The 68,730-nt window shown below is 46.1% G+C and overlaps 15 protein-coding genes across 15 annotated transcripts; 6 read left to right on the top strand and 9 right to left on the bottom strand.

The window, feature by feature from the left end:
• Positions 1-7,750: 7,750 nt before the first annotated feature.
• PtA15_6A179 (uncharacterized protein) lies at positions 7,751-8,443 on the bottom strand (the record flags this gene model as incomplete). The annotated part of the gene is made up of 2 exons (XM_053169856.1): positions 7,751-7,951; positions 8,045-8,443. 2 exons carry the CDS (start codon positions 8,441-8,443, stop codon positions 7,751-7,753), a joined length of 600 nt encoding a protein of 199 aa, XP_053021106.1.
• A 3,075-nt stretch (positions 8,444-11,518) lies between these two features.
• PtA15_6A178 (uncharacterized protein) lies at positions 11,519-12,163 on the bottom strand (the record flags this gene model as incomplete). The annotated part of the gene is made up of 2 exons (XM_053169855.1): positions 11,519-11,665; positions 11,822-12,163. 2 exons carry the CDS (start codon positions 12,161-12,163, stop codon positions 11,519-11,521), a joined length of 489 nt encoding a protein of 162 aa, XP_053021105.1.
• Positions 12,164-13,024: 861 nt separating this feature from the next.
• Positions 13,025-13,614, top strand: PtA15_6A177 (uncharacterized protein; the record flags this gene model as incomplete). Its single annotated transcript, XM_053169854.1, has 2 exons — positions 13,025-13,284; positions 13,326-13,614. The coding sequence occupies 2 exons, from the start codon at positions 13,025-13,027 to the stop codon at positions 13,612-13,614; spliced, it is 549 nt and encodes a 182-aa protein (XP_053021104.1).
• Positions 13,615-14,306: 692 nt separating this feature from the next.
• On the bottom strand, positions 14,307-14,667 carry PtA15_6A176 (uncharacterized protein; the record flags this gene model as incomplete). Its single annotated transcript, XM_053169853.1, has 3 exons — positions 14,307-14,354; positions 14,439-14,511; positions 14,582-14,667. The coding sequence occupies 3 exons, from the start codon at positions 14,665-14,667 to the stop codon at positions 14,307-14,309; spliced, it is 207 nt and encodes a 68-aa protein (XP_053021103.1).
• Positions 14,668-15,484: 817 nt separating this feature from the next.
• PtA15_6A175 (uncharacterized protein) lies at positions 15,485-16,630 on the bottom strand (the record flags this gene model as incomplete). Its single annotated transcript, XM_053169852.1, has 1 exon — positions 15,485-16,630. A coding segment is annotated over one exon (1,146 nt), but the record flags the coding sequence as incomplete, so codon positions are not given.
• An 18,462-nt stretch (positions 16,631-35,092) lies between these two features.
• PtA15_6A174 (uncharacterized protein) lies at positions 35,093-36,694 on the top strand (the record flags this gene model as incomplete). Its single annotated transcript, XM_053169851.1, has 7 exons — positions 35,093-35,131; positions 35,236-35,380; positions 35,478-35,562; positions 35,640-35,770; positions 35,881-36,122; positions 36,211-36,541; positions 36,657-36,694. The coding sequence occupies 7 exons, from the start codon at positions 35,093-35,095 to the stop codon at positions 36,692-36,694; spliced, it is 1,011 nt and encodes a 336-aa protein (XP_053021101.1).
• A 1,101-nt stretch (positions 36,695-37,795) lies between these two features.
• On the bottom strand, positions 37,796-38,634 carry PtA15_6A173 (uncharacterized protein; the record flags this gene model as incomplete). Its single annotated transcript, XM_053169850.1, has 3 exons — positions 37,796-38,284; positions 38,464-38,527; positions 38,591-38,634. 3 exons carry the CDS (start codon positions 38,632-38,634, stop codon positions 37,796-37,798), a joined length of 597 nt encoding a protein of 198 aa, XP_053021100.1.
• Positions 38,635-38,800: 166 nt separating this feature from the next.
• On the top strand, positions 38,801-40,474 carry PtA15_6A172 (uncharacterized protein; the record flags this gene model as incomplete). Its single annotated transcript, XM_053169849.1, has 4 exons — positions 38,801-38,833; positions 38,943-39,528; positions 39,618-40,275; positions 40,360-40,474. 4 exons carry the CDS (start codon positions 38,801-38,803, stop codon positions 40,472-40,474), a joined length of 1,392 nt encoding a protein of 463 aa, XP_053021099.1.
• Positions 40,475-40,514: 40 nt separating this feature from the next.
• Positions 40,515-45,732, bottom strand: PtA15_6A171 (uncharacterized protein; the record flags this gene model as incomplete). The annotated part of the gene is made up of 20 exons (XM_053169848.1): positions 40,515-40,596; positions 40,678-40,772; positions 40,844-40,928; positions 41,000-41,083; positions 41,173-41,390; positions 41,511-41,709; positions 41,812-42,214; positions 42,301-42,394; positions 42,473-42,620; positions 42,741-42,997; positions 43,091-43,213; positions 43,296-43,449; positions 43,522-43,622; positions 43,688-43,912; positions 43,981-44,241; positions 44,333-44,614; positions 44,680-44,767; positions 44,829-45,156; positions 45,240-45,477; positions 45,568-45,732. 20 exons carry the CDS (start codon positions 45,730-45,732, stop codon positions 40,515-40,517), a joined length of 3,630 nt encoding a protein of 1,209 aa, XP_053021098.1.
• A 482-nt stretch (positions 45,733-46,214) lies between these two features.
• PtA15_6A170 (uncharacterized protein) lies at positions 46,215-48,868 on the bottom strand (the record flags this gene model as incomplete). Its single annotated transcript, XM_053169847.1, has 12 exons — positions 46,215-46,308; positions 46,386-46,491; positions 46,555-46,731; positions 46,808-46,902; positions 46,986-47,020; positions 47,128-47,732; positions 47,814-48,103; positions 48,193-48,287; positions 48,377-48,468; positions 48,552-48,603; positions 48,680-48,738; positions 48,823-48,868. The coding sequence occupies 12 exons, from the start codon at positions 48,866-48,868 to the stop codon at positions 46,215-46,217; spliced, it is 1,746 nt and encodes a 581-aa protein (XP_053021097.1).
• A 934-nt stretch (positions 48,869-49,802) lies between these two features.
• PtA15_6A169 (uncharacterized protein) lies at positions 49,803-50,708 on the top strand (the record flags this gene model as incomplete). The annotated part of the gene is made up of 4 exons (XM_053169845.1): positions 49,803-50,117; positions 50,225-50,416; positions 50,500-50,533; positions 50,644-50,708. 4 exons carry the CDS (start codon positions 49,803-49,805, stop codon positions 50,706-50,708), a joined length of 606 nt encoding a protein of 201 aa, XP_053021096.1.
• Positions 50,709-52,726: 2,018 nt separating this feature from the next.
• Positions 52,727-54,106, top strand: PtA15_6A168 (uncharacterized protein; the record flags this gene model as incomplete). The annotated part of the gene is made up of 6 exons (XM_053169844.1): positions 52,727-52,889; positions 53,021-53,140; positions 53,234-53,311; positions 53,385-53,419; positions 53,628-53,654; positions 53,750-54,106. The coding sequence occupies 6 exons, from the start codon at positions 52,727-52,729 to the stop codon at positions 54,104-54,106; spliced, it is 780 nt and encodes a 259-aa protein (XP_053021095.1).
• Positions 54,107-56,580: 2,474 nt separating this feature from the next.
• On the bottom strand, positions 56,581-58,118 carry PtA15_6A167 (uncharacterized protein; the record flags this gene model as incomplete). The annotated part of the gene is made up of 6 exons (XM_053169843.1): positions 56,581-56,739; positions 57,092-57,157; positions 57,248-57,391; positions 57,452-57,568; positions 57,654-57,665; positions 57,798-58,118. 6 exons carry the CDS (start codon positions 58,116-58,118, stop codon positions 56,581-56,583), a joined length of 819 nt encoding a protein of 272 aa, XP_053021094.1.
• A 3,928-nt stretch (positions 58,119-62,046) lies between these two features.
• Positions 62,047-62,538, top strand: PtA15_6A166 (uncharacterized protein; the record flags this gene model as incomplete). The annotated part of the gene is made up of 2 exons (XM_053169842.1): positions 62,047-62,121; positions 62,197-62,538. 2 exons carry the CDS (start codon positions 62,047-62,049, stop codon positions 62,536-62,538), a joined length of 417 nt encoding a protein of 138 aa, XP_053021093.1.
• Positions 62,539-65,670: 3,132 nt separating this feature from the next.
• Positions 65,671-67,268, bottom strand: PtA15_6A165 (uncharacterized protein; the record flags this gene model as incomplete). The annotated part of the gene is made up of 4 exons (XM_053169841.1): positions 65,671-65,766; positions 65,837-65,864; positions 65,948-65,992; positions 66,076-67,268. The coding sequence occupies 4 exons, from the start codon at positions 67,266-67,268 to the stop codon at positions 65,671-65,673; spliced, it is 1,362 nt and encodes a 453-aa protein (XP_053021092.1).
• Between the last annotated feature and the right edge of the window lie 1,462 nt (positions 67,269-68,730).

Genomic DNA, 68,730 nt, shown 5'->3' with positions numbered 1-68,730 from the left:
AAACACTTGAAGATATGATCAGGAGATTTTGTGCCTATGGACTGGAATTCAAAGACAATGATGGGTACACTCATGACTGGGTCTCACTTTTACCAATTCTTGAGCTAGCCTACTGCACCAGTATACACTCAACCACTGGAAAACCTCCTGCCATCCTGGAGAAAGGTTGGATCCCAAACCTTCCCAGGAATTTCTTGAAACAAGACTCTGTAGACATTCATCCTACTGCTCTTGCCTATGGAAAAATCTTTGAGAAAGCTAGAAAACATGCTGAGCAATGTATAACAGAAGCTACATCTTATAACAAAGAAAGATGGGACAAGACTCACAAAGAACCATCATTTAAGGTTGGTGATAAAGTCCTGATATCCACAGCAAACTTCAACAACTTATCTGGCCCCAAGAAGATGAGAGACTCCTTTGCTGGACCATTCCTAGTGAAAGCTTTGCATGGAAAGAATGCTGTAGAGGTAATACTGACTGAAGAATTCAGCAGAAAACATCCTACATTCCCTGTCAGCTTAGTGAAACCTTACAGAGACCCTAACCCAGATAAGTTCCCCTTGAGACAGAAGGTTAAAGTTGTCATTCCCCCCATGGATAAGAACCCTCAAAATAAAGTGATACAGAAGATTCTCAGAGACAAAAGATTGAGAGTGGAGAACAGAGATGTGATGATGTACTTAGCCAGATACAAAGGTTTGAGTGCTGATCATGATGAATGGCTCCTTGAGAAGGACATCCCAGACTCTGCTATCCTTCTAAGGAAGTTCAGAAGTGAGAAGAGGTCTGCCCCTATGGTTTAATTTCCTACAGAAATCCAACCTTTTTGGTGGTAGGGAATGTCAGCCTTAGAGTCAACACAGCTGACCTAAAGTCTGCCTTTTCTACTCATTACATATGAAATTACTTCATATCTTTTTCATCTTAAGAGACATCACTGTTTTGACTTCATTTTCTGATTCCTCATGCAATTTTAACCCTAGTTACAACTTATCAATTCTTTGTAACTATACTCCTTCCCTGAGTTCTTGAGTTGTGGCGCGCATGCGCAGTTGTGACGTGTCAGCGCTACCAGGCGCGCCAAACCACATGTACATATGTAAATTACATAAGCAAACTGTGAAAATTTTCGTAGTCTGGATCCCCCTTGCCTGAGGCGGATACACAGACTTCAGCACACCAGAACCACACCCCAGATAACCCAGGATCACCACCAAAGAGATTACCACACTCCCAGTATACCTACCGTCACAGGCGCCTAGGATATTGACAGTAAGTAAACTCTTTCTCTGAACCTTGCTTATCCAGAGTGAAACTCTGTTGCTCTTGATTGTTTCTTCTTTTCTTCAACTCTTTCAATCTTAAAAGATCAAAAGGTTATCTCTGGTTAAGACCTACAAAACCAGAGCAGAGTAGTAACCCTACTTCTGAATCCCACCAACGTTTCCTTGTTGTGAGTGGAGGCTGTTGCACTCTTTCTTGGCCTTGCACAGCTGGCTTCCAACTTTTCCAGGTTGAGAATAGCCCAGATCAATTAATTAAGACTTAAAGTCTAGGCCTGATCTTCTCTTACTCTCTTTCTTTCTTCTCTCTCTGTTTGTATTTCTTTATCCCAAGAAATCCAACCAGAATCCCCCCATTTTCCTTGTGTCCTGTTGTCACACAAGAGACACAGGCTCACATTAAACAACAGATAAAATAAAAAAATTTCAACCAACAAGGTGAGGAGTGCACGCAAATCCGCAACTCACTAGAATGAATAGAGACTAACCAAGCATGCAGGAGGCAGATCAGCCGCATCTGCTCTTGTTATATCCTTGGTCCAATCAGCCTCAATCTAGCTTGCCTGATCAAGTTGGAAATTTCCCAGTCATCTATTTCTATCTTTCCAATTGTCTCCCAGCCCAGCGCGGACCATCAAAGTCCTACTCTTAGGTAACTTTTTCTTATCACTTTTAAATACAAAAGAAAAGCAACAACATTGTAGATAGCAAAACCGTTTCCTTATTGAAATATAAATCTCTTAGCTGTCTTGAATTTTACAAACATGGGGATGGTTAAAGGCATGGTGTGGAAACTGCGGTGTGGTGCGCCAAATGGTACAGGCGGTGATTCAGATCAAATCAGCAGTGTGCGGAGTGTATCCAGTCCTCAAGGTATTCAGCTTTCATCCCCCAGTCTCAAGAACTCAATTCTCAAGGCATTTCAGGATCCCTTCCCTCCTTTCCTTCTTTTTGGCTGTGTTGTCTGTTCCTTCTCTTTCTTTCTTTGTTTTGTTTGTCTTTTCTCTTTTCTTATATGCGCGCTTTTGGATGGAGATGTATGTGGTTTTGTGTTTTCTTTAGTTGTGTTCTGTTCTCTTTTCCTTCTTGTTGTTGCGCGTGCAGAGGTGCACAGGTGCATGATGACCTGTCCACAACATGTCACAGTCCCCAGAGTCTGAGTTCAGCTTGAACTCAGATGATGGGGCGGCATGGACCTTCTCTGAACCATAATTTTTCAGTCTTCCATCAAAATCTTAAAGTCTATTATTCCTGGCATCTTTCCGCCCGTATCCCGAGTATCACACGTCTTCAAAGTTTGTTTTACCCCGCAACGTCGATCTCCTCCACTTCTCTGGTTTAGATCACACCCCGCCAACAGATTCCCCGGCTCTCCTCTCAACAAAAACCGCCAACGCGCATCTCCAGCCGTCGTAAAATCAATCCCCCCAACGCTACACGAATCACTGCGCTCACTCACGGCCAAGAATTACCGGAGGGCATACGCAAGCTACTCAATTTCTTTTCCATTCCCCTCCACGAACTGCTGCCGGCCTAGCACCGGCCAGAGTTCCTCAGCGGGTGGTGGCCAGTGACGTGAAGTGTGTTCAGACAGGGGAGCGCTATGGAGCTACTACAGTTTCAGAACGTAGGCAGCGCGGTGAGGGGAAAGTGCTATGAAGCTGCCCTTGTGTTGGTCTGTAAAATATTGAGCAGAACAGGATCGAAAACATGGATAGTGGGGTTGGGGGTGGAAAGTTTTAGAGACAGAGGCAATGGATACCCTTGGCAGAGGTGTAGGAAGGAGATTCAGAGGAATTAGGTCCAAAAAACGGTGTCAGAGAGACAGAGAGGGATTCACAAGTTTCAAATCTATGAAGATTGAAGAGGCAGAGGTCAGGGATGCGGAAAGAATCAGGGAATAGGCTCAAAAACTCCGGTGGAATTTGGAAAGGATCAGGATCAGTATCAATAATGATCAAAAAGTTGATGGTATCTTCCTTGGATCAGGATGTAAATTTCATGGGGGAATTTTCCAAGCTCAGAGGAGCTTGGACTTCTAGTCTAACTGCTAAGACAACTGCAACAACCATCAGAAAACTGCCAGAACAACCAACACAAAAACTGTGCAACACTCTGCAACCGGACTGACAATGGGAAAGGAACATCCTGATGCAGAGACAACCAAAGAGAGAAAGGAGGGGCTGAACAAAGAGAAAACAATAGTGGAGAAAGAACTAGCGGAAAGGATGTAATGGGATGAGAAACCTGAACCAGCAGAGGGGGAGGCGGAGTTGGAGTCTAAACCTTAAAGTTGCGGAGGCGGAGGTGGAGGCAGAACCATAAATATCCTGCGCCGCTGCCTTTGGGTTTTAGTTGTGAGATTTTGAACAGAAAGTGTCTGGAAGATTGATCCGCTAACTCCACTCCATAAATTGAATTTCACTGCTTGTACCGGTTTGACCATCACAGTTCTTAGAAAGGATGGACCTGGATCCTGTTCCTGTGACAAAATCTAAGCCAGAAGCAGCCAAGCAGCCTGTGACAGCTCCAACGCTGGTAGGTAAACACAAAAAGGCAGAGGAGGCACTACAGCAAGCAATGGGAGCAGAGACAAATGTGGCTCTTACCCAGTGACTGGTGCCAGGTACCCAGTGGCCATCTCTAGGAACCAAACACACCAAAAAAGGGTGGGTGTGCCCCACAAAATGCCCTTTTTTGAAGGGTGTGGGCATGGGTGTGCGTTTATCAACGCCTGTGGGAAACCACTACTGACCACTGAAAAAATGTTTTTCTACAAAAGCCAGTTAGCAGAAAGCAAAGTGCCTAGCCTGCTACTCCACCTAGCAATTTACCATCTCACTACAGAGCCTGAAACCTTTTGGTGGTACCTGGCACCCTCTGCATATGCTGGATATGGGACCAGGTATGTAAATCTGGTCCAAGAAGAAGTAGGTACTGGTTTCCATTTTTGGTACCTTCTGTTGAACTTGCAGTTCAGGGGTGCCCTTTTGACCCTGCTGCAGTCTGTTAGTGGACACAAATAAGTGATTCATGAAACCTAAACTGAGATTATTGGATGTATATGTAAGAGCCCGCTACAGGGGGGCAGGGCTCTTCACTGGGACGGGGGACTCAGGGGCACGGAGGCAGGGCCTTGAGCGGTTTCTAGAACCGTGGTGGGGTGGATTACTGACTTGGGAAAGATGTCAAGACGATCTCTCTTTTAGTCTAAATACACAACACAGGGGGGGAAGAAGTGATAGAAGGAGCTGAGCTTACCTGACTCGGGAGAGATGAGTCTCTGCCGATTCAGGAGGGGCGGGGGAAGAGAAAGACTATATGTGGGATCCAAATGATCCTGTGATCCTGCTTGTGACACCTCCAAAGGGAGGGGTTACAGTATATAGCAACACTGCAAGAGCTATACTTCGCTACAAAAAGCGGCACTTTTAAGTAGCAAAGCAAAAACTCACTACTCTAGATCCAGGGTAGCAATAGCAATAGAAGACAACTGCAACTTAGAGATGGCAAACGGGTACCCGCGCGGCGGTACCCTGCACCCGCCGGCGGGTACTCATCAGGGTCGCGGGTACCGCCGCCGCGGGTGCCAAGTACGGGTACGGGTGTTGGTTTTTGTGTGATTTTTAGGCGGGTACCCGGGTACCGCCGCTTGATACCCGCCAATACTGCTACCTATTTTCCGCTGTGTATGTCCCCAACCCCCTTCTGGACTTTTCTCCTGCAAGTCCTGTTTGATATCCCCGGCTGCAGCGCCACCAGCTCGCCCACCAGCCCGCCAAGAGGGATTCCTCTCGGCGAGCAGGTATACACACACCAGCTCGCCAAGAGTTCGGAGAGCTGGTGTACACACACCAGCTCGCCGGGAGGTCGGAGAGCTGGTGTACACACAACAGCTCGCCAAGAGTTCGGAGAGCTGGTGTACATGCACCATGACCGGCTCGCCGAGAGGGATTCCTCTTGGCGAGCACCGGTATACACACACCAGCTCGCCGAGAGGGATTCCTCTTGGCGAGCACTGGTATACACACACCAGCTCGCCGAGAGGCATTCCTCTTGACGAGCTGGTGAGAGGGATTCCTCTCGGCGAGCAGGTATACACCCACCAGCTTGCCAAGACGAATGCCTCTAGGCGAGCTGGTGTGTGTATACCAGTGCTTGCCGAGAGGAATCTCTCTCGGCGAGCAGGTATAAATCCTCTCTCGGCGGCAGGTATACTGATACCAGCTCGCAGAAGCCCAAGAGGGATCCCTCTTGGCGAGCAGGCACATATCTACAAAAACCAACTTGGCGGGTACCGCCGGTACCCGCCAGAAAGACCTGGGTACCGCCGCCGCGGGTGCCAAGTACGGGTACAGGTATCTGTTTTGGGCCAAAAAAGCAGGCGGTACCCGGACACGCGGCGGGTACCCAGGTACCGATTGCCATCTCTACCGCTACTCAGAGCGGTAGCAAAGCGCCAGCACCACTACTGTGAATTTGAACTGCGCGTAGCGAAGCAAGGTTTTTTTTGCTTTTGCTAAAGCTTAGCAAAGCAGCTGGATTGGCGCCTTTTGGCACTTTTTAGCACTATAAGTGCTGTGTAGCGCCAACAGCGTAGCAAATAGGGATGCTATGGTGCCAAAAGCATAGCGGGAGAGTCTGCTTTTCTGGTTAAAATGCTACAAATGCTAATAAATCATCAATCCTCCATCACTTTATGATGTTGAGGATTCAAATTTCAATGACACTACAGTAGCGCCACATAATTGCTAAAGTAGTGATGTTTCTGCTATTGTAGCGGCAAGTGTAGTACAACACCGCTACTTGCCACTGAAAATAGCTTGCTATTTCTATGCATTTTTCCCCTTGAGAAAAATAGCAAAAAGTGTAGCGCCCAGACCGCTACTAAAAGCGCAGCAAAGTGGGGTCCAAGCTGCTATGCTTGCCACTACGCGCAGCTTAGCTCTTGTGGTGTTGTATATAGTTACACATATTTCCTATTGTTGTGTCTCTTTTCTTCATCCAAATTTTTGGTTTGATCTCTTCAAGTTTCACTCATCCTGTATCATCCTTTTCATGTTGACTTGAGCTTTGCATAAGCTTCTCTCTGGTCTTTAGGGCTCACTGGGTTGTAGTCTAACACCCGTTGTTGGAAACCAAAAGGTTTGTGTAAGCTTCTCTTTAGTTTTTAGTCCTCACTTGGCTGTAGTTTAATGCCCATGGTTGGAAACCAAATGATCTTTTGTTCTTTACCCAGAGCAGCCTATGGCTGCCTGAAGTTGCACAATGTGTTATGAGCCGTAGTGCGGGCTCCGCAGCATAGACTCACATGTACATAGACTACACGTACACGTCACGGACCATACTCAAGGTTTGAGAGGCTGGAGATCCAAGCCTCTTCCTCATCCTGCAATCTACCATCTTGGATCCAGAACCCCCAGAACCCCAGACTCCATCTTCCTCTCCCCAGAACAGACCATCACACAATGTGCCTTGGAGCAATAAAACACACTGCAGCACCACAGTTCTGAAGTTGGATTATGGATTAAAAACTAGGACTGCAACATGTTCATCCAGAGGGGTTTGAGTGCAGCCTCAACTGGCTGATCCCCCAGAATAAGCCTCCAGAATATGCTAAAATGACTGTGAATACCCAGGTCCACTTGGTAATATCTAGAAGAAAGGTTGGAGTGACACCACAAGCTTTCCAAAAGCTTCCGCATGTCAACTGCTCACAGTGGACCCAGTTTTTATTTGCAGTGGGCAGCATGAAATTTTATGGAGAAGCTGGCCCTGCACAATCTAAATTAGATGTTTTAAAAAGCCATTTTTTGTCCTACCAAGCTGGCAATGGAAAATAAAATCAAAGTCATGCAAGTCAGTTCCTTGTATCTAGATTTAATAACATGTGTGACAAGACTCATATGATTCAATAAAATCTAGGGCTCATCATCATACTGTGAAGGTGGAGCCTTGGTGAATAGGTCTTGGGATAGAAAGAGATTGGGAACTTGCTTGTGTTCTGGTTTGTTTTCAGAAGTTCAAAACAAAACCACAACTCCTAATTAAGATGAGTTGATTTTAAGGGATGGAACAAGAATTTGATGTGAGTTTTATTTGTCATTGATCGTAATCATTCCATCATTGTTTGGAAACAATACAAGTATAGGGGCCGGGAGGGGTTGATTGGCTGTATAAATGAAGGATGTGATAAACAGTAAGGATCATAGTTTCAATAGCGAAGGACAATTGGAAAGTAGCATTAACTATCATAAGAAAACTTTGGGTTAAAGCGTGAATCAGCGCGGAGGAATTGTCTGTGAAGGAGAAATAAAATAAAAGGCATTGATATGACCTCCTGCATCCATCAAGTCATGAATCGATGCAACCAAGCTATATCCAATCATTCCTCCACAACAATAGATACACCATTTGAGGATCCCTCTTCCTGACAGATCGCGGTTGTTTCGACCTCGTTGATATCATAGAGGGTCTTGGTCGACCGTCTCTTTGCCTGCATGATTGAGAAGCGTGATCTGGGTGGTTTTGGACTTGCCATCGACTTTTGCGGGGATGTTTTTACGCTTTGTTTTCGGGAGATAGACGATGACCGAAATATATTGATTGATGCTCTTCTCGACTTTGGCTTTGGAGGCGGCAGCTCCGCGATTACAGATCGAGCTCTACGTCACAATTCATGGAACAGAATAAGGAAATGTTTTTTCATCACTGATATATTAGGCTTGATCCAGGGTGGAAATGAGATATGTTTCAACCCACCGCATTCTTTTCGATGGCGAAGGAGAATTGAGACCCGTCTTGATTATCAGCACAGGCTCTTCGGCCACCAAGGTTTTTTCGGACTCGGTGGAACTAGTGCGTCCTAGGACGCGAGCAACAGGAGCCTTAGCAGAATCTTGCGAAGGGCCCGAAGTTGAGAGGGATCTTTCGAGTCGCTTTTGGCGTTCAAGCCCAGATTGATAGCAATAGAATTCCTCATTATCGGGCACGAAAATCTCTTTCTGAGCTTGGGTGGAAGGGTTCTTCGGCTCAGTCGTTGATCTCGGCGGGCTGTCGAGGAGGTCTTCGGGTCTTCCACAACAGTGGAAAGACTCGTCAGAATCCGAGTCGTCGTGGCTGTCACGTTGATATCGCATTGACAGGCGGCGCATCATTCTGAAGAAACAAACAAGAAGAAAGAATTGGGTATCGGGAGGAGATGGTGTGGTTGCGAGTATGCTAAAGTGGACGGGATGAGTGTGGCAGAGCTGGTGAAGAGAAGCTAATTGTGGGCGAAAGGCGCGGCATTTATCTATCACTAATGACTAGGAAGCGCTGCTTGTGGGCTCAGTCGAGCGACGAAGATGCTACTCTGGCTTCCTACTCAGTCCGGATCACCCCAGCAGGCTCACATCAAAGAATATCTTCGCAAAGTTAACTATCTACGTCTCCCCTCGAAAGCTAACGAAACGGGGAGAGGTGGCTATGAGTCTAGCTTGCTGGTGGCTATGAGTCTAGTTTGCTGCAAGTTGAAAATATGCGCCGCATAGATGCAGAAACTCAGTTCCGTGCGGTGTACTGCAAGTGGTAGCTTTCTACCCCTGAAAAAAAAACTGGAAAAAAAATGTGAAGACCGCAATTGCTTGGGATTGCAGTGTTGCGATCCTACTTCTCAAGTCGCGTCGGCGTACTCGTTTTATGATCTGCGTGCTGAAGGAGCCGGAGTTTCCAGAAATCAATTTTGTTTTTTCGTTCTTGAAAACGACCGAGCAGTACATAGGACTCATGAGGACATGATCTCAGTCTGAGGAATCGGATACACCCGTGATCCGAACTAGTGACGTGCCCACTTGTATGCTCGATGAAAAACTATCGATTTATATCTACGAAAGTCTATAATCGGAGAGATCCATTGAAGAAACCTCGGCCGACGTGATTGGATTCCATGCAAACATTTCGATGGTGGTGGTCTGTGGTGGTGAGCAAGCCAGAGAGTACTCATCAAGGGTACTCGAGACGCGATTCCTGGGCTTGAATCCTCCAGCGCGGCGCCGCAGCAAGTGCCATAAACCTGAGATTCACAAGGCGGCCGCGCAACTCGACATCTTTGTGACACACCTCCCAGCATTCGGCCCGAGACTCCGTTCAGGTCACTCGATGTAATCATGCACACCGCCGCACAAAGGTCCGGCCCGGTGGTCTTCTACGGAACGACCCCCCGGTCCACGTTATATTCTTATGGGGCGAATGGGAATGGCACCTCCCCGGCACTTTTTTTCTTTTCTTCATTTTTTCATTCCCATCCTCCTCTGCCAATCGACGATAGCTTAGCTGCAAGGTGCGGCCTTGACCCGACCTCAAGTTGCAGCCCGACCTTGTCCATTGCTTGGCGACTGTGTTATACTCTGGTGATTGTGTTACACTCTCCGTATTGAGCGCGTCTCTTAAAAAGTCAGATGCTCTGATCTGGCATCGACGCCATCAACATGTGAGTCTGAACCGCACGAAGAATATGTGCACAAGTTGTGATCTACCTGTCGGATTGCCGCGAAGCTCACCACCAAGAATGTACATGTGTGGCAACTGTCTAAGCAGCGAGAGAAAGCTTCAACTGGGGGCTCGTCTTCATGGGCCCACTTGTCTCCAATGTTCTGATCCATTTGTCAAAGGCTTCAAGCGTTTTTTTTTGCGGGGAGCTCTGGATGGACAGTAGAGTGGCCTTCACAGCAATTGTTCAAGATGTGAGAGAGAATTCAAAACAGTCTGATGGTAAACTACTCTAGTTCTTGGCTATCCTGGTGTGGCCAAAGCCCATGTGAAAAATTATGCGGGTGATGTAATCGGGGTTTATGGCCACTGACTCTCGAATTGCTTGGTATGTAACATGGCATAGTGACCACCCAAAAGAGTAAGAAACAACCAAATTGAAGGGAAAAAAGCAGAGTTTTTTTCTGGTTATGATGGTACGCATAACATGGACCAGGAGTGACCACCGAAACCTCCAAAGAAAAGGAATAATTATGATGGGAGAGGACAAATGGTGTAGATCTCTAGTGACGCCAGAAAAGACAAGAAAATGAGAGAATGAAGCACAAGAGATAGAAATTGCAGGAGTAAGAGAACGGGGGTGGGGAATAAAGAAGGGAAGAAGAAACCAAAAGATAAATAAGATAAGTCTCCTTCCTCAGTCGACGCCGGAAAGGGGTACCTCAAACGCGGCCATCAGGCGTCAAAGGTGGGCGGTCTCTAAGCGAGGAAGCGCGGGTGTTGGACCTTAGTCATGGACAAGAACAAGGACAAGGATTGGTGGGGCTGACAAGCCAGAGGGACGTTATGGCGGCGGAACTCGTGCTCGATCTCGGCAACAATGGCGGCACCGACCTCCAGATCGACCTTTGTACCGTCTCTTGAGACCTTCAAGTGGGAGTGAGAGCCAGATCCGGACACAATTTATATATCAACATATTTTCGAATGAGGGTAGCACTTGCAGAGGCTGGCCCTACACAATCCCAAACGTCTGACGAAAAAATTGGTTCTTTGTCCTACCCACGCAATCAAAAATCGAACCAAAGCCAATCCCCTCTATCTAGAGCTAATGATATTTATAAGAAGACTTCGAATTTAATAAAATTGAATTCTCATCGTCATAATGGAAACGTAGAGCCTGAGGCTCGGTGAATGGGCCGTGGGACAGAAAGACGCCCTTTTGCTTTGCAAAAGCTGAAAAATATCGAACCTCCTAGCTTAGATGGGTTGATTCTAAGGGATGAAACAAGTCATTGGGTGGGGTTGGTACACATTTGAATTCATAATCATCCCATAATTGTTTGCAGGCGGTGCAAGTATATCGGAGGGCACCATAGATGGGTTGGATAAATAAAAACTGCCAAGGATAGTATACAGAGGATCATAATTTAAATAGCGTAGAATATGTCGAAAATCGCATGTCTGTTTCACCGTGAACGACTATGGTAAAGAAAAAAGAAAACTTTGGTTTAAAACGTCGATCAGAGCAGAAGAAGTGTCTGTAAAAAATATGATAAAAGAAGCAGGCGTTGGTACGATCTCATGCATCCGTCAAAGTCATCGATCGATGTAACCAAGCTATATATACGATCATTCCTCCACAACCATAGATACGCCATTCGAGGATCCCTCTTGCTGACAAGTCGCGCGTGTTTCGTCCTCGCTAATATCGTAGAGGGTCTTCGTCGACCGTCTTTTTGCCTGCAGGATGGAAAAGCGTGGTCTAGCAGGCTTCGAACCGTTGTTTGACTTTTGCGGAGAAGTCTTGACACTTGGTTTTCGGGAGACAGAGGTTGATCGGAAGATGTTTATCGATGCTCTTCGCGACTTTGGCCTTGGAGGCGGCAGCTGCGCGATGACAGATCGAGCTCTACACACCTCACAACAGATGGAACAGAATAAGGAAACGAATATTTATCAATGTCGGCCATATATGCTAGGCTTGATCCAGGGTGGGGATGAGATATGTTTCAACCCACCGCATTCTTTTCGACGGGGAAGGGGAATTGAGGCCCGTCTTGATTACAAGCACGGGCTCTTCGGCCACCAAAGTTTTGTCGGACTCGGCGGAACAAGTGCGTCCTAGGACGCGAGCAACAGGAGCCCGGCCAGAGACCTGTGACGGGCCGGCAGTCGAGATCGATTGTTCTCGCTGTTGGCGTTCGAGCCCGGATTGATAGCAGAAGAAATCTTGATCCTCCGGCACGAACACCTCCTTGTAAGCTTGGGATAAAAGCTTCTTCGGCTCACTCGTGGGTCTCGGCGGGCTGTCGAGGAGGTCTTCGGGTCTTCCACAACAGTGGAAAGACTCGTCAGAATCCGAGTCGTCGTGACTGTCACGTTGATATCGCATTGACAGGCGGCGCATCATTCTGAAGAAACTAGCAAGAAGAAAGAGGTGGGTATCGGGAGGAGATGGTGGGGTTGCGAGTATGCTAAAGTGGACGGGATGAGTGTGGCAGAGCTGGTGAGGAGAAGAAAATTGTGGACGGAAAGGCCCAGGATTTATTTATCACTCATGACTGAGGAAGCGCTGCATGTGGGCCCAGTCGAGCGACGAAGATGCTACTCTGGCTTCCTACTCAGTCCGGATCACCCCAGCAGGCTCACATCAGAGAATATCTTCACCAAGTTAACAACTATCTACGTCTCCCCTCGAAAGCCAACGAAACGGGGAGAGGTGGCTATGAGTCTAGCTTGCTGCAGGCTAAAGATATGCGCCGCATAGATGCAGAACCTCAGTTCCGTGCGGTGCACTGCAAGTGGTAGCTTTCTGCCCCTGAAAAAAAAATGTGAAGGCCGCGATTAATCGCACTGTTGCGATCCCACTTCTCAAGGCGTTTCGCCGTTCCGGTGCTATGATCTGCGTGCTGAAGGAGTCGGAGCTGCCAGCACTCGCTTTTGTTCTTGAACACGACCGAGCAGTAGGACGCAGTCTCAAGCTGAGGAGTCGGATACGCCCGTGATCCGAACTAGTGACGTGCCCACTTATATAAGCTCTATAAAAAAACTATCAATGTATATCCACGAAAGTCTATAGGAGAGATCCATCGAAGAATCGTAGGCCGACGTGATTTAGACTCCAAGCAAACATCTCGGCGGTGGTGATCAGTGGCGGTGGAGCCAGCCCGAGAGTACTCGCCAAGGGTACTCACAACACGCGACTGGGCTTGACCCCGCGCGGTGCCGCAGCAAGGGCCTTGAACCTTCCCAGAGGCGGCCACGGGCTATGACAGCCCTCCCAGCGTCCGGCCCGCACGTCGCGCACAGGCCGGGGCACCTGCCGGGCCGAGCCGACGGCCCGGTCGACGTTAAGGCCATGCGGCAGTCTCTTTCCCCAACGGGTGTTCCTCTCTCGGCCTTGCTCCGCCCCTGTCCGCCGACCGCGGCGCCATCCCATCGACAGCCCCCGAGCGCCGATGGGTCTGCAGTCCTCCTCTGCGCATATCCTCAAAGCAGTCTTCCGCCGCCCGTCACGATCCGGCCATCGTGAGCGCCCGCGGGGCCTGTCCGGCTTGTGGCCAGCACAGCGAGGCCTGTCCGTCTGCCTCCCACATAACGGCCGCCCAGAAGCCCGATGTGTGTGGCCTGTGCACCCAGCCCCGGCTCGTGAGGAAGCGCTTCACGCCGGGCCCGCCCTCGCTCCCGCCTCTGGGCCGAGCAGATGCAGGCCTGACCGCGCTCCTTGATGGTGGAGAGCGCCCGACGAGAGAGCCCCGGCCTGGACAGGTGGCCAATGGGCACGGACGGACACAGTGCGATGGTCATCGAGCCTTCCGAAGGCTCTGCGAGAACGCGGGCACTTTTGACCATCCATGAGCCTCGTCATCAGGGCACATGCGCCCCGACAGCCGGCCCAAAACAGTCGTTCAACGCTCGCCAACACACGGCAAGACACGACGATATATATATCAAAGAAAAACAATTACAAGTATATATAATATATATATATATATATGATCTCTGAGACCATGCAGGATCCAGTATCTAGCCAATTAGAATGAAGAAGAAACCTATTCGAGCGCGGGGGGTGCGCAGATACATCCCCCCAGCCCTGAGCTACATCTTTCCCCGCCCCCGCCCTCCCCCGCAAAAAAGGAACCCGACCAATCCAATAAGTAAAAGGAAAAAGGCAACAAACAATAAACAAGTAAATTAAAGGCCGCGCTCTCCGACCCTCCAAGACGCCTATAAAAGAGATGTTTTTTTGTGTGTGGGTGTGTGTGGGTGTGTGTGGATGGTTGGGATGTACGCCGTGGGCGATCCGTGCCGTCGACCGCTCCCCTCGATAACGAAAAGAGCGCAGTAGAAGAGAAGACGTCTTGACGACCGTTGGATCCGTATAGTAGAGCAAAAAGCGGGAGCGGGACGAGCGCCAGAGACAGCAGCAACAGGCGCGGGATAAAAAAAGGGGGGGGAGGGGATTAGAGAAGGGACAGGACGAGTGTCCATGGATATTGGGTGTCGAGAAAAGGGCAAGGATGGGGACGGTGCGGAGGTGCGGGAGGTGGTTAGGCGAGGAAGCGGGGGTCCTGGACGGGGGTCCTGGCCTCCGGGGCCTCCGCCTGGTGAGTCTGGTGGTGGTGGTGGTGGTGAGGCAGAGGGTGGGAGTGAGGGGCGAGGTTGTGGCGGCTGAACTCGGCCTCGATCTCGGCGACGATGGCGGCGCCGACGGTCGGCTCGACCTCCGTGCCGTCGCGGGACACCTTCACCTCCCTGTTCCCACTAAACACACACACAATCAGTCGGGATGGGTGGGGGAAGGAGTGCGGGAGAGGGGGCTTACTTGAACGGGTTGCGCAGGTTCTTGGTCCGGTAGAAGCCCAGTTTTTGCACGCGGATCCACTCGACCTTGAACGGCTTTCCGGACATCAACCTGTCCGAGTCCTCCTCCTCCTCCTCCTCCTCGTCGTCATCCTCGTCGTCGTCCTCGGCGCCATCGGGGGTAGGCCGAGGGCGGGGCTGGGTGGGGGTTTCGAGGTGGGCCAGCGGGGTGGCCAGGAGGTCGGAGGAGGAGGAGCGCTGGGCGTGGGAGTAAGCCGTCGGGGAAAGAACGGAGGGGGCGGTGGAAAGGAGGTTGTTGTTGTTGTTGGTGGTGGTGGTGGGGTAAAGGGAGGGGGACGTGTTGCCAGCGCGATCGGGGGCGGGCAGAGTGGCCGCGGTCTTGGGCCCGCCGAGGATGGGCAGGGAGCGTCTGACGGGCGAGCCGGGCCAGCGGGTGGGCAGGGGGGAATCGGGGAGGACGGGGGAGAGGGCGCGGGGCGAGGCGCTGTTGGGGAGGTCGCCGAAGCGGGCGTCCTGGGTGCGGTCGGTGGTGCCGATGGAGGCGCTGCGAGTCCGGCCCGGGCCTTGCTTCGCCGCGCCCGAGCTCGTCCTGCTCCCCGTCGCCGGCGCGGGGGAGCCCGGGGGGAGCGACTTGCGGCGGGCCCGCCGGGCGCTCGTCCCCCCCGAAATCGGCCCGGCCATCCGCGCATAGCCGAAGAAGGCCCCGCTCTGGTTCGCACTGAAGATCAGATACACGCCCTCCGCGCTCGTCCGGTAGGCTTGGTCGAGCACGGGCTCGTTGTGCGTCTGGGAGACCCAGATGGACCGGTCGACAGAGATCCGCAGATCTTCATCTGTATACGCCTGTAGCGCAGATCAAAATCAGCTTCTTCTCCTCTCTCAGGGACTGCGCTTGAGCACTCACTTTGAGGATGAAGTAGCGCCGCGGGAAGTGGCTGGTGAGGAAGGACGAGGTGGTTGATTGGCTCTGGTTGGAGGCGGCGGTGAGGGTTGAGGAGGTGCGGATGTTGGAGGATTCGTTGAGAGAGTTACTGTGTTGTTGGTGGTGGTGGTTGTTCTCTCTGCTGGGGGGTAGTTTGGCGGCATGGTCGGCGGCGGGGGCGGGGAGGGTGTGGCGATGTTTGGGATGGTGGGCGTGGCTGTGGGCGGGGTCGGAGCGCTTGATCCAGGAGCGATGCAAGCCGCCGATGCGCTGTGCGCCGACGCCGCTCTTGATGTTGTCCTCGGGCTTGCGGATCCGGCAGAGGAGGGGCTTGCAGTAGGGGTCGAGGGCCCGGAGCGGCTTGCCGTTCGAGCAGGCGATCGCCTGGGCGAGATGGGCCTGGGAGATGTAGTTGACGAAGGCGCAGTTGGAGCGGGCGATCAGATGGATGCTCTCGACGCCGGCACCCGGCAGAGGGGCCTGCTGCTGCCTCTGGGCGGAGAAGAACTTCCAGAGTTCCTCGTGGGAGGCGTCGTTGGGGATGTTTCCGACCCAGAGCGCATGCTGGGAGTGTACGGGCGGCTTGGGGAGAGCAGGCTTGTGGCTGTGGTGGCTGTGGTTGTGGTGGTTGTGGCGGTGGTGGTGGTTGTGGTGGTGGTGGTGGTGGTCGAGGGAGAGGGTGGCGAGGGGCAGATGGTCTGGGATGGGGTGGCCCCTGAGCTTGGCCTGTGCGAGGGATCCGCGGAGGAGGGGCTGGTGGTTGTGGTGGGGGTGGCTGTTGCTGGCGGGGGAGTGTGGGCCCTGGGTGGAGGGGGAGGAGGTGTTTGAGTACGGGCTGCGGGGGGAGAAGGTGCGGTTCTTCCAGGGGCCCGGCCTGGGCGAGCCGAAGGGCGGGGTGTGTGGCGGGTGGTGGCTGGGCGGGCGGAGGGGGGACGGCGTGTAGGCCGGGTAGGCGGCCGGCGGCGGGTGGTAGGCTGGGGGTATGAATGGCGCGGGGTAGTGCGGGTGGGGGAAGGGGTAGTAGTGGTAGTAGTCGCTGGCCGGCGGAGGGGGGGGAGGGTAGCCGTAGTAGTGCTCGGGCGGAGCGGGTGGCGGAGGGGGCGGCGGCTGCTGGTCGTCGGCGGGCATCATCCAGGCAAGAAATATGCTGGAAAGCACTAGACTGAGAAGAGAAAGAAAAGAAAAGATTAGAGTAAAAGAGAAAGTGGCAACGAGCTTCAAATTACAGGCTCAGCCAGGCGGACAGAATATCCGACTCCCCGGACAGCCCCTCATCACAGCCTCAGCCCAGCCACCCTCGACCCTACTCAACAGGACTTACATACATACCGCCGAGGACACCCTCGAGGGAGCACTTACATAAACTCACTCCGAGCCATCGGATTCCGAACTCACACTCCAGAGGCACATGTCCCAGCCATCGCTCTCCGTGTTGCAGCTCACATACAAGAGAGAGCCAAACTCAGCCCAATACGCCCTGTTCTCATTGCAGGGAATTATACTTTGACAGCACTTTACAGCATACACTTGTCCAGGGAAACAGTACCAGTCTCAAATCAGCTCATCAAACCTGTTAATCCCCAATGCAAACAGCACTAATCTTACTTCAAAACTCCAACACTAATTACATATTTGACATCGTCATAAAACTTGGATTGAGTCTTCATCATCTTGTTGATCTGAATTCTTCAAGTCAACCAATAAAACTTGATGTAAGATTGCTGAACAAATTTCAGTCCCATTCAAATCACAATCATCAACTTGCACCCAGGTACTGGTGCCTGCAGCCTTTCTGCTGGCTAAATTCAGACATCTGCATCTGATTCAAGGGCTGGCTCCCCATTCCCATGAGCCTCTCCAGCCTTGAAAAAAGTTACCCATATGTCAGCAGCTACCAATATGAGCCCGTTGTGGTAAGCCAATCCTGATCTACCCAGAAAACCAGCAACCATCAATCACAATGCTGTCACACCTCAAGAATAAATCCCATACCTCTGGCCCCCTTGTCAGCAAAGCCCAAGCCCCTCAACATCCCCACTCAATGGAAATACCCTGGATAATAGTATTCCCTCTTCCCACACTCTCCCTCTCTTGGATAAACCCTCTTCCTAGTCTCAAACATCTACCCAGATCACATTTTACCCCCTTCTTCTAGTGTTTCCTTAGAACCATGTGCTCAAAGATGTATAAGCACCCTTGAAACCCTTCACCCTCCAAACCCAACATGATACACATTATGCTAGACATAGCCCCAAACCCCACCTAGATTATTACTTCCTGAAACACTTCATGAAACACCTGACTCCTCCTATCTTAGATCCTTAGATTACTTCTTCCTGAAACACTTCCTGAAACTCATAACTCCTCCTATCTTAGATCATAGAATATTCTACCCCTTTTATGTCTCACATATCCCCTCCTCCAACTAGGAAGATTGCACCATAGCCCCCAGAAGATGGCATCATCCCCACCCACTATTACACCATCATGTGACTCCTTGAACCACTACTCTGACCACATGGCTGTTTCATCCTATAGAAGTAGAATGTTCTATGCTTCCCTGCAGGTTATCCTTGTTTCCTCATGGCTCCTCTTTCTTGTGTATATAAACTGGGTTGTTTTCCTCTTCATTTATTCCCCATCAGATCCTGTCAAAGTAATTCAGATCACTGGTCACCATTCACTAGCCTAGCTTATGCCATTAAATCAGAGTGGACAAGCTTGATAAGTCTATGCCAAATATATCAGGTTGGACAGACTTTACATTACCTTTAACTTGCTATTAGATTAGTAGAAAGTAAACCCTTAGACAAACCTCAAGAATCCTCTATAGCCACACCTTTCCATAAGAGTCCACACTCTTATATTCTTTTTCTTGTTCCCAGAGAGGCAGCCCATTAAAGCACCATTCCCTCTCCAGCTCTATTCATCCCAAGAGTAGTTCCACACCGTGTAATCCCCCCCCCCTCTGCTGGGCTTACAAGATGTCATTAAATGACAAATGCCCTGTCACAGCCGTGTATGTAGTCGGAGATCCTTTCTTCCCTGGCTCAGCAGAGATCTGTTTCTCTCCTGTCTGAGCCAGGTAAGCAGTTTGTTCTCTTCTCTGGTATCACTCCTAGTGAGGGATTAGAAGACGGAGAGATTTGTGAATGGGAAGAAGATAGTGGAGAGGGATGATTCTGGAGCGGAGCAGAATGACCCAAGAAGCTGCCTCAAGCGGTACAATTGATGGCTTGAGAATTTGACTTAACGTTTGACAGTGCGCGCGGCAGCACAGAGAGCACAAAGAAGCTCAGAGTGGAGTTTGTCAAGTTTCAACACACAACCCTTACAGCCCACTTGGATTTGGAAGAAACAGGGAGAAAAATGGTATGTGTCTAAAAGCTTCACAGGTATGTAGGTCCCTCAGCCTTGAATGGGGCCCTCACGGCTCATGGGCCAATAGCAGGTTCAGTAGCTCTGAGCCGCAACAGGCCTTACCTGCGGAATTTGGGAATGTGTTGCAGGTGCCCTGTTCCCTTTCTCAAATCCTGCTGGTAATGCTCAGACTGCTTGTCCTTGGGAAGCTAGTACATTATTGATCTTCAAAATTGAATCATAACTTCATAAACATAACACACCCTAAATCACTTTTGCATGGGATTATAAAAGCATGTCCCTGCCAAAGTTCTTGTGACACTGTCTGCGGCCTCCACGACGTACATAGAAATATATAGTTCTCTTTCCTCACTGATTGAGTAAATCATCACATTCTCCAACAAAATTCAATTATGATTTCATGCTTATGCATTTATGATGTCAATTTTGAAGGCCACTATTCCCAAGCAACAGGCAACAGGCTAGCACAACGTGGTCGGGTACCCCACAGGGTCCAGCCTTACCTGCATGCACCTGAAAAGCCTGTAACAGTGGTATAAATGTAAGAGTTTCACTCACGTTTCACCCTTACTCAAACTCAACTCATTAGACACATATGTATTTATGCTTATATGTGATATTTTGCCTGATATATCTTGTACTCCCGTTTGAAGGGACTTCTCTCCTTTTTCCTCAAGCTGGTCTTCACCATGGTTTCCCTTTCTTTGTCATTCATTCAAAATCCACACTCTTTTCATAGAACTTCAGGCCTTTGGCCCTCCGCTCCACTGATCATTCAGTGAAGGACTTCCAGTCCTTACATTAAAACACAGCCCGGGAGAAAAATTCTGATGCCAACAGTTATTGGTGCCTTGTACACAATTGGCACATTTGTTGGTTGTTTGAGGATTCCAGAACACATAAGTCACACCTGGTGAGGGGCTTGATTATTATTGCAAATTGCAAGTGGGAGTTTGGCTGGGAGGATTTTAGATTTTTTATAGCTCCTTGCCCAGCCTCTCCTGCATTGAAAGTGAGAGAAGGAAGAGAGGCTTAAATACCTAGGAGAGATATAGAACACATACCTCTACCAGGTAGGATGTGGAAGGGGAGCCCGGGATAAGTACTATCAAAATATCACCAGGTATATTATCCGGGTGATATTATTTGTGAAACCCCGCAAATTTTCAAACTACACTGAGGGTTTTCAAACATGGTTCAGGTTCTTTTCCAGGAACCCCCAATTCAAGAAATAAGCAATCCTGCAACACAAACTGCAGACTGGAACCCAATTTTACCCAAAAAAACATCAAAAACTAAATGGAAAATTCTGGTTGAAAGAACTTTGTTTTCCTGGACTGGAACCTTCATCATGGTTGAAACCACCTGCAAAGTGTAGGAATGAGAATCAGAGGAATCAGGTCTAATGAACATTTTTGGATAGGCAGAGAAGGGATGTGCAAGGTTCAAAACTATTAAAATTGCAGAATCAGAGGTCAGCAATGTGAAATTGAATCAGATGATAGGCTCAAAGAATCAGTGTAAGTCAGGATCAGGATCAGAGAATGCTGATTGGGACCCGGGTACCGCCGTGTTTTTTGACCAAAAACATGTACCTCACACTGCACCCTGCCACGCTGGGCAGGTACTGCGGGTGCCTCAAGGGCTATTTTCTGTCTCCCTCTCTTTAAGAATAAAATGGATGCACAAAAAATACTACCAAACATCTGAAGCTGGTTGTCAGTTAAAGGATTGAAAATTGAATGAAAAAGGGCTTACAGCTTGCAAGGGTAAGCAATCTTATGTTGACCATACTTTTCCAACTGTTTGGAAATCTTGGGCACTTCATAAAAGGTGTTGCTTGAACTGATGGAGGTTTGAGCAATTCTCTGAGCTTGTCCTGCCAGTATTTGGAAAAGGATTTTCAAGAATGAAACAAAAAATTATCATGACAGTAGTACTCACCCAACTCATCCTCATCCGTTATAAATCCGGTGAAACAATTTTGGGGAAAGAAGCCTAGCAAAAAGAGGGTAATGAGATGGAAAACCGGTGCTGGAAGAGGTGGAGGGTAAAATTTAGATTGGTAGAGGAGGAGGCAGAGCCTTGATTATGTGCATGACTGGTTTGGTTTTTGGTAGAATCACAGACACCCAAACCCACACCTGAACCAATGGGTCAGGTACCCGCCAAAAGATAGCAGATATCTGAAAGAGGTTTTTTGGCACCATTAATAGCTACACCCAATAGATGGGGTCCACATACTTCTTATTTAAACGGACTTACTTCGCGCACTGCGAAAAGCTCTTCGCGCACTGTGCAGTGCGCGAAGTTTGCAAACACTTCGCGCACTGCGCATGAAGGGCGCAACTTTTTCAAATTATTTTTTGACCAATCAATAGACAAGCTTATTATTGTCCTCTGTGAATTTATTTGGAGTTTTTTGAAGCTTCCTTGTATGCTTAAAAATACCACCAATAAAAAAAACAAGTACAGCCATTTGGGGACCTGGAATTCATATTCCCACAGGCCAAAAAATCCAATTAATTTATTGAATCATATTAAACATGTATTTAAAAGTTTTAGAACTTTTTGGCCACTTTGTACAAGGACAAGGCTTTCAAAAACCAGTAACTGTTTCTCAAGATATGCCAAAATGCGCCAGTAAGTGGTGAACTTTCCTAATTTTTGAAAGCCTTATTCTTGCACAAAGTGGCCAAAAAATTCTAAAAAGCTTGAATTCATATGTATCATTATTCACTAAATTATTTGGATTTTTTGACTGGTGGGAATATGAATTCCAGGTCCCCAAATGGCTGTACTTGTTTTTTTTATTGGTGGTATTTTTAAGCATACAAGGAAGCTTCAAAAAACTCCAAATAAATTCACAGAGGACAATAATAAGCTTGTCTATTGATTGGTCAAAAAATAATTTGAAAAAGTTGCGCCCTTCACGCGCAGTGCGCGAAGTGTTTGCAAACTTCGCGCACTGCACAGTGCGCGAAGAGCTTTTCGCAGTGCGCGAAGTAAGTCCGTATTTAAAATTCAGTTGTTAAGAAAAAAAATCTATACAAAATCCTTTTTTTGCTCATTCTGAGTGTTATGATCCATAGCTAGGAATTACACATGTATCAAGCCTTTCAAATACATGTTAAATACTTCAAAAGTATAGCTTGAGAGGCTGGATATCCATACAGATCCATCATCCTGAAATATACTAACTGGGGATCCAGAACCCCAGATCCCAGATCCCAGGACCCAGACTGCATCCTCCTTTCCACAGAACAGACCATAAAACTGAAAGAAAGTGTTTAGATTTTTCAGCACTTTTTTCCTATTGAAGCTTTCCCAGACCATTCAAAAATTCACCTGGCTCAACAAAGGGCAGTTATTTTACCAATAATGGTAAACTAATGGGTTTTTGGCTGTTATTGTTAAAGTTACCTGTAATGGTGGTGCTATATATTAGAGCAACTGCATTGGTTGCAGTTTCAGATTGGATTAAAATTTTCCAAACTCTCAACAGCATTGGGGCCGGTGTGAGAATGAAAGCTAGTTAGTCGGTGGAAATTGTCCGCTGACCGCCTCCTTCAAGAATATTAGTGTCCGGGCTGTGTGGCCTTTGGTAACTCGGCTCCGCACTGCTACTATACGCTAGCCTTCAGCGCTCCTCTCTGAGCCTGATCTATAGCGTAATAATCCGCAAGTGAATAAAGCTCCACACTCCGTAAGCACAGAATCCGCAAGTAACTTTGAAAGTAAAGATAAGGTCACAAATATTTTTCCTAGTAACTTCTCGTACGTCTGTAAGTGTAAGTACAATAATGAGTCTTCTGTAAGATGCTAGGATAATAGGATGAGGAACACCAGGAAAAAAAAATAGTCACTTGATGGCAAGTGACATGATGCAGCTTTGGTTTCTGCTCCAGAGCTACTCCAGCGCTGCTCCAAGTCTGCTCCACCAGCACTTGTAGAGCTTGCAGGACTGCACCAGAGCACTCAATGTGGCACAGTCAGCTGATCCTAATTTTTTCCCAGGAACAGCTGATGCTCATCATAAGCTGAGCAGTAGGCATTGACTGAGCCTGGGCCAAAGCTGAGCATTGGCTGAGCCTGGGCCACAGCTGAGCATTGGATATTCCAAGCCTAAAACAAATCCAAGTGTCAGCTGGACCAAGAATATTCCAAATCTGAGCATCAGCTTAGCCAACAATGGTCCAAAGCTGAGCATAATCTTGGAAAAGGCTTGTGCAGAGCTTAGGATCAGCTGGGACAATACTGTTCCAAAGATTAACACCAGCTGGGCCAAAACTTTTCAAAAGCTGAGCATTGGCTGAGCCAATGCTGGTACAAAGCTGAGCATCAGCCGAGCCAAGGCTGGTCCACAGCTGAGCATCAGCTGAGCCAAGGCTGGTCCACAGCTGAGCATCAGCTGAGCCAAGGCTGGTCCACAGCTGAGCATCAGCTGAGCCAAGGCTGGTCCACAGCTGAGCATCAGCTGAGCCAAGGCTGGTCCACAGCTGAGCATCAGCTGAGCCAAGGCTGGTCCACAGCTGAGCATCAGCTGAGCCAAGGCTGGTCCACAGATGAGCATAAGCTGTTACAGGAGTGGTCAGACTCAGAATCTGAGCATTGGCTGGGCCGATATTTATCCAAAGCTGAAAATCAGCTGAGCCAATACTGGTCCAAAGCTGAGCATTGGCTGGGCCAATGATAATCCTAATCTGAGTCTAAGCTGAGCCATGACTGGAATAAAGCTTAAAATAAGCTGGGCCAGGACTGGTTCTGATCTGGGCAACAAAGCTGAGCATGAGCTGGGCACCAAAGCTGAGCATAAGCTGGGAGCTAAAGCTGAGTATCAGCTGACCAGAAATGGGGATCAGTGGTGCCCAGCAAAAACTGAGGATCTCCTGTGGAAATTCTTAAACTGGTTAAATGGTGGGTAGATGGTGGGTAGATGATGGGTAGATGGTGGGTAAATGGTGGGTAGCCCGCTGGAGCTGGCATGATGTCACTTGTCATCAAGTGACTATTTGTTTTTCCTGGTGAGGGCCACATTGTTGGGGAGGCTTTTTGGACGGGCCTGCATCAGGCCTGTACAGGCCAAAAGGGTTCCAAGGAAAAGGAAAGGGCCTGGACATACATTCTGTGAGTGCACAAATGTCATACAGATGTCAGAAGCCCTTCAATATCTTCTGTTGATTAGTGGTCAATTGGTACTGTTCTGAAACATCATATGGGCATTCTTAACCAAGACTACTTCTGGGTTGGCCGAACCAGCTTTGGGTGGGCCCTGACAGGCCTGATGCAGGTCTGTCAATAAGCCCTCCCCAAAAGTGTGGCCCCATGTTTTTTACTCAGGTTGACACATTTTTGTTTCTTAGCTGAGCATAGGCATTCTTGACCAAGGCTACTCTTTCAATGAGCCCAGTGGGCTTTGTGGGGGCCATGTGGGTCTCATTCAGGCCCGTCCAAAAAATCTCCCCAAAAATTTACCCCCATGTTTTTTATTCAGTTTGACCCATTTCACATTTTAGCAGAGCATCGGAATTCCAAACAAATACTGCTTTTTCAATAGGCCCAACAGGCCTGTTAGGGGCCCATGCGGTCCTTTTGCATGCCTGTCCAACAAATCACCCCAAAAATGTGCCCCATTGTTTTTTACTCAGTCTGACACATTTTTATTTTTTTGGCTGAGCATGCTCAGTTTGCATTTTTTTTTCAGTACGGAGTGATTTTTTTTCAATGATTTTCCCCACCTCAAACTTTGAGTAATTTTTTTGGGAAATTTAATTATCCTTGAAGTGTGGGGCGGTCCAGGCACTTACAAAAAACTTTTTCTGGATGGTGGACCTTTTTGCTCACTTTGCTTTGTATTTTCAGTTCTCTCTCTCAAGGTGGAAACTATCTGGGTGCGGAGCTCAGAATGTGCGTGTATTACGAGCATCTTTTCTTTCCGCAGGATAGGACTATATACAAGAGGGGGAAACAACAAAATGAGGAAAAGAGAAAGCAAGGAAAAAGGGAAGCTAGGGAAGGTTGGCAGAGGAGCAGCAAGTACGCTCTGCGGGGAAAGTGGCGCAGATCTCCGCGGCAGTAGGCTGTGCGGGGTGTGGCTTGTTGCTTAGCGCTTCTTCTAAATTGTGTCAAGCTTGGCGAGTACATTTGTCGGCAGGAACAATGACGGCTAGCTCAAGACGTTCGGCGATTTGGTTGATTCCGGCGAGGAAAGTTGTGTACCTTCGACGGCGCTGTGAGGGCGTTACCGCAGCGACGTGAAGCAAAGCGCGGTACATTTCGCGGAAGGCACCCATGTATTCGAGTACGGCAGTGGCGGGAAACACGGCTTCCTCCCAGAGGGGATTTTCGGGGAAAGTGTCGTGTAGGCTGCGGGAAATCTCCGCAATCTGGCAATTCAGCAATGCAGCTTTGTTGTCCTCAGTTTGCTCGGGAGGCGGCGGCAGGTGGGAAGGCACTGACGAGGCTTGAGGGCGCGAAGGCGGAGAGTCGGGAGACACGGCTTGGGCGGTAGCGTTTGGCAGAGCAAGGAGTTGTGGTGCTTTTGGACTGGTATTGGCCGGCGGAGAAGGCGGATTCGTGGACTCCAACGTGTGGATCGAGGAGGCGCGGGCGGCTCCGGTGTGCCGGACGGACTGGGGAGAACTGGGTGGTGAACCGGAAGGGGTATGAGAAGGGCCGTTTGGTGCCATCTCGGTGTCCTTGGTCGGGGTGGCTGAAGCGGAAAAGCGTTCAATGGTTAGCGGTGACACAATAAGTAGAGCTGAAAGTTACCTACTGGGAGCCTGGGGAAACGTGGGCTCTGGGGAGAGAATAATTGGCGTTGGGTCACGCGGACAAGCGGAAAAACAAGCTGCAAGGCCTAGGGTCTGTGAACCAGCGGGGCATGGACGCTTCGGAGATTGATCCGCAGAGTCCTCCAAGGGGCGCTTCAAGCCAGAAGTGGGAGACAGCCTAGCAGCTGACGATGGTCCAGTGGCGGAGGACAATGCGGGCTCCTGGGGGCGTTTGAGGCGCTTGTTGACGCCGTGTTTGCTGGCCCATGCCTGGGCTTTGCGGACGTAGTCTTTGATGTTTGAGTAGTTGGCTTGTTTGGGTGGAGGCGTCATGAGGTCTTCACCGTGTGCGGAGGGCGACTTGGTGTGGGAACTGACCAAGATAATAGACGGGGAACATTCCACACAAGAGCTTCGAGATCCAGATGGCGGTGGACGGTTTTGTGATTTGCAGTGTCTGTGGGAGCCGTCGGATTTAGGTGTGAAGGCGGAGCAGCAGCTTTTTGAATCTTGGCAGTTGTTACAAGCGCAACCAGCGCGGGAGTAGACGCAAGGAAGCCCGATTCTAGTGCAGCAATCGCAAGCTACCATGGTGAACGGGAAGTGATGGTGGGAAAGGATGGGTGATGGGTATGGGATAGGTGTCAAGTGTGGGAGCGGGCAAAAGTGTGGGAAGATCCTGGGGGCAGGACTTCAAAACTGGGGCGGATGTGGTGATTTATATAGGCAAGCGTGGTAGAATGTAGCGCGGGCGGGAATGCACAGAGCAGCTCAGGTAGAGTGCATTCCAGTGACATAAGCACTGAGGATGATGTCAGGAAAGCTTACAGAAAGTCACGCGCGGACCGGAATGCACGGATTGCAGAACACAGATTTTGGATCAGGTATTTGGAGCGGAGCGGAAAAGACAGGGCTGGACTGCGGCGGATTACACACATGGATTGGTAGCAGCGGCGCGTCAGCGGGTGAGCCACGACAGCCAAAGCGGGTTCCACCAGCGGGTGGAACCGGGGTGGAGGCGGTGGCAAGAAATTGACTGACGGGGGCTAGACAGAGGACGGTGGGATATCAAGCGTTGGAGAGGAGCAGAGTCTGGGAAAGTGACGTGCGGAATGGCGGGCGGAGCTGGAGGACTAGTGCGGAAAAGTGTCAGACGTGCGGGATCGGGTGGGAACGGCGATGTGCGTGGAGGGAAGGACGAGAAACGGGGGCTCATGGATTTCTCTTCTTTCCACCAGGAAAAAAAAATAGTCACTTGATGACAAGTGACATCATGCCAGCTCCAGCGGGCTACCCACCATCTACCCATCATCTACCCACCATCTGACCACCATCTAACCAGTTTAAGAATTTCCACAGGAGATCCTCAGTTTTTGCTGGGCACCACTGATCCCCATTTCTGGTCAGCTGATACTCAGCTTTAGCTCCCAGCTTATGCTCAGCTTTGTTGCCCAGCTCATGCTCAGCTTTGTTGCCCAGATCAGAACCAGTCCTGGCCCAGCTTATTTTAAGCTTTATTCCAGTCATGGCTCAGCTTAGACTCAGATTAGGACTATCATTGGCCCAGCCAATGCTCAGCTTTGGACCAGTATTGGCTCAGCTGATTTTCAGCTTTGAATAAATCTTGGCCCAGCCAATGCTCAGATTCTGAGTCTGACCACTCCTGTAACAGCTTATGCTCATCTGTGGACCAGCCTTGGCTCAGCTGATTCTCAGCTGTGGACCAACCTTGGCTAAGACAATGCTCAGCTGTGGACCAGCCTTGGCTCAGCTGATTCTCAGCTGATGCTCAGCTGTGGACCAGCCTTGGCTCAGCTGATGCTCAGCTGATGCTCAGCTGTGGACCAGCCTTGGCGCAGCTGATGCTCAGCTGTGGACCAGCCTTGGCTCAGCTGATGCTCATCTGTGGAACAGCCTTGGCTCAGGTGATATTAATCTTTTGAATAGTCTCAAAACGTCTGATACTCAGCTTTATAACAGCCTTGGCTCAGCCAATGCTCAGCTTTGTACCAGCATTGGCTCAGCTGATGCTCAGCTTTTGAAAAGTTTTGGCCCAGCTGGTGTTAATCTTTGGAACAGTATTGTCCCAGCTGATCCTAAGCTCTGCACAAGCCTTTTCCAAGATTATGCTCAGCTTTGGACCATTGTTGGCTAAGCTGATGCTCAGATTTGGAATATTCTTGGTCCAGCTGACACTTGGATTTGTTTTAGGCTTGGAATATCCAATGCTCAGCTGTGGCCCAGGCTCAGCCAATGCTCAGCTTTGGCCCAGGCTCAGTCAATGCCTACTGCTCAGCTTATGATGAGCATCAGCTGTTCCTGGGAAAAAATTAGGATCAGCTGACTGTGCCACATTGAGTGCTCTGGTGCAGTCCTGCAAGCTCTACAAGTGCTGGTGGAGCAGACTTGGAGCAGCGCTGGAGTAGCTCTGGAGCAGAAACCAAATCTGCATCATGTCACTTGCCATCAAGTGACTATTTTTTTTCCTGGTGCCTAGGGTTTTTACTCAGTCTGACACAGTTTATCTTGTAGCTGAGCATATGCTTTCTTAACCAAGGCTACTCTTTCAATGGGCCGAGTGGGCTTTGTGGGGGCCATGTGGGCCTCATTCAGGCCTGTCCAAAAAAATCTCCCCAAAAATGTACCCCCATGTTTTTTATTCAGTTTGACCCATTTCACATTTTAGCAGAGCATCAGAATTCCAAACAAATACTGCTTTTTCAATGGGCCCAACAAGCCTGTTAGGGGCCCATGCGGGCCTTGTGCAGGCCCATCCAACAAATCACCCCAAAAATGTGCCCCATTCTATTTTTGGAGTAACTACGTCCGGGAGTAGGAAATTGGACTAGCAAGGAGCAAATTTACTCCTTGCTAATCCTGGGAGTAAGCAGGTTTCAAACGCATGTAAGCACTGCTCACACTAAAAGTTATGCATTTGAAACAGATGAAATATTCTGCAGGCACATACCACATACTTACACAAATATTTATCCCCAACTGACGTGGTCGACGGCCAGGGGTAGCACTATGTTCCCAAACTTACACCCACACCAATGTGGTTTCTCTGACTGAACCATTGTTAATCTTTTTTTTCTATCCTTTACAAGTTACTAAGTTTGAAAAGTTGTTGGGGCAGAGGGTATAGGTGAGCAGGCAATAACAATACCATTAGCTGCTCATCCACACTAGTTGAAACAGATTCTAAATAAACTGTATATGAGCAGGCCCTTATGCAAAAGTGAAACAATGAAATACCAGACCATCATTGGCCAATACTACATATTTTATCTTTTTTTCATACAACAGAATTCAATATCATGTATTTTAACCCAAAAAAGATATGATATATACGGTGGTATCATATCTAAAAAAAACAAAACCTTTTCTGGGCAATTGGCGCTCAAACCAATACCCCCTCCCAGAAATGTGCTTGTATTGGACTGTACTGGCTATACAATACACATCACTGCCATCATATTTGGCTGGGAAGAATTCATCCCAGTTTAACTGGGATGCACTCAACCAATTTAAACTTGGTTGATATCAACCAATGAAATATAAATCCAAGGTACCTCCCTTGGGTTTACATTTCATTGGATGAGATCAACCCATTTTCAATTGGTTGAGTACGTCCCAGTTTAACTGGGATAACATTAACCCAGCCAGTTATACTGGTAGTGCATGTCTTGTATTGCTTTTGTGACTCAATCCAATACCAATACAGTGTATTGGAATCAAAAACAATACCAATACATGTACTGTACCGTTTCACTGTTACCTTAAGCAACATTATATTTTAAAGGCTTTGCTGGAAATTTGATGACCTGAAATTTCTCATCTGCACATGTCTACATATGCAGGCCCTGTCAATTTGAATTTTCCTGCTGGTTTGCCTTGATTATGCAAGCCAATTGTAGCTTCATGAGCAGCACTCATTTTTTTTGGCAAGGTTTGAAAACCATGTTCAGAAAACTCCACAAAACAATTCTGCCCTGATGAAACTTGTTCAAAAAGCTTTCATTGAAGAGTTTCAACCCAATTTTTCTTGGATGGGAATTGGGAGACTTTTTCCAAGTGTTGCAGAAGCCAATGGGGCTGCTAGTTTGGGATAAAAATAGTATGATAAAAATTAAAATTAATTTGTGAAACATGCTGATCTTTGAGTCTAATCAGAAATCAGATCTGTTTTTGATACACGCAGTGCAGGCTTAATGGATTTCTTGGGGATGTTTCGGGAGTTCATTTGTATTCACCTCCTGTTTCAGGGCAAAAAGAATTCCCAAGATTGGCATAGTCAAACTACACCTGTGACATCTTTTCAAGGTTTCCTCTGGCTATATTCTTTATGCTAAAAAGCAATCTTCAGTTGCATCCTCAAGATGCATTTTTGACCACCAAGACCAGATCCAGTGAGCGTCAAAACCATGACCTCTGTAACATATCTTGGCAATTGATTTCCCTCTGATGCCCCCCAACCACATTTGCAATGCTCCCATACCTGGCGTCATGCAACCACATGGGTCATCAGTGAGTTCATTCAGCAAGCCTGAATGGGATTCTCAACAGTGCACACTTCAATATGTGTAATAGGGGGATTCAAAGTTGGTCATTCACTTTTGCAAGTTGGTGTTCAAGGCTTTTATTGAACACCAAATTTCAAAAAAAAAAAAATCAAGCAGGCTTAGGGGGTGTATTACAGTGTGGCTTGCATGCACTTTCGCAACTTAGTGTTCAAGAATGAACTTGAACACCAACTTGCAAAAGTGAATGCAAGTTGCATCTGGGCAACTTTGAAACCCCCTAATATATGAGCTTGCCTACTTGCCTACTGACATTCATGTGGATTGTACATGTTGAGTAATACAAAATCTAACTAGATTCAAAAATTTCTGGAAGCAATCCTTGGGAAACCTTCAAACCTTGATGAAGAGTGTCTTGAGGATGGGTTTCAAAACCATCCTCAGAAAAAAATTCCCAAAAGTATCTTAAAGATGGAAAATGCGTTCTTGGGATTATCTTGGTCCAGATGGGTCCTCAGGGTGCATTTAAGAGCATCCTTGGGACCCATAGTGGCCTGTAGTTTCCCAGGAACTGTTCATGCTTTCCTGGGGTTACCTTCTTACTAAAGCATCCTCAAGACAGGCCCAAAAATTGAATACTGGTCCTGTGGTGTAGAAATTGTTTAGAATTTTACATTTACATACAAGGTGACTGTGCAATTCCAAATCAAAATTTACTTCGAAATCTTAATGCTTTTGGATGATGCAGAAGCATGGTCTTATTTTGAAACAGTTCAACAGACTAAGTAATATGATTTCAACTCAGGCTCAAAAAAGAAAAAGTAAAAAAACACGCATGTTTGGAAATGTGTAGATAAAATAGCCCTTATCAGCTAAATTGCTTCCTTTGCCTGCTGAAATCTATGAGTAGATACATCCAGTTCATCAACACACCAAATTAAGCTGCATGCAAAAGATGTATCATACTTGTCATGTTTGGTTGCTTACTACAGCTTTCATTATAATCTTCTGCTCTGAATTCACAATCAACACTCCTCCCAAACCAATTACCCATTGTAGAGCTGTGCCTTCAAGAGAAAATGATCTGGATGAAGAAACCAAATTCAACCTTATTGAAGCTAAAAAAATTCCAACTTTCAATCAAAGATGGGGAGGTAGTACCTCCAACTACTTCTATGTTATTAGGACATAATAAATGCAAAGGTTTGTATCCAAATGGTTAACCAAAATTCTCCAAGAAAGTGGTGTGTTGTTGATGATTATGTGGATATCTCCTTGGAAAACTTCCATCAATTAGGACAAGATGGTTGGTTAAACAAAGTTTGGGACAAATCCATTTCATGTGATGGGAATAAACATGAAAAGCCAAGGCTAATTATGCCCATTCAAGTGAATCAGGAAGGTGAGGTTCATAATTCATAAGGCCATCTCCATTTTAACTTAATTTGGATGACTTTCTACTGGAGGAAATTTTTATAGAGGGAAGAGAAAATTCTCATTTTCTGGTTGAAGTAATTTTAGATTAAATTTTCCCCAGAAAGTGAAGTTTAGCAACCCCCCCTCTAAAAAATGAGATCTAGACAATGTGATTTTTCCCAGTATTTTCCCATCATATACTGAACAGATAAATACTTTTGGGGTAACAGGCAAGGAAGAGTTGGCTGAAATTAAATCTGAACAATCTGTGGCTACTGCTAGTGCTGTCCCAAGAAGGGATTTGCAGATAAACCATGCTTTAGTTTCAAATAAAGACTTAGGGCAGGTTCAGACTGGAAAATTGAAACTTCAGCTGGAAGACAGAGCTGGCCCAGGTATACTCAGGCAAGTGAAGCAGGAAGGTGACTATAATCTATGATACCCATTTCAACTTTAATTGTGGTGGAGGCTAAGCTGACATTTATGGTTTGGTGGGTGTGCAGGCAATGTTGAATTGGATCCTGTCAATGACAAGCCTCTAGAGCCTGATTTTCAGAAGGCTTTTCAAATCAAAGATTCAATATTTTCAAGGAAGCGCTTGAGAGACATGCAGACTGAAAAGCTTAAAACTCACCCAGAAAAAAATCCTGAGGGTAAAAAATGCAAACTTGAACCCAAACTGGAGCAGGATGAAGGATCAAAATTTAAAGGAGAACCATTAAAAGCTTGGAATCATAACAAAGGGGTTGGAAGTACTGCAGATGGGTGTGAGCACCGCGCTCCACGCGGGTGTCACAACGCTATCACAGGACGACCCCAGAGCCGCACACTTAGCCCGCGACTCCCCGCCCCTCCTAGCTCAGTAGAGAACCACGACTGACTCTTTCTACTGAGCTAGGTAAGCTCCATCACCTTTCATTTCTATCTTTCACCATTCCCAATTGTACATAGAGGAGAGAACCACGACTGACTCTTTCTACTGAGCTAGCATTTGCAATATAATTGTTGGTCCTAGAATTCAGGTTCTCTCCGAGACATATTGGTCTTGTATACGGACTACACTGAGAATAGTAGTACTCAGTGAAAGGCTTGACTGAGCCTTTACAATGGGCCCCAGCGGGCAATAAATATACCGGGGGACTTTAAAATTTTCAAGTTGGATGAAAAATGGGATCAACTTCTTCTCTGGGTAAATGCATCACGTGGAAGGACTGAAAATTCACCAACCATGAAAAAACTGTTGCTTCAATTTGAAGATCAACTGAACAAAATTAATGAAAAATTGAAATTTACCAACATTTGTAAGAAGATTGAATTAAGAAACCTACCAATTGATCTAATTCAAGCTAGTCAGTCTGATCCACATCTGCCAGGCTACTTTGAATTTATAATCCAACCAAAAGATTTAAGAAAGAGTAGAAGAAACTGGGAAAGAGGATTAAATGGTTTCAAATCTAAAATTTTGGAAATTCTGGAAGCATTGGGACTTCTCCATGGACTTTCTGTTTCATATGGTGTGGGAAAGTTACTTTTGGGTAATCATCCTGGAAACAATTTGGGAGAGTTGGTGAAATGGTTTTGGAGCATTTACTTTGAAGAAACCCAAGAAGGTCCACCATTGTTTGGTTGGTTCAAGGGAACCTGGGAAATGGCAGAAAAGCTTGAAGAAAAATTTGCAAACATCAAGAAAGAGATTTCTAGAGTTTTGCATGTCTGGGACTGGGGTCACCTCAAATTCCATGATGTAGCTGAGCTTTCACTTTCATTACTATTCTACTGGTATAGAATGAAATCAGCCTTCAAGCCAGGTTTACCAGACCTTACCAGTCACCCTGAGATTTACTGGAATGCAATGGCTGAAATCAATGAAATTAAAAAGCAATCTCATGGGAGACAGTTCAAAGGTAAAATAACCCTCAATAAATTTGGAATTGAAATTCTTCCTCTCACAGTTCTGAATTCTCAAAGTCCAGCTGTAATTTTGGAATATATCAAAGCAACTCTTCAACATGGGAGATCTGTTATCCCAACAGAAATCAAGAAGAATATCCAGGAAAAAGTCTATAGTTTTATGTCAAGAAGCCGGTTTGATTTGTGTCATGAAGAAAAAATAAGCTTGAATGGTTTGCCTATTGAAATCATTCCAGTTTCCCAAACTAAACTTGAACATAGCTATCAGGAGTTTTTCATTGGACTGAGAAGGATTGAAGGGGCAACAATGATGAAGTCTAACAAAATCAGGTCCCTTGAATTCAGGATAACTCAAGCAATTGATTCACTTTATATTCTCCATAGCATAGCAGAAAAAATGTCAGGAGAAACAATGGAAATCACAAAAGAGGAATTGATTAATTGGTTTCTAAGTATTTTATTTCATCAAACAGACATGAGCTTGCCTGTTTTTGGATGGGTTACACTTCCACTTCCACTTACACCTCCTTCACCAGAAAGTCTGTTTGGTGCTGCCCAAAAATATTTATCAGTAAAATTGAATGAATTTGGAAGTTCATCAAGGAATGATGGATATAATATTGCAATAACACTCTTTGGATTGGGGTGTGAAGAGGTTGCTTTGAAGAAAAACCTGTATCACACAAATCAGTCCCATCAATACAAGACTATTTTAAAATCCTTGGCTGATTTTATCAAATCAGGTCTTCATCTTCTTGATTAGATCATCTCAAAAAGTCTTTTTGTTGTTAAACTTGGAGCCAAATCTTCCCAGAAGGGTTTTTTGCCTCCAGTGGACCAGCTAAAATAGCAGACAGAGAATTTGAGTGTGAAAACTAGCAAGCAGCCATTAGGTTCTACTATTAGCAGCAAGTGATCCAACCACACTGTCATCAGCAGTTTGAAATTGTGGAACATCTTGCAGGCTGCTAGAGCCTGAGGGGATCTGATCCAATCCCAGACCATTGGTGATTCTCTTTTACAAACCTCTTCTTCATATTTTGAGTTCTCAGTTTCTAGTGTTAGGATTCCTATTTTTTCTTTTCTTTTTTTAGAATTGGATATGTGGAAGAGATTTTGAGAAGAGAAATTGAAAGCTCAACAGTTTTATCATTATTATTTGTAAGTGCTATGGTATTGATTTTCACATACCGCACTATCAACCTGTCTTGTGTTATGTGTATACAAGATACCTGATCCCATATGAATAGAATATGTATAACGGCATGAAACAATGTAAATAAGTTGTAACTGGAAACATGTGCAACTTTTGAAGCTCAACAGACTTGAACTTACAAGAGGTGTGGTCACACCTCTCGTGCACAGTTATGACCGTGTGACAGGCTGAGTACATACTGAGTCGGGTACTATAAGACCCGTGACACCCTCCGGTACACATTGCACATAGGCCAACCCCGTGTCCCCCGCCCACAAGCTGCGACGTGTTAAAAGCTGGGTTAGGTTTCGGCTGAGTCTATCAGGACAACCCTGCATCCAAGGACTTGGCCCGCAACTTCGCCTTTTGTCGATCCGCACCCCAGAGCTGAAGCATGCGTCCGATTCTACTTTCTGGTCACGAGAGGTCTTTGGTAAGCGAATGGGCTGCTTATCCTGCCCTCGATCAAGGTCGAATCGAGCCATCCGCACTCATGGAAGCTGACCAGTCTTACCACACCATCCTTATCGGCATCAGACCCAAGTCAAATATAACCGAGAGGGCGATCTGCTCTTTTCATGCTCAAAAGATCACATCATCAATGTCTGGTTCACGCACAATGGCGAGCGACTTGGAACTTACAATGGCCATAACGGTACAGTCTGGTCGGTTGATGTTGATTGTCAGTCTTGGTACCATTCACAACTGACTTAATAAAAATGCGTATCGATGCTGATCCCATAACCCTCCTTATTTTTTACTATGTTGCAAATGTTCAGCGAAATCCGAATTCATGGTATCCGGATCGGCTGATAACTCCATGCGTCTGTGGAAAGTCTCTACTGGAGAATGTCTAAAGGCTTGGTGAGATCAATTGACAGAGGCTTAATGCCATACCATGAGGAAGCTTCCCTGGACTAAACAATACCTTCATTCTCAAGGGAGTTTCCTACCGCCGTCAAACGGGTTGCGTGGAGTGAAGACGACAACAAGATTGCGCTTGTTACCGAGCAAAGAATGGGTCACCAGGGTGCTGTTCGTGTATTTGAAATCAATCGTGAGGGTGGCCCCCGTAAGCCATCTCTTCTATCTTACTTTCCTTTGCACGCGGCCACTGACTCAGTTCAAATTACGTTTCCTGTCTCCCATGAATTACCATGACAATCTGATCACATGTAACAGAACCAGACGAGCCTCTGCTGGTCTTCAATCCGATCGGCTCAAAAGCTCAAGTCGTGGCATTCTCTCCTCTTGATCAACACCTCATCACCGGGCATGAGAACGGAAAGGTTGCTCTGTGGGATGTCAATACTGGAGAAGAAGTGGCATCGAAGGAAAAAAACCACATCGGCCTTATCACTGATCTGCAGATGAGCGCCGATCGCACTTATTTTTTAACAAGCTCCAAAGATAAAAGCGCCCGAGTAAGTCATTCGACCCAAAGATTAACAAGGTTGTGCCATTCAATCGCAAATTTTTTTGGGATCTGACTCATACCGTCACTCAATTTAGCTATACGATTCACGAACATTAGAAGTTATCAAATCTTATCAGGATCCCCAAACACCGTTAAACAGTGCTGCGCTCATCCCTGGGAAGCCATATCTTCTTGTGGGTGGTGGGCAGGAAGCGATGGCTGTCACGACCACTTCGGCTCGTCAAGGGCACTTCGAGATTCGGATGTGGCATGTAGTCTTTGAGGAAGAGGTCTCACGTATTAAGGGTGGTTTCGGTCCTTGCAATTCAATCGCCGTTCACCCCGAAGGAAAAGGTTACGCTATCGGTGGTGAGGATGGCTACATTAGACTCCATCACTTTGATGATGGTACTTTCCGGGCTAAACGTAAGGATCACAAGCTTCTTTTTCCTCTCCTTTTCACTCCGATAATCTCAAGGTCTCTAATGACTTGGCTATGTTGATAACTGACTGTTTACCCTCATCATTTTATCATGTTCAGCTTACGGTCATGAGACCGAACCCAAAGAACTGGATTGAAATTGTAATTTGGTTCATATAATCAACTGTAATATCAACACGCCCTTAAAGTCTTTGAAATGCGTAACACTAAGGTTGACGATTGGGTCGGATGTCCAACAGGCCGCCCGAAGCCGGCCGGGTTTTGGCCGGGCGCGGACAGTGCTTTTGTGAAACTATTGAGCTGGCCTGCTGAAGTTGCTAACTGGCACAGGGAGATACTGATCAATCAGTCCAATTTATCAATTTTTTAAAAGAATGTTCATAAACACCTTCAAATGTGTCCTAAAGTTTTGTAAATTTCAAGTCTGAACCCCCCTATTGATTGGCTCCACCAAGTTTTTGTCTCTCTTGCACTTGAGTCTTCATACAGATATACATATGTGTTGGAACTTGATCCTCTTGTGCAGATATCCTCACTGTGGAGGGCACCAAGGAAGGAGAACTGAAGAAAATGCTTGTTGTCAGACAAAGGAGGTGGTCAGAGTCCAGACACCGCTCATGAAGAGAAAGTGAAAGGACCCGTCACTTCAGTCTGCTAGCTTGTGTGGGGGAAAAGTGTGCATTTATAGTGATTGTCCTCAGGGATCTGACACAGGAAAAATGATAGGTGAATTTCTCTGATTGACTGAAACATGAAGGTTTCCAAGCCCAAAATCATTGGAAAGAGTGAAATCCATGAAAATAGGAAAGGGAATTGGATACAAGTTATTTATGTGATTTGATGTGCGTATTCCTGATCCAGATTATCTATATTCAAATGATTGACTCAACCAAGTAAAATCGGGCCACACCTATATATTGTTTAAGAAGGAAACGTGAGTGTAGTACAATGATCATTTCAATCGGGAGGTTTATGCAAATAAAGGTAGAGAATCATTCAAAGCCCAAAGGACAGGGGTGCGGAGGAAGAAGAGAATTGCGAGAAGACGGATTGGACGGGACGTAGAGCAAAAAAGGGGCCCAAATTGGATTCGAAAATTCGCGAAAGGTCAAGAAAACGAACAAAGTTTAACAAAAGCAATCAGAATAAAGCTTTCATTACAAGAGCCTTCGAGATAAGACCATTGATGCAAAAAAGTATCTACACAGGTCAAGGAGAGACCAAAAGAGAGAGAGAGATCACAAAGGAAGGAAGAGAACACTGACTCGAGCGACAATCTTACCGGAGACCAAGCCGATAGGGACGGGGCCGTACGTACGAGAATCAATACTGACGGCATAGTTATCGCCTTGTAGCCACAGATGGCCTTCAGGGATAGTCAAGAGTGATTTTCGAGAGTACTGATAGTCGTATCCTGGAGTATTAAGGAGATCGGGAGTAGGGTTAAAACTGTGAGGGTGATCATCGACAAGGATCTTATCCCCAGGCAGTCCAAGGATCCTTTTACAAGCCAAAACGGAGGGATTAAGGGGCGAGGTAAAGTTGACCAAGTCCCCCCTGTTCAAGTTCAATCTACTCGTTGTCGGCTCGCTCATCCGTAGGGCTTGGCTTGACTTCTCTGTCTCTCGGTCTCTCCGCAAGCTGAAGTTAAAGACCGACGAAAGCGGGATCTGGAGCAGTAAATCTCCCGTCACGTTCAGAGTCGGTAGCATCGACCCACCTTCGCACTGGATTGTTTGGTGATCCAAAAACGACATTGACGGACATTGAGGACCAGGTGGACGCAGGAGCCATTCGTCGCCAAATCAGAGAAGCGGGTTATGTTTGCAAACGAAAAGGAAAAAAAATCTGATGGTCAGTCATTGGCTCACGTGGTAGTCTGATACGATTCACAAGAATTACTAACCCATCGGAGATCCCCCACTTTGTCTTTAAACAGGGTCACGCCCGCGGTCACTTGAACAGCGCGTCTGAGCAGATAGACTAAATCAGCTGACCCACAGCCAGAATGAGGAGAGCGTAATACAACCCACTTGATTAGATGTAGGGTGGTCTTGAAGGTGGAAGCCCCGCTCATCTGCTCATGCGACCTGAAAAGGCGAATAAAAATCGATTGGTTTGGATCCGCTATGGACGGGGCTATCTCAAGTTTCTGGATGCCTAGACTTAGCAGTCACCGAAAAACGTCGAAGTGGAGATTACAATCGAGTCAGCTGATTATCACCAACCAAAAAATAAAAGAAATGTGCTCACAGTCAACGGTTTGGCTGTATCCGGTGAGCCTGCAATGAGAACAGATAAGAACTCTTCAGTCTTCACAGTGGACCCCCCGGGGTAAGCAGCTTTCCGACCGGAAGAATTGTGCCGAGTCTCCCCAGGGCCCAGCTACATACGACACCCTCTCGGAGACTTCGATCGAGCGGTAACAGGAAAGACAAACGACGAGCACACAGCCAGACATCCCACGAAGGAACGCGAGAGAGGCCTCCAGAACAGAGTGCAAGTCGACGAACGATGATGGATTTCTCCACGCTTATCGATAACCTGAAGTTGCCACTGATCGGAGGTGCACTTCTATCGCTCTCGAGCATGAACCTCATGCTGGATTTCAGCAAAGTCTTCGGCTGTTCCCAATCACTCAAGACCCTTCAACAATCCTACAAACTGCTTCTTTTTCGTTTCTCCCAAAACAGTACTAACAATGGCCACACCAACATCTTGTTCAACAGCCAGAACCTGTTTATCGCCACGGGACTGTTCCTGATGGGCTCGATCCTCAGACTGTTCATGAACTTCATCGATCGTAATCTGTCCAACCACGAGAGCTCGATCTTTGACTCCTCCGTGCTCTCTAATCACGTCGATAACTCAAGAAGTGATGATCACCATGTCCTCAACAATCTCTTGCTCTTTACTCTTGCCGGACTGCTCTCTGGTGCTGGAACTACCCTCGCCTCCGGCTGTACTTCTGGTGAGCTTTCTCCTGTTATCGATGAACCGCAGAAAAGACCATTCTTACAAAACATCATCCCTTTCTCTTCTATCCATTTGCTCATATAGGTCATATGTTGTGCGGAATGGCGCGTGGTAGCAAGCGGAGCATCGTGGCCACCTGTGTTTTCTTTCCCGTGGCGATTCTCACCCACCGAGTCCTCAAACCCTTAATGAATCGGATCGGAGCGGCCTCGCAACATGACTTGATGTACCAAGAATTCTCGCATTCAGTTTCGGCAACAACAAGCTTCGATCGGATCATATGTGGGGCGATATTCACGGCCCCCTTTATAGCTTATCTCGTTCTCAAACTCTTGGTCACACCCGACCGTCTGGTTCCGTTGCGGCTTGGGCTGCTTGGGGCGACCTTCGGCTCGGGACTGACCCTCTCAGGGATGACAAAACCATCAGTGGTCTTAGGCTTTTTCAATTTCCCATTGTCCACATGGGATCCTAGCTTATTAGGCGTCGCCATTGCCGGGCTCGGCCTGAACACCTTGGTCTATTGGGTCACCGTCAAGCCTCGAATTGACTCCTGGCTTGCGGTTCGTCAACTGGCGTCAAGCGAAAATGCTAGTGGAACCGAGCGCCCTTTGCTTGATAAGCTGGACCGCTTGGCTCCGCCTTGCGCAACCCCTCCAACTTGGCAGTTACCTGAGATGACCAACAATGAGATAACTGCCCGTCTGGTATTGGGAAGCGTTCTCTTCGGGTTGGGTTGGGGGTCAGTACAATTTCTTTGCATATCTCAAATATCTCTCGGTGCATTCTTAATTAATCTTGCTGTTTACTTATTTCTCTCTGTTAGATTTGCTGGAGTTTGCCCCGGACCTGCACTAGTAGTCTTTGGGGCATATCCATTTTCATTTGTCATGTGGGGCTGGCTATTAGGGTTTTTTGCGGGCAGTCACGCGATTCCTTAAAACGCGCACATGAACAGACCAAATAGCTATGTATGGTCTGCTAAAGACCGTTCCAAGCATCCCGCAAACTTGCAGTGATTTCTTTAACTTTTTCAGAAGCCTGTTCAACATCGCATTCCGACCTAAGGAATGACGTTCGAGCACATCAACAGAAAGTGGGTTAGAGCGGCAGATTTACTCGCTAGAAGTTTTGATGTATTTACCATTCAGTTTCAGATATAAGCCGTTCAGCTTCGGGTACCTCTTCATCTTGTAATTGTAGTGCATTATACAAAGTCTCGGCTGTCGATATTCGTACCTGGTATTGTCAGGCAGAATGCGAAAAAGATAAATATATCTGGGTCTGTTGGTATGAAATTATGCACGCACTCTTGGTGAGCTGTGCGAAAGATAACTTGTCAAGTGGTTGATAGCATCAATCCGAACGGTCTTGAACAGCATGAGATGGATGGTACTAGAGATTCGAAAAAGACCGGTCAGGGTTAAGTGCGCGGACAGAGCTGGATCACCATAAGAAAACGCAACATTTTAGAGCCCGTCAAGACTCGATTAATAGAAACTTTGGGCTGATGAAGATTACGAGTGGCCATGTTGAGGATAGATCGGAGCCTTTTTGCCATCAGAAACAAAACCCATTCGCAACATAAACAAACAAGCAATCACCCTGATGCAAGTCGTCAGTCGAAAGAAAGGCCTACAGTTGGCGACCGTCCTCGTATTGTTCAAGAGGCTGCAAAGCATCAGTCACCAGCAACAGGGAAATCGTCTCCCAACAACATAACCCAAAATTTCTCGATCCACTCGGCCGGGCCCTGGTCAATTTCAATATCCTTTGGATAATGTGTTGCGCGGTTGATGGATTTGACTTTCCAATATTGCGAATGTGATCTACAAATGAAGTAGCTGCGTTCTTAGACTGAAAATATGTTTATGAAGAAGTTAGCACCTATTTGAGGTAAGCCATAAGCTGGCAGGGATTGTGCATGAGAAGTACCAGGCGAGAGATTACGTCAAAAAGATGAAAGAATTTACTCACGTCACTGTTACATTTACCACCAATCAAAATTATGATTCCTTCTAAAAGCGATTCTGAGAGTGAGTTGGGATGTTCGGTAAGATGAAGTGATGGCGATTCTGAGGATGAAAGGTTTAAATCTCTTGGGACCAATTTAGTCAAAAGCTCTAATGAATGCGGAAAAGTCCATTTCAGTTCTCTCCAATGTTCGGAGTTTTCCCTGAAATGATGATACAATTCAATGTTAGGAGAACTGGCATCTGCTCAAGACAAAAGACAAAGCAGTGGACAGTATCGAGAAGATAACACGAGGGGGCTGAACTGTTCAAACGCAGATCTCAGAGAGACCCAAATACCATCGCGAATCTGCAGAAGATTCGAACTCGAAAGATGGGCTAAAATTTTAGACATAGTTTGCCAGGCGAGTTGCCTAACCGAATCGATCGAATCCAAAGATTGTCGTAAGATTCCACTGAAGATGTGACTGATCAAGAAGCGCTGATCAAGCTGCAGCGGAAGTTTGCCCTCGAGATGGTTATTGAAATCGTTTTCGCGCGCTTCAATTGATTCCGGTGAGTTGGTGTATAAACCGATGATTTGTTCAAGACTTTTAAGGCTTGATGTTCGGACCCAAGATCCCACATCCCCCCTTTGATCATTGGTATAGTTAGACAATCCATTTAAAAATACCGCTAAAAGCTTTGAGAATTGCTCTTGAGTGCAAACTTATATACGTAGTGGAATGTTTTATCAAGTCATTATTTGGATTATTTGGGCGGATAGTGTGTGATCAGGGAAAAAAGTGACAAACACGTTTGAAATTTATCTCCAAAATTCTTCATAATTGAAATAAGAGATTCGATACAGTTCCTAACTACCTCGATTGGTTGCGGCAAGCCTGAAGACTATAATACATCGATCAAAAGAGGATGAGTAAATTATGCATTCCACAATCAATGGTTGAATAATTATTTTAGTCTTACCTTCTCCTCTGTACAAGCGACCAACAAGTCAAAGGTAGGATTGAAAGAAGCTTGAAGTGGCCCCGAAGAAAACACAAATCCGCCTAAACATCTAGCGGAAGCTTGCCTAGCCACTACTAAACCGCTCGTCAAAGACTTTGAAAATAATCTTTGTAAAAACAGCACAAAAGAAAGAGAATAAAAATTGACCAGTTAGCTCAAACATGAACATTTTTCGGGTTGAAAATCAATCTTTTGACGATGCAAAATAGGACAATGCGCAACTTACTGTACTTGTTTTGCCCCGACACCGCGAAGGGAGAGTTGGTATAACAGGCTTTGAAGCGAGCAATGCAAATGATCGTCAGAACGCTTCAGCCCCATATCTACCAGCTGAATCCAAGCAGGACTTTCGACAAATCTTTCACAAAGTCGAGGGCAATCGGGTAAAGTGTTGGCAAGAGCTTGGCAGATTGCTGCCAAGAGCACTTCTAATTGGCGGGGTTTCAAGCTGGAATCCAAAACGCCAATCATCGACTGAAAGATCTAAATATGCAGCCAGTTAAACACAGGTCCGAATAAATACAGAAATACCCCAAAGACTGTTGACTAATTATATGCGGATGAAGTCTGACTCACCTTATCAAGCAATTGTGCAGTAGCGTTGTCCGTTGTGTCAGGCTGAACAACTTTGGCTATTTCGGCCAAGGTGAGTACAGATCCATGTACTTGGTTGATATCCTTGGATTGTAGACCTGATTCCTGGATGGTCACCAAGTAAGGCGGGCGCAAAGTTTGATAAAATTGAAGGCACTGGAGTCTACACTTGAAGTAGAATCCTCACAAGTCTGTCCACTACAGAAGGTGGGATTTGATCGAAGGCCGTTCGAGCTATCTGGCAGATTGATTGAGAGGCCAGCTCGCGCACGCCATCATCCCAATGGCAAACACATACATCGAGCAAATGATTCAAGATGGCCTGACGGTATTCTTCGAATCTAGAAACGATTCCTTTCAAGCACTCAAAAATCAAGCCTATTTCATGGGATAAGAAAATGAGTAGGAAATACCTTGCAACATCAGGAGCTGCTTTCAAGAAGGATGACCTTCTGAGTCCGACCGTAAAAAAATCCGCCCGTTGGAGAACTTCGATCCCATGAGGAAAGATTCCCTGAAGTGATGTACGAGTAAACTCGCCGGCTCATCGAACCTATGACACGGCTAAGAAAAACTAACAAGCCTTCCGACGTTTTCTTGAAAAGCTGCGCTACCGGCTCGACGAACGTGCACTTCCCGATCAAAAAGCGATTGTAGGACAAGCTGTATGGCTATTTGATTGGCGAAAGGCTGGACCTCGATTGGGGAAAATGCCCTGCCAAAAGACCATAAGACAAACGCTGCAGCATCTCGAACGCCTGAGCCTATACTCTGGACTCCCTTGCGTTGCTCGAAATGCAACGCCTGTCATCATAAACGGAACAAACAGTTCATATTAATTGGACCTTTTGGTTAAAAAACGAACACTCAACTCGAACAACCCATTCAATCAAACTTCCAAGCCGCGAGACCGGGAAGCACTTTTGACGAAGAAATTCTGCGCAAGCCAAACAAGCACCTTGCCAGATGTAGTCATTCACCGACAGCAGATCAATCCCACCCTTTTGTTCTTCCATGGTTTTCAAGCAGAACATTTCTAGAATAGCGTCGCATATCTGAACCGAAAAGTCCTCTGGAAGACGTTTCCCAATCCTAGCTAGATACTTTGCTCCCGACCAACGCACGACGGTATCCTATGGAGATTCAAGAACAAGAATTAAATTTTGGTTCGATTTTGGAAGATGTTTGTGTGACCTTGCATATCAATTTTGAAGATTAACACACTTTATCCTGAAGGCAGTCCAATAAATCTTGAACAATTGTCTCAATAGACTCCGGCACCTGCTCATATTCGTCGATGGACGAGCCCTTCGATACAATGGGTGTGGCCAAAGCGACTCTTCCGGCCAGCTTGGCCCTGAGTTTACGTAGGCTGATACTGGCTGAAATGTACGGTAATCTGTTTGTTTCGAGGAGCGCTTGGTGAAGGAGGGGCAATACACCCAACAGCTGTGGAGGCCTAGCCAACTCTACAAGGATACATAGGACTTGAGATATACCAGTAGCCTGATGGAAACACGCCGATCAGATTGGAAAGCTATTGGGAGGATATACCTTTGTGAAAATCTCACCAGAAAAAGATCGTGTTCTCCAGCTGCCCGGAGATTCTCGAGACATCTCTCCACGAATCCAAGTAGGTGTAAGCGGAACACATCTTCCCTGCGGAGGATTGATGTTCATGTTTGCTTCTCCAAAAAGAATGAAAATAAAAAGGACCCACCTCAACATTAATCTGGCCAATACCAAGGCAGCTGCCTCTCTCTCTTTCCCCGGAAGACCTAGGTAAGACCAACCAATTTTCTCGACGTATTGATAGGTTGAGACAGTTTGAAGTTGTAGGACTGAAAGTTTGTCGAATCGTGAAAGATCGAAAGGAATCATGCAAATGAGGGAGAGCCACAGCAGCAGGATGTATCGGAAGTGCCATAAACCAGCGTTCGAAAATGCCTCCACTATTCTACTAGGTCCGCTATCTGACTTGGGGAGAATCAGACCAAAAGTGGATATTACAACAGATAGGTCCTGCACTTGATGCGGGAAGAAGCGAACTACGAACAAGAACGATTGATACTGAATCAGTGATAGAGTGTAGTTTATAATTGATCATTGAGGCGAGAGAAAACAATCTCACCGATTGTTTTGTAACCTCTAACCTTTACAACGAAATAAAGCAAATGGGAAAGCTTTTGCAACTTCTGTGATAGTTGTTCGATGCTTAGACTCTCGATTGAATCGGTCGGAGGTTCTTCGAATTCAGCTGAATGCTGCTGCAGATATTCCAGCCACTGCCTCAGACGTAGAATGATAAGCTGTACCAAGCGCTCGAGATGTGGATCTAAAAGGTACGGCTGCTCCTGATAACGATCTAACTGTCGGTCAATATTCAAATTCCCATAAAACGACCGATATATAAGTATTCCGATGCCTAACCTGATGAAATATTTTCAACTTCTGCTTACGACTAGAGTCAAATAACCGAAAAAGTTATTAGAAAAGATCTCAGGCAGTGGCTCCTCCAGATCGGAGCAAGGTCGACCATCAACCTGATCGAGATAGTGCTCCAGGACATCAAAAAACTGCCGTTCCTCGGCGAAAAACTTCAGCAGGCTCTCCTCATCCGCCATCTTACTTCGTTCAGGTCTGGTCGTACGGAGGAGTGTTGTGCGTCGTGGTCGAGCTCAGGTCCAACGTTCGAGTGTATGGCTCGTGTTGAAATCGATGTGGTTGACAATCGATTGACCAATGACCTCGTTTTGACTCACCACCTCGAAACTAAACGCGAATGACCGCGTTGGCCATCATCATAAATTTTTAACACCAACATTTCTTCTGATGATGTCATCAAACGTCTCACTCATCACAGCTCATCACAGTGTCCGAGAGTGTCCCTCCAAAATTAATCAAGATTAACTTTTGGGAGACTGTATGTATTTATGTAGGGAAATACTCATGTACAAAAATGAAAAAAGTCTAGAGGAAGATCTGATCACGGAAATTGACTGCGTTGCCCATAAAGTTATGAGAGGCATGAAGTATATTATTTTTTGTAGGAAATCTCGAAAAAAGCAACATCAGTATACTGTTTGCTGGGGAGTGAAAGCTCTATTTAATTGCTCTGATTCAGGATCATTTCAGCTGCCTTTTCTGCAATCGCATAAACTGTCATTGCTGGATGGCTAGTAAGCTGGACTGGCAAGATACTAACAGGCAACAGATTCAGAAAGTAAGTGGACAGCCACTTCCTTGCTTTTAGTTCCTTGTCTTTTTGGACACTCACCTGGCATCTACGACTCTCAAATTTTGGGTGCCATACACCCTGAGCTGGGGGTCCACGACCCCAGATTCACTCTGGGGAAGCATTGAGCAAGTTCCGCATGGATGATCTAAAACAAGGCTCTTCAGTATTGTTTCTTACTTGCAATTATCCACGGCTCAATTGTACTGACACGAAGTCAGTGCCCTCCTCCGGACACTCTCCTCCCACTGCTCGTTAGTTTGGACAGATGGTCCAGGATAGTGTTCGTCCAAAATAATATCCTGATGTGCGTCTTGTGCCATTATTTTTCTAATCTCTTTTGCACCTTGGGCTAATAGCCAAGCGTCGAATGGGTGCATCAAGAATTCTGCAGACAAGTTCATATCTCAGTCGTCGAACGTGAAACCTGGACCGGTCCTAGGTGGAAGTGATAAAACACCCACTTGGATCTATTAAGGGTGCCGCTCCGGGATCCTGGCTTTGGATGTGAGATGAGCCGCGTGATAAAGGGTATTGTAATATGACGTTCGCAGTGAGGCTAGAAGAAGAAGTCGCAGACGAATCATCAGGTTCTCCGAAAATGACACTATGGCAAAAATTTGACACTACAATTCGACCTACTATGAAGTGTCACGGTCGGAGGGAAGCTCCGGTTCCTACATAAACGTTCAAACAAAAGCAAACTCCATGAGAGGAAATCCAAGCACCCTGTGACGATTAGCGCTAGGCGTAGATGGCTTTTGAGTTCGGAGTAATCACAAACAAAGAAAGTGTTGACCAGGCTGAATTCCAGTGCCACTCCGTTCATGATTCGATCAACCACCGCTTCAAATTGCTTGGGAGACAGATAGCTTGGACAGTTCTTAAGAAGCTTCAATCCCTCGTTCATCTCATCTTCACTGACGATTGATCTCAAGGATTGGAAGTTGAAAATAGAAGTGGGATGACTGAATAAACCACCTCCAGATTGCTCATATATTAGCTTTTGCTCGGCAGCATATCCCGGGTCTTTGGTGAGATCCTCTAAAGTTCTATGGCCAGGTTTGAGCCTGTAATTGGCAATCACAAACACATGATCCGAAAGATTAAAACCAACACCCTTCAAGTTCAGTGTCACTGGTATGTTTAAGGATTTTAAAATTTGCTCGTTTCCTATTCCACTCCTCTCGAGTATCGCAGGAGTGCCAATAGAACCAGCACTCATGATCACTTCCTTCGTGACGAGAACCCGGAAAGGCGTCCCACAACTAGAATACTCGACTCCAAGAACTTGTAATTCCGAATTGTCACCATTATTCTTGAGGATAAGTTTGTTCACCTCGCAATTTGTTCGTACAACCAGATTGGTGCGGGATTGATTTGGGAAATCTGGGGAGAGCGGGGAGTCAAAAAATTGCAAACCTGGTTTGAATCTTCGGTTGGGGATAGACAAGGCGCTAATTAACTCACAGTATGCAGTCGCGCTCGTCACGCGTGAGCCGTGGTCGTCAATCGCTGAAGGGTAAATGTAAGCTCCCTCCAGTTTGCCAGCAAAAGGGTCCTTTTTTTGAATCACGTGGCCAGCCGCAGCGCAGGCAGTAAAATAGGAAGTAAACTGGGGTGGGATGTATTTCGGAAACGAGTTGACAACGGGACCATCCCTCCCATGGCTTTCGGGATTGAAAATATAAGGGGAGTTCGTGGGGGGGATGATCAATTTTTCACTCTTCTTCGAAGCCCTCTCGATCTCCGTCCATCCCCTGTGATGAGACCAAACCAGCCACAGTGAATCAAAAAAATAAAAGATAAGATGGATTATTAAAATTGGAACGAGAAATTAAGTATTTACCATCCTGGATTCCCTAGACGTTTGATGGCATCGTAGTCCTCCGCTTCAGCCCTACTACTCATCATGAAATTTATGGCCGACGAGCCACCCAAGACCTGGAAACATACAAAAGAAAGCATAAGAACCAAGCCCCACATAAAACAAGCTCATGGAATCTCATAATATCATATCAATGGTGGAGTACTTTTCCACGAGGGTAAGACATCTTTCGTTGATTAGCACCCTCCTGCGGAACCGTGCAGAAGTTCCAATCGATATCCGATCCCAAGTTCGTGACTTAAAGAATGAGCAAGTTACAAAGGAGATTCAATTGTAGTGCTTCCAGGATTTAAAGTGCAGTGATTTAAAGCTCGACCAACCCATCAAACCCGGGACGCTGATGGCGGGATTGTTGATGCCAGTTTCTCCGGCCTACGCGCAAAGAAGAGTAGCTTAGCTCATCGGGCAGGCATTGTTCAACTTGAAAATTGGAAGGGGATCTCTTCACTTCAAGCACCAGGACCGTCAATTCAGGCTTTTCGGACAAACGGGAAGCCACCGCCAAACCTTCATCCGGTGGAACAGAGTATCAAAGTCTTGGTCAGCTCGGAAAACCTATCAGGTTGGCTATGATTGGCAATATTTGCTCACCTGCCATGCCGCCACCAACAACAATGTAATCAAACTTTTCCTCCATTTTTTGCCTTGCCAATATGAATGGAATCAGGTTAATCTTGATCTAGGCTTCTGGTTCGTTTAATCAAAACGCCGTTTGGGAATCAAATTTTGACAAGCTGGGATCCCACCTCGAGAAATAATCCGAGTCCGATGAAACGATCACAGTCTCGGGGATGAAATTAAGGGGGCAGGGTTCACAGTAAGCTTATGTACTGGCTGATGGTGCTTGCCTGGCAAATAGGTTCTTGCTCATTACATTCCTCGCCTGAAAGTTCGCGTAGATTGTCGGAGAGGAAGCCACATTGAAGCCACCAGACCAAGATCCCTCAAGTCCATGCGCATGGATGAGCCTGGACATGTTCTGAGACAGACGGTCAGACCGAGGCTCGGGCTGGACAATGCAGGGGTCTGAACGTCTGTCCACAATTTCCCCAAAAAACCCCTCTTATTTAAACTCCATTGTATGATATCACCAACCCATCTGAAGAAGAAACTGGGGGAGGAGAGCATGCTAATTCCTAATCACAGGGGGACTTTAGTCAAGTTAGAGGACATGTGACGGTGCTTTCAAGCCCAAATTTAATCCTCAAAAATGTAAATACAGGTATATATGGATTACGTAATCATTTGGCGCAACAAGAAAAGCACTTCGCGCACCATGAATTTATACCGGGCCGACGTCCATAGCCATGGCGGAGAATGGCTTGGCGAGTACGAACTCTCAGGGCCTTTTTCGCTTCTAAAGCCACAAATGAATACTGCAATGCAGCTTGTCTTGGGTACTCTCCACCCTTTCTGGTCAACTTGGAATACACTCAACTTCCCCACAGCACCCCAATCAGATATCGCTCCTACAAACCACTTTTCCTCGGCCGAGCTGTTATCAGATATCTGCAAGTCTAACTGAAGTCCCTGACCACGTCGATTTCAAGAGATACCAGACAGATTACTTAATGCTCGCTCTCCGGATCTGTTTGGTGTCTTGCTTAGCCGGGCTTACCCATGCCAGTCTGAAGCTTGACTCCGTCCCAGCACCGACAAAACTCTCTCTCCCGGTATCGCAACATCCGCAAGGGATTTGTTACCAGGGCACCCAAGCCGGATACGGACCAACGGTAGGACCAGACGGAAAGGCTATCAAGTATGGCACGGACGAAGATGTCGTACACGGTCGGGACCCCAAATCACACGTTGCTGGTACCGCCGTCTGGTCCCGGCCTTCGATCACTCTTTCGGACGGAACCAAGTGTTGCGATAGCTTAGCTCAGGCGAGTCCCACAATCCCACTCCACCATGCTTATCGACTGACCAACAGGATAGCTGTAAATGTTTAGATGAATTGACAATCAAAACTTGCGTGTATGTCTTTCTCAAGGTTCGAGAGTATATCGACTATCTGGACAAGACTATACTTGATTATCTGGCCATTCGCCAACAATTTGTCGTCGAAGCCGGTCGGTTCAAGGACTCCAAAACCGCCGTCCGCTCGACTGCTAGGGCGGTCCAGGTCGTCCAAAATGCCATGGCTGCCGCCAAAGAGAACGGACTGACTCCTTGGGTCGCAAACGTCTGTCTTACCTCTTTCTAATTCTGCTTCATCAATTGATCATCTTACCATATCTAATTCTTCGGCCCGTGGGAATCAAATAGGCTACATGGACTACTACTCTCAACAGCTTTACCGGTCAGTCCCCCCCCCCCCCCCCCCACGGCTCCGCTGCACCATGAAAATATCCGACAGCTGACCTAAAATCTTCTTTCGCCGTTCTCCATTCCCTATACACCAACGTTCAGAATTGGAATTGTGTCTGTTCGACCAAGACGTCAAGGCGAAGAACTACGCTCCCGTGCCTAATTGAGGATTTTCCTTGATGTTGAGACGCAAAAGCCTAGTTTCCATGTGCCGTTTTTAAACGCCTGCGTGTTTCTGTGAAATCGCCTGGGATGGAATGACCACACATGTATAGATACCCTATCACGAGTCCTCAAGCTCATTGATCTATCCTTCGAACGGACACGCCAATCCACGATATTAACATACCTGTATACCCTGCTGCAGTGGATTTCAAAATCACGGAATTCACATTCGTGCCCAAGAATTACTCGACACAGTGTCATGACCCCGCAGAAAAACAAAAAGACTGCTTATTTTCGTCTTCTTTCTCTGAAATCAACATTTAGACAAAATGATGACTTGATTGAAACCGTGGGCAGTCTCTCCACTGAACGGTCAAGAATGGTGAATGGTTAATGGAGGACTTCCCGTCAATCTGGGAACTCGGATTTTTCCAGATTTTGCGGGGAAATCTGGTCTTGATTATCCGAAATCCCCGATCTGCCTAGATGTCCCTGCAAAATCTGGGTTTCCCGATTGACGGGAAGTCCTCCAATATCAGCTTCAGGACCCAACGGACATCATGTTGCTAAATTATATAATTCAGAGATAATTTTACAGAGACGCAAGCCAGATGATGCTCAGCATCTTTACTATTGGAGGACTTCCCGTCATTTTTGAATAAATCTGGAATTTCAGATTTTGCAGGGAAATCTGGAATTTGGGACTGTGGATTGCTTCGGGGATCTTCGGGGACCTAGATTTCCCTGCAAAATCTGAAATCTGGCGGCTCAGATCTGACTTTCCAGATTGACAGGAAGTCCTCCATTGTAATTTTTATTCTGGTTTTCATGATTCTGAGTGAGCTGGGGAGCTTATCAAAGTATTTGAATCTGGTGTCTGGAGACGAGCTGGGCTCAACCTGGCTCAACCTGCGACCAGCCACGACGGAAAGCTTTGCTGCTAGCTACAAGCAGATATCGCCTCGCAACACACCCAGGCCTTACCAGACCAAGCTTAACTAAGCCTCTCCGAGGAGGCGCGAAGCGTCTCCGAAGGAGAGGCTTAGGACTAATGTCCCATATTTGGCCTGAGGCTGACGGATTTTTTCAATGAAAATGTGTGATTTTGTGTTTACAACTCTCCTACAACTTGGTATCACCTCATAATCCAAATCCCAGTTGGCCATGTCTAGCCCTTGATCTCAGCTGTCTTGTACATATTTTTTCAAGTAAATTCATCAAGAACTGGCCGCTCAGCAGCCATTCTTGTAAGGGCATTTTCTGAGCAATGTGACAGACCCGCCGGGCCATTTGCAGGTCAAGTGCAGACACTTTCTCACGGTTTCAGCCTTGCAAGGCCTCGCAAGCCATGCTTTTACAACAATTTTTTTTTCAAGGGATGGGGGTAGGTGTTGTGTTAAACACGCCAGAATATGTAGAAAGAAAATCTGATTCTAATGATGCCAGAGGCTATGAAGAAATCCAATGGGTATACAGTGATATGGGGGATATAAGGAATTTTTAGATATTTGGCTGGGCAGCCTCAGGCCAAATATCGGACATTAGGCACAAGTCTCTCCCGCAAGCGGGAGGGTGCTCGCGCCCCGCGAGCACAGGGAGGGCCGCAAGCGGGAGGGTGCTCGCGCCCCGCGAGCACAGGGAGGGACTTGTGTTAAGTTCGTTACCAGACCTACTTGCAGGCAGATAGCGTCACAGATCTGGAGCGCTTGGCGGGCCCGGCCATGCAGCACTGGACAGGCTGGACTCGAACGGCCCAAGGGGCCAAGCTCCATGGCCAAGCTGGCGCCGTGAGACGGCATTACGTCAGCACAGCCAGTCTCGCTTCAACCAGCAACCTTGACTCAGCGATTCTGGCATAAATACAGACGTGCTCTTGAACACCAAAATGCCCCATCTCCATCTCAATCTATCCAGACCGACGAAAAAGCAAGTTAACTGATACTCAAAGCCTCATACCAAATACCATATTCGTCAAGACCCGCCCCGATTCAAATTCCTACCCTGCAGACGAACGCTTTCGATGTTTTCGAAAAAGGTCTTACTCGCTTCAATTCCTACCCTCACATTCTTCGACGGTGAGCAGACAAGCTTTCGTCGGACCTCGGCCGTCGATCAGCTGGTCTGTCAAGGCCCTGGGTGCAAGATCTTCCGGCCTGACGTCATCCAATGCTACAACAAAGGAGGTCAGTTCTCATCATTCATGCCATGTAACCGAGGCACAGTCTCTGTATACAAGAAGCACCCCGTTTCTGTAGTATTATCGTTACTGACATGCTCTGTTTATGGCCTTTGTATCCTTGAAATAAATTTTTAGGCTCGGGAACTGATATCAATTGGAGATGCGAGGCCGACCTTCCTGCCAAATTGAAACTTGGTCGAGTTGAAGTGGGATGTGAAGGATGGTCACATGCCGACGACCCATACGTACTCAAAGGTTTGTTTTGAAGTTATTCTTATCTATTCTTAGTAATCACCATCGTCTTCGCCATGGTCTTGCTGAACTGCCATTATAAATCGCTCCTGCCAGGCTCGTGCGCTTTGACTTATACCCTCAAAATAGATTCATCTTACAATTATGATTCTTCGCCCACGGATGGTTCAACAGGTATGTGTTTTCCGTCACAAGCAGGATGCATTTTAATCGTATTTCTCAATTATTGTCCCATTATGTGATCCAGGTTCAACTTTGGTCTTTTGCATCCTTTTCCTCGGAGTGACTCTCCTCATTGTGTACCCAGTTCTCCGACCCCTTCTGGTCTCTTTTATGCCTTGGCTTGATCCCTTCTTACCGGACTCATTAGGCGGTGGTGGTGGTGGTGGTGGCGGCGGCGGTGGTGGCGGTGGTGGCGGCGGTGGTCGTCCCTCTGAACCGCCTCCACCTTACGTGCCGAGTCAACCAAAATCTGCACCTGGTACGTCAGAGCCTTGGCGGCCCGGTTTCTGGACTGGTGAGTGACAACACCTTGCAACAGCCTGTCAAAAAAGTCATCTCGTCCCCTAATCCCCAATGTTTTATCATATTTGGAAATGCTGTTGTTATCAGGTCTTGCTGCAGGATCTGCAGGCACGCATTTATTTGGGACCCGGGACAGAAGAAATCAAGCCCAGCAATCCGACTGGACCAGTCCCGTTGCAGCCCGGGGGACTGGCAGTTGGTTTGGTAGCGCTGAACCTTCGGTTGGTCGGTCCAATCCAACCTATCGAGGCCAAGGCAGCTCGAGGGATGTGGCCGATGATAGCAGTAACTTGGGACCTATTCGATCTTCTACTGGCTTTGGTGGAACGAGAAATCGCTAGACATCTATTTTACGTACCCCTGTGGATCGCTTGTGATCCAAACAACAACTTGTATAAATTAGTCTCCATATATGCGATCATTTCTTGGATATCTTGTTTGTAATTTTGGCGGTCCACATCCCATTAATTATGATCCGAAAATCTGTAGCGCAATGGAATCTTGTAACCCCTATGTCCTCTCTCCATGCTTTCCTAACGAAATGTAGCTTCCCACCTTGGAAATATTCGAGGAAAATGTGTGAAAAAGATTGTGAATGGAAGATGCTGCAGATATCCTGCACCAACGACCTAAAGAAGAGACTCTGATGAGTTGCAGCGGCTTGGAGACTTCTAGTCCGTCCAGATGGGTAAGCTAATTGCAGTGTCAATGCAACTTCAATTCAATAGGGGGGTTCAAAATTGAATTTTCCTAAACCTTGGGCCTAATTTTACTTTATGAACAATTTTTTCAAATTCTGGTAAAGTGCACAGCAGCAGAACAATTCATCAATTTTTGAAAAAATGTTCATAAACACCTTAAAATAATGACTTGAAAATGATTCTTTTGGTGTGATCTAGTAGAGTGTCTTGACATATCCTAGCACCAGGAAAAAATACTCCCTTGATCTGTCAATAACGGTCGGTAGTTACAATACACTACGATAACCAGCGTTATCCGTCTAAGATAATGTCTTCTGTTGCTATTCATACCCGTTAACAGTGCTAGTAAGGGTGATATTCTCTTTTAGAGGGTATTGTACAGTGGGTCATCTAATGTTTTTGGCACCACATTTTTGAATGCAGAAGCTCAGACCACAGCCTTTAAGTCATGAGATTGGCTACAGGGGTGGAAAATAAGTTCCTAAGAATGATTATGAAATAAAAAAAACTAAAAATAAAAAAAAGAGTAATGTGGAAATTTTCTAATTTCTTGCAAATTTCTCAGAATGTTCATTACTGGTCAAACCAAGGAGGGAAAATTGGAGAGCAAAGTATGGCATACAAAAAGAATGATAAAAAATGAAAAAAAAAAATTGAAACCATTTTCAATGATTTTTTGGTTGGATGGGTTATCCACCAATTTCAAATTGAACTCAGGGACTGTCACCCAAATCACCACTGATTTGACTCGATTTATTTTATCAAATAAGAATCATTGGCAATGGTTCCAAAAATTTTCATTTTTCATCATTCTTGTTGCATGCCCTACTGTACTCTCTGATTTTCACTCCTTGGTTTGAACAGTAATGAAGATTCTGAGAAATTTGCAAGAAATTGGATAATTTTCACCTTTATCTTTTTTTTATTTTTACTTTTTTTTATTTGATAATCATTCTCTGGAACTTCTTTAACACCTCTGTGGCCAATCTCATGACTTGAAGTCTGTGTTCTGAGCGTCTGCATTGAAAAATGTAGTGCCAAAAACATTAGATGACCCACTGTACATTGTCATGTTTTTTTTTGCCCTGGAAAAAAAGTATTGTACCTTTTTTGATACCAGTTAAAACTAACTTTGATATGGTTAACACACTAACTGCAAAAAACGTTGAAGCGGTAACCACAGCCATTCATGCAGTAACCACAACCATTCTGTAAGAGCATCCGCATCAGTGCGGGTGTAACTCAAGGAGTAGCAGATTAGCTTACTCCGGGATTAGCGCTAATCCGGGTGGTCAACCGCATTGGTGCGGGCTTAATTGATGAGTAAGTATGTTGTATGCACCTACAGCTTATGTAATCTGTATTTAGTGCATACTTTTGGGTGGGGAGGAGTGTCTGCATGCAGTGCTTACTCCCAGGATTAGCAAGGAGTAAATTTACTCCCGCTTACTCCAAATTGTACTCCCGGGAGGAGTTTAGTCCAATTAAATCGGATCCAATGTGGTTGCCGAGGAGGATTAGTTATTCTAATCCGCCCTTAATCCGCAACCAATGTGGATGCTCTAATGACTCGGGCTGATAAATATGGTTAACGTGTCTACACTACGGGTGCACTCTGACGTCTAGCCAACGTTGGCGCTTGCGTTGGTGAACACCCTGCCAACCCCGCACTAAGCCAATGTGGGATCGACGTTGGGGTGAAATTCGTCGGACGCGTTGGCATGATCCCGGCGTCTGAAGGGGTAGTCGGATGGCTCCCGGCGTTGAACTGAGCAGTCGGTTTGATGCCGACGTCAAATGAGCGGTCGGATTGATGCCGGCGGCAGTCTGGAAGAATTTTTGACCCTCCGGGTAGACAGGTCGGCAATACCCTACAGTCAGAGCTGAGTGGTCGGATTGACCCCGACGGCAGATTTAGAGCTAGCTGTCCCAACGTCATATTAGGGTTGGGTTGACCCCGACGCCAGATCTGAGTCTCACTTTTGCTCTCCTGATGGATTGGATCCGTTTTTTTTTTTTTTGCTTCAGGGCGGGTTTTGCTCAGCCAATAACAGAATGATGATTTTTTTTGACTGCTCATTGAAACGGTGCTGAAAGTACTAGCGTAGGAAATAGAATCATTTGGTCTACATGTACAGGAATTTTGGGCCTCAAAAAAGGATAACAAAAACAATACTCTGATCCACTTTCTTCTTTATGGGATGGGAGAAGCGGAGATTAGGCATCAGAAACGTTCGGGCCAGATGACTCGGCCGGGATACTCCTTGGCATGGCGTCCTCGACTTCTTGCATGGTTGGCATAATAATATCGGCCTCCTCTATCTTTTTGAACTCCTTACCACCGGAGAAGAGGGCCTTGTCCTTTGCAATGACCAACTGAGCATGTCTGAGGAATAGTAGGTTGTGGTCAGCACAATTCTTCTATGGGATGATAATAACAGCCTTACTTTTGTTGGAAGGCAGTAGACTTCCATCAGAGGTCATCCAAACGTTGATCAATGAGTGCCCACTGTGTGACATTTTTAGGGTGATGATTAACGTAATGGGAGGCGGTCTCCAATCAAATGTGGCTGAATTGGATTCGGTGCCTCCAAGTGATGATGATGTTGACTTGCTTCCCTTTCTCGTTTTTGGAAAGGAGTTCCTGGATTATCTGTGATAAGCACAAAGAGAGTTTTCATCACCTGATTGCATCGGTAGAGATAGTTATAGTGAAACTGGTTTTTACCATTCTGATCAAGTCATCAATCTCTGGGACCGGCCCGTTTGGTTTGATTTTCTGGTTATTCAACATCTGTGTCAGAATCTTCGAACAAATGTATCAGATTGATGTGAAATAATTGAAGGTTCAAATAGAAGTGGGAGGGGGGGGGGTACTGCGTACCAAGTCTCTCAACTGTTGTTGCACATACTTCACCAAAGAGCCAAGTGCCTGACCATAAGGAGACTTTCCGGTTGCGTCATTGCCAGCGTGGCCTTCTGGGAAGAACTTGGCTTTGAAATCGTCCGATTTTTGATCGGCCACATCCTGGATAGCTAGATTAGAATAAAGAAAAAGCAGCAAATCGAACACAAAAGAGATGCCTACTTTGGTCAACTTAGGAAGCGACTTGGTCAGAGTATCCGAGTGCTTATTGGCCGTAGCAGTGTAAGCTTCAAGGTCAGTCCTCACAATGAAATGTCTGGCCGTGTCCCGAACAAAATCCTAAGAAAGACAATAATAAAACAGCAATATATGTTCAACCCAAACCAACGAGGATTTAAAATTGAATTCACAAGGAATCACTCACCTTAAACGGATCCTGAACAGTCGATCCGGTAGTTTTTGGTTCAGTCGCAAGACTTTGTGCAATCGAACTCATGAGATAGATGGATCTTGCATATTGCTCTTTGGGGGGGCTCTGTGTAAACAACTGTCAGGATGTGTAACAAACAGCAAGTATAGAAAGACTGGCCTTCACAGCTTTGACAGCAAGTGGACCAAAGTGATCGTTGAGGTGAAAATTGTTTTGAAGCTCCTCAATCAAGGAGTCCATTGGATGATTGGGATCTGACATACATTGATCGGTCTCCTCTTGATTGTGAACGGACATGGATTCAGCCCGGCGGAAGAGATCAGAGTGTTTGGTTTCTTGCTGCTCATTTGCATCTCTGTCATCCTTGTTCACATCTCTGCCGGTTTGATTAATTGGAATCGGGGCTGGAAGGGTGAAGATGCTTGAAACATTGTCTTCACCTTTGCAATAGTTGGACATGTTCAGGGGAGAAAGACTGGGAAAAATATCAAAAGAAATCAAGTTGATCAATTGATGGGGGAGAAGAGAAACTGGGAATTCGTGGAGGAAGAGAGATCACTGCTGGGATGAGTGAATCGGAAAAAGTGACGCAATTTAAGTCAAATTTCAAGGTCAGAAACACGAAAAAAAGAAAAGACGTCATGCAAGCCTTTTTTTAACTCGCAACTCACAGTCAGTAAAATATCGCTCCTGATCCTCAAAATTGCTTCCATGCCGAGACAAATCAAAATCCAGGTGGATGATGCTTGTGATGTGGTTCTAACAAAACAATTTTTGGAAATATAATGACTTACGTATAAAAATCCGCTTGAACAGGTTTCAATGTGTTGGAGACTCCTGATGGACCGCGATTTGTTTGTAAAACTTGTACCAGTCGGCCTCTCAAGAATAAATTAGCACATTCAAAGCGTGCTGATCACCAGTCAAAAGCAACGGCGTATTATAAATTGGTCGAGAAGAGAAGACTTTCTCGTTTGTCTACAGTCGGCCTAAGCATACAGCCGGAAGGCAATCCAGAAGAAGACTTGGATCAGACATTCGAAGAGATCTTTCTGGATAGAACATTTCTGATGGAGGAAGACAGAAATACGCACATGGAAATTGACCACAGTCCGCCTGAGGATGTGCTGCCTCCGCTTGAAGAAATTGATGAACCCGCCCCAGCCAAGGAATATTACGACTTGGATGATTATCGTGAACTAGATTGGACTGATATCATACCGGAAGACAATAGTCCAAATCAGCAATCCAGAAAAGAAGAGAAGAATGAGGAGAAGGAAGACAAAAAAAAAGGAACAAACTCACCTTGGCATCCCTTCCGAAACAAGCTTGTAAGCTTGGAGAATTCTACTCTATGACCAACTCGAACCACAATTTGCTGATGTTGCTGTTTGTTAAGTATTTGGCGGGATCCTTGATTGTAGGCTTCTTACATAAGATAATCTCGCGCTCGATCTACAACCATATACGAGTGGTACTCCTCACCCTATGCAATTTAAAACTTCCTGGATACGAGGCCTTACGAAGACAAAGAAAGAAGATAAGAACCGCTGCATTTTATCCTGTGATACAGAAGAATTTTAGCACGGGAAAGGCATGTTTTGCCCCTTCAGCAAAGAACATTGTTGCCCATGTAAATAGTATTTTTTGTATTTACTTCCCTTGATCCTCTCACTTACCACTTGTGTGTTTTTGTTTGCCGCAGGAATTGGCAAACCCTTTAGTCAATCCACATTTAGATTTTTTCCCCATCAACGCAAAGGGGAAAGATATTTTCAAGTTATCGCAGTCCAGGAGATGGTTGGAAGACTTTTTGCGCACTCAACGAGTCCAGATGTGTATCTCGAATAACAAACATTACTACATATTTGAACCGGTAAAACAGAAAGCCTCCGCAGATGTTATTGTGCCTATATTTTTCTATAAGTCCAACAGTTCTGTTTATTCAAAATGCTCTAAGCCATCTATTACCTCAAATACTGAAAACAATAGCCTAGTAATTCAGATTCCATCAAACATCCGGTTTGAAGACCCCAATTTGATAACGTTACCCGTCAGCAACTTTGCATCAATCTACTCCGAAATAAAGACAAAGAAGGGAAAAAAATTGTCAGATGTTTGTGGTGGGTTTATCAAAGGTTTGCTCACATTAAGTCTGGAGTGTTTGAGTTTGTTATAATTGAGTGAATACAGCTGATATGAAGTGGAATTACTGTACACATCATCTCCCAATAAAGAATTCAACTGCGGTCAAGTGAACAAAGTACCCCTGCCCAATCCATGGAGGACCATAGCGCACAACAGGGTCATTTGGCACACGCCCTTAAGCCTTTACTGCGATGATACTTCGGGGAACGTGTCAAAACAATGGAACAAGCACGTTTCATACTATTTTACCTTGGCCGGGCTTCCCCCGGCAATTGCAAACCAAGAATTCAATTGCCATTTCTTGTGCACTTCAAACACGGCCGGTCCTCTGAAAATGGGACAGCTAATTGTTCCGGAGCTCAAGTAGATTCCCCAAGCTGTTTGAAAAATATGTAGTTTCACCTGACCATGCTTTCTATTGATTCGTAGTCAAATGTCTGCTCAAGGTTTTGATGCATACGATGTTGGTCTCCAGGAGGAAGTCTTGGTCATGACACCAGTCATGTCCTTTCTTGCGGACTCCCCAATGCACGCCAAAATTACAAACACTCCAGTACCTTTGTGTTCCCTCAATCCATGTCGATCCTGCGTTCTCTCGGCTCCTAGTCTCCTTGAAAAAGTCACAATGAAACACTTGAGGGAGTTTTTGCAGATTAGTTTGCATGGAACCCAGGTCTTTATTATTTTTCTATCATTTGCTTTGCAATTGTTTCCAGCTTCCTGATATCCTTCTCTCTCTGATTAGAATATAAATCAACACCGGTCTTGGCCTAAGATGATTGAAGATTCCAAGAAAATCTGGGAATTGGTGAAAAAGAAGAAAAGCGAAAAAGCATCCGATAAACTTTCAATTGAATGTGGCGTTTGAGATCAACTCAATCTTCATTTTGCATCAGAAATTTACCAATCAAAACGACTGAAGAAGAAACTTAAAAAGAAGAACAAACCGATTCCGGCGCATTTGAACGCTGTTATTCCACAACACATAGCAGATCTGATCAAAAATGATCCCAATTCATTACTCAATCCGTACATGGAACTCGAAGGTAGGTCAAATTCATTCTATTTTATGAGACATCTTTCTCTGGAGTGTGGAGCTAATTTGTACGACTTTGACACCAGGATTTGATGGTTCCAGACACACTCCTGTGGAAATATTACACTTGTTCTTGCTTGGTGTTGTTAAATACGTTTTTTGCGATTTTATGGATCACCTCAAACCCGACGAGAAAGTGGATCTTATAGGCTTGTGGCGATCATTTAACACCAACTCTTTGAATATTCCATCACTCAAACCCGTGGGTATGGTTAAATATTCATCGAGCTTAGTTGGTAAAGATTTTAGAGTCATAGTCCAAGCAGCTCCGTTTATATTCTTCCAATTCATGGAAGAGCCAACACGGAATATTTGGCATGCTCTTTGCCATTTAGCGCCACTTGTATTCCAAACCCATATCAAAAACATGGAAGAGTATCTGATCGAACTGAAGATCCGTATTGATATTTTTTTATATCATATTATACAATCGTCTGCTCAGTGGATTAACAAACCAAAGTTTCACATGTTGCTCCATCTACCAGATTCTATTCTTCTCTACGGTCCCGCCGGTCTGTGTTCTACCGAGAAGTTTGAAAGCTACAACGGGATTGTGCGCAATGCTTCAGTTCACTCAAATCGACAAAGTCCCGGCCAAGACATTGCTATCACTTTCAGCAGTTATCATTCATACCGTCAACTATTATCTCGAAGCGTTTTTTTTGATCAGTTCAAGAAGAAATGGACACAAGCTTCGCAACAAGTAATGGATGTGTTCAGCCTCAACGCCAGCATTCAGAATCTCTTTGGCTATAACGCATCCATCTCATATCCAACTCAAATGTATCCCTCAATCAAAAAGGAATCTGTCTCGAAGATTGATACGCTCGCAGTCCCTGAAACGCTTAAGGATCATTATCACGGCCACAATTTTCAGCAAATCTCCAAGCTGCATCTGAATGATAAGGAAATACTAAAAAAGAGTTGTTTCATCTTGGTATGTCGGTCCTAGTCATAAATGCCAGCGTATTTAAACATGTATAAAATTCTGATTTCTACAAAATGACCCGCAACCAACAGTTCGATCTTCCTTCAGATCAAAACTCAACTAATCCAACTGTTGGTCGTGTGAATTCAATTTGGTGCGTCAGGAGGCCTTCAAGACCATGTCGGTACATTCTCCACGCAAGTATACTTGAAAGGATGGAAAATGTAAATGAGTGGTATCGAATGGCTGAGTTCAGAGTTACTGGAAAGTCTCTCTTTGTCAACGCAGAGGTATGTAATGCATTTTTATGCTTCTCCTGCATCATACTGAATGTTGCTGCCCTTTTGCTGTTCTAAAATTATTAGGAAGTTGTGAGTTGTTTAAACTTGCAGCACAATTGCCACAATGGCAACTGTAAGCTTACAAAGACGCGAAAGCTGAGGATTGAGAGGAACGATAGCGAGGTTATGGCGCTTGAGATCACCCACAACAATGAAAAGCAATTCATCTTGAACTCCTGTTCTTTACATTCTGTCGACTCGCATCAAAGCACATCCGGCCTGGTTTTTAAGAGGATCGAACCACTTCAATGGATAGATACTTTGCACGAGGGCTTGAATAAATGGAAGGCTAATAAAAAGAAGGGCAAGACAGTAATTCCCTCCAGACCTTCAACCTCTCGTGTTGATCCTAGTTTTCTTATTTAGACTACGAAGCGTATGTATTATAGTATGATACAAAATGTTTTCTCTTTTAAGCCTTGGTGCTAGATTCTGGCGCCTTGTGATTCTTGTCCAACTTTGGTAAGTTACGAGGTGGTGTCTGGCTTGATAGGCGATGAAAGACAACAAATCCACCATCGCTCTATTAATACATTTAAAACCTGTATGTTAGTCTTGGTCATATATGTGAATGTGGATGAGGAATGAGAACATACAGAGAACGGTTTCTCATCTTCCCTGTTTTCCTCCTTAACCGCTTCGCGTGCTCAATTGTTTCCCTCCAAAACATGTGATCGAGGGCTTCCGGGATAAGTCGCATCTATACAGTATACATGAGTTTGGCCGATGATGTATGGGTGGTCGTGGCTGTTTCCGGGGAAGCTGTTCGGGGATCTGCTCTTGATTTGCGGCCCATCAATGATGTATGGGTGGTCGTGGCTGTTTCCAGGAAAGCCTACCGGTTTTGCTCAACGCATCGCAATGACTTGAGCAGGCGAGTTGTTCATGTTTGTTGTTCTTGAGGCGATTCCTTCTCGAGTTGGTGGTTTTTACTCGACAAAGTTTATCATGGCACCGTCATGACCTCTGGTCAGCCCAGATGGGCATGATCATCGGGATATCTCGGGTGAAGAAGCAAGCCCATGAGGTCAGATCAGTCGGCCAGGTTGACAACAAGTGGGAATGACAAGCCGACCAACCCGTCTGGTGGGGGGTCAGATGGGTTGGCTCGACTCCTTGGACAGCCAACCTGTCAAAGCCCACTGACGACCTTTCGGGCGAGCCGACGCTCGTGCCCCACCCGTCGGGACTGTCGGCTCGATCCATGCGCCAGGCCGACCCTGATGACCAGCGCATCGGCATGGTCGGACTGACCTTCCCGTCGGCAAAGGTACTTTGGCGTCAATTTACCCCGGTCGGACAGGTCAGGCTGACCCTTTGGCATGTCCGACGTCGCGCCCGGTCGGCCTGACCATAATCCGACGCCGGGGCAAAAACGACGTCGGCACCGCTCAACAACTGGAGCCGTAGTGTAGCTTGCTGATTAATATGCATTTAATTAACAAGCCGTTGGTAGATTGTTGATTGACTTGATCTGCTTTGCAGAATTTGTAAGCTTAATTCAAATTACATTATGTGATGACGTATAGCAATCTGTGATGTTGTCATTTGGGTCAATCAGAATTTTGTCTATGTTCCTCTCCTTGGTTTGGTCTTTCTCTCTTTCTTTCCTTTCTTTCCTTATCCAAATATTCCTTGTTATCATTTCCTCACCTTATTTATAAACTATTTATCTGAGTAATTCTTTCTTGAGAAATATAACATCAAAAGCTTATATATCTTATCAAAGCAATCCAAAACTTAAGCATAAATCCAGATCTACTATCAAGCATTCCGGCAAACTATCCTCTTGGATAGTTTCATAGCCACATAGCGAATTGATTCATAGTCTGGGCCTCACAATTATATTCCAATCATTTCAAAATTGCAGGAGATCTGAGCCAACAGATTTCAGATTTTGCAGTGAAATCTTGGTCCCCAAAGCTTCCCGAAGGGATCCAGAGTTCCAGATTCCAGATTCCCCTGCAAAATCTGGAATTCCACATTTATTCAAAGTCAACGGGAAGTCCTCCATTACCCTTATAAATCTAAATATTTCCAATAATTCCAAAATCACACCTATTACTCCTATCCAAAATTCTCCTACTTTCACTCCTACCCCACCTCTTGTTTTGACTCTTCCAATACCGGGACCTTCTCATCAATTTTTTTTTGGTCAACACACCTTTGCCGATTGACCATAATTCCTCATCATGTATAACTTTCTCGCCTCAGGCTCAACTTATCCCAACACCTTGAGACTAGCATGGGTATCAGCCCTTGATAATAGTACACTGGCCAGTACAAACAACCAATATGTACTGATGTGAATGATCAGTGATTATCACATTGGCCCAGAGCTTGGGGTTGGCTAAGCGGGACTTACGCATGTGCCAAGCTTGTTTGGCCATCCAATCACCCCAATCAAGCTTCCTGGGCACACACCAAACCCCTGGTGGCGCTTGGCCAAGCAGGACTGGGGCAGGTGCCCAGAAGCACTTGATACACTATACAATACAATGTATATGCCTATACAATACAATGTATACTTATATGCCTATACAATACACATATTTTATTTGTTGCACTGTTGCTAAAATTCCAGATTCCCCATAGTAGGGGCCACCAGGATTAGTTGAAGTTAGCCTCTGTAGTGACAATCACCCTACACTTGGTCTCCAGATTGAGCCCTGCTGAGTACACTTTCTGTTTGGATGTGATCATGACTCCGGGCACTGCAGCCAAAGTCTGGGTAATCCCAGCTTGAAGCCCAACATCAGGGTAGAAGTACCCTAGCTGCTGCCAGGGGCAGCCCAGCCTTCCTGACATTTGCTCCTCCCAACATCTGCCTTGCAGATTATTTCTGCAGAGGCAAATGGGGGCGGCCTACATCAGCCCGGACGTCTGCCCGCCATCCAAGTGCACCCGCAGTGTATGTCTGCACTGATAGGTCTGAAAAAATAAAATTGCAGAGGCAGCCTAGCAGACAAGTGAGGTCCCACACTAAACTACCTAATAGCATGCATATAAATAGAGCTGTGTTTCTTGTTTGTTGAATTTTCCTATTCATTCCCTCTGTTCATTCCTACAAAAATACATTCTAAATATCTCACTTTCAGGCTATATTATCAGCTTAATTAAATTTTGCTTGGCATCCTGTGTGACATCTGATGAAGTTTTGGTGGACTTATCAGGTGTCACAGGAATCTATATCATTACACTTGCGATATACCGCTGCCAAATGTGCTCCACCCCAGAACAAGGAACCTAGACAACATAAATCATTTGAGTGTAAAGATTCACTGGAGGTTTTGATTGTCCTCCAGGACTCAACCTACTGGCCTGGGAGGAGAGTCTTGTCATAGATTGATCTTACATCTATGTGCATACATCTGAAAAATCACTAGTTACATGGTCTCACGGTCTGTATATTGGAAAACATCATGCTAATTTGGGCCAGATTACCCACTTGGAGTGATCACTCCCAATAATATTACTTGAGCTGCCAGTTGGACAGGTTCATACCGTCCTGATCTCCTTCATCAATTTCTCAAATGCCTGGAAGGTAACCCGATAATTGTTGGTATAAGAGGCATAGTTGAGCATCTCCTTGATCTGTGCATCTCAGAAGAATCACGGTCAGCCAGATTACTCAGAGGAGGATACGTACCTGGTTTTCACTCACTTCCTCATCTGATATTGTCTCCCCAAGTCTATCAAGGTGAATCAGACCAACAAAAAAAAAGACATAAGCATATCGATGCTTGTGAGTTATTGGTGTATCAAGGTACTCAACTGGTCTGCAGCCCTTCTAATCTCTTCAAATCCGATCGTTCGCCTACTTTAGAGATGATCATCAAGCCAATACATTGGTTAGCAATACTATCATTACAAGAAGTAAAACAGTTCATGATATGAACTCACCTGACGTCAGAATTCATGGTGGTTGGCTGGAGGAACAAGGCAAAAGTTTCAAGTGCAGCGCTCTGCATTGAAACCTCGCCCTCATCCTCCTCATCTTCTGCCTCAGAGAAACGTCTCGGCTTTTTACCCTTTGCCTGTCGACGTTTTGGGCGAGCTTTTGGTAGCACTAGATCTGGAGCATCGCATTCAGATGCGGTGGAGGTTCCTTTTGATCGAAGGCTTTGCTTTGCGCCTCTTCGCGTGCGGTATCGACTAGACGGAGTGCCATCTTTAGGACAAGCAGGTTGATAATCTGAGGCTGAGGAGGCTTGATCCGAAGAATCCTGATCCATGCTATAATCCCCATCTTCTTCGACCCGCTCTCTTCTTCGATTCTCTGCGCCAGTCTCATCCATTTCCTCAATCCCTGAGTTGTCATCGTTCCCATTCGCGATCATCAAGACGGCACAGACTTTCGAGAATTTCAGTCGACTGATCAGTTTCTGTTTCGCTCCAGTCGATCGAACTTGTTCATCAGACCGGTCGTCTTCATCCGAGGAAGCCGCGTTCTCAAAAATATCCAAGATCTCACGATTCCGGTAAGGTAAGTTTAACATTTTTAGCGCGTTTGGAATCTGTCGAATCCCAATATAGTTGGAAACTTTTCGCAGTGAGAGCGACTGATATGTTTTCGGTTTGATCTGGTTAATCGACTCATCAAGTTCACTATCCGGCCCAGCTTCCTCCCGAAGAAACCCTCCACCTTCAACTTCCACCCCCGTTTCTTCAGTGATAAATCCACCACCTTCAGTCTGGGCGTTGGTTTGATCGATAAGAAATCCACCAGCTTCAACATCGGCCCCCGCTTCTTCGGTAAGAAATCCGCCCTGGCTTGATTCAAATTGATCTTGATTCTCCACGAGGAAGCCGCCGCCGTGATCACCTGGAGAGGTCGACTTCCGGTTTTGAAATTCTTCTGAATTAGTATTATTTGTTTTATTTTTTGGGGCTCCATGCGTTGGCTGCTGATTGACTGAGTTTCCTGAGATGATTGTATCGAAGACGCGATTGATTTCCAAGAGCTGGGGGCGCGTTAATTCTTCCAGTGCGTCCTCCTCACTATTCTCTTCTCCATAATCAGTATCGATCGATTTCTGTTTTGATTTTCCTTCCCGTGTTGCTTGCCGATGGGAACGCCGATTAGGATTGGACATTGTGCTGGAATCTGAACAGAGCTGAACGAGGTGTGAAAATTGCGGGCGCGAGATACATAGGGCTGTAACCCGGGGTTCGACTCAGGGCTCACCCCGAGCACTCATGCTGCTTTTTCTGCCAGGCCCGGCGGTCCGGAGCCCTCGGAGCGTCCCTCCGATCAGTGGATCACCTGAAGCCGAAGGCCGTCAAAGCATAAAGCATCCCCCCTCCTTGATCAGGCAAGGTCTCCTGCCACCTTTGATGGACAATTGCGTAATCAGTTTTTTTTCTTTCCTTGCGCGCTCGTTTTCAGCAGCTATTTTTTTTTCTTCTCTTCACAACATGTGAATAAACAAATGTAATACACTGGTTTGCTGCTTTCCAGCTATGGATTCAAACCAGATAAAGGTTTCAACCTCCAGCTGGCACTGTCAAATGTCTGTGATCATAAACATCACTTTCTATTGTATCGGGTTAACTGGCGGCGGGAGCAGAAGGCTGGACAGAAAGTGCTGTAAAAACTGTGAACATCAGTGTAAACCTGTGAAAATTAAAACATTCGAAGGTTGAGATTCAGGTGTTTCTCTACTAATCCCGCTGCTCATCATATATTATGTTATGACAGCACACTATTGCTAAAACTTTCAGATTTTTCAGTTTATGAATAATTCTCTGTTATCTGGAATTGTTATGCATGTGGTGCATGGGAAAAAAAGTCATGAGTATGGTGGATAATAATAAAAGTATAAAAAATTAGTAGCAACAACTTACAAACAAAAATTGTTTTAGGAGAACAAATCCCAAACAAGGGGCTAGGCCGACATCCGGAACTGGTCAAGAATTGATCCTGGCGACATAAATCCGGAAATCAGAGTTGTTTTCCCAATATTTGGGAGTCATTTTTTAAATATTTGGGAGTTGTTTTTCCAACCCTCTAACTGTGACAGCTGCATCCAAAATATGCTGCTAACCAAACCTACATTATTGGCAAAAGTATGCTTCACTCTATCCAAAGACCCTTAGGGGATGAAGTGCATGGCTCATAGACCTTCCTGAAGAAAGCCAACTCATATGGTGGTGTTTTTCTATGGGGGGTTGAGGATAATTTGCTTTGCTATTTTTAAACGATGCATGACTTTAGGCTGCAAGTAAGCCACTCTTATCAAGGCCAAGAGAGGGTGGACATAGTTTAAAAAAAGAAAACAAATTCCGGGGATGGTTTCCCAACACAATTCCTAGGCCATTTCTAGAAGCGGTACTTGTGAATACCAGGTGCCAAAGAAAGGTTGCAGGAGGGTCGTGGAACAACTACTCGACGAAAACCATGTGTCTGGGGGAAGGGAGTGGGGTGGAGGGTATTTTTTTGTGTTTTTTTTATGTTTTTCGACCCTTTAATTGAAAACAAGAAAAATGGAACGCTGCAGAAACACTGTTGACATGGCAAATGATTCCAGACATCAGAAAGCTCGAATCAGTAAAGCG

The sequence above is a fragment of the Puccinia triticina genome, chromosome 6A (assembly GCF_026914185.1).
Source record: "Puccinia triticina chromosome 6A, complete sequence".
Lineage (NCBI taxonomy): Eukaryota > Fungi > Basidiomycota > Pucciniomycetes > Pucciniales > Pucciniaceae > Puccinia > Puccinia triticina.
Note: the sequence above shows the minus strand (reverse complement) of the source record. Positions and strands in the feature narration are given on the sequence as shown.